The sequence below is a fragment of the Lathyrus oleraceus genome, chromosome 1 (assembly GCF_024323335.1).
Source record: "Lathyrus oleraceus cultivar Zhongwan6 chromosome 1, CAAS_Psat_ZW6_1.0, whole genome shotgun sequence".
In the NCBI taxonomy this organism is placed as follows: Eukaryota; Viridiplantae; Streptophyta; class Magnoliopsida; order Fabales; family Fabaceae; genus Lathyrus; species Lathyrus oleraceus.
The window spans coordinates 457530723-457602811 of NC_066579.1; the positions used below are offsets into that span (position 1 = coordinate 457530723).

Sequence of the window (72089 nt, forward strand, 5' to 3'; positions counted from 1 at the left end):
ACAGAGGGATCAGAATGACTATACGAACTGACACGACCAGGGGATGCCAGAACTTTCCGAAGAGATGAGTGCCCCGACACATCGTGTTGATGCCATCCAGTAGTACACTCAGCATATGGGGTTGGATCATACCCAGCATGGTAGAAGTGAGCGTGCACGAGCAAGAGTTAGAGCGCGCAGAGCCCAACATCGTGACGACGAGTAGTGATCTTCGTGTTTCTTCCCTTTTCATTCTTTATATTGTCACATTAAGGACAATGCTTTGTTTAAATGTGGGAGGAAATCCTTGTCTTTCCTTTACTTGTTTCTATTTTTAGCCATAATAAATTTTTTTGTCTTTATCTAATCGTTCATTCATTTATATCTAATTTGCCATAACAAAATTTTTGTTTGTTTTTAAGTTAAATGCATACCCTACGAGTATATAGGTTGCCTTACAGAGGTTCTGTTAGGAAACTGAGAAAAATCTAACAAGATTGGTACCTTCCTAACACCTTAGATCTCTCACCTTTACGAGATCAGTTTGAATACCCATTATACCGATACCTAAAGTCTCCGTTCTAGATTAACCCCTAGTAGTTTATACTAGCAGTCAGCACCGTCTTAAACACAAACCATGTGAAGAGCTGATGAATATAAGTGGTTGATGCCTACGAATTAAGAAGATCCTTCATACTTTTGCTATCAAGAAATTGAAAAATGCACCATACAAACGGTTGCAAGATGTACATAAGGAAGGAATAGAAAAACCCAGCTGGTTGGTTCAGAGGTACCTTGTACTGGACTCGGTAGGGAGAACTATGGTTCGATCTCCCACAACCTTCAAATGGGATATATAAAGGGTTACCACACTAGTGTACCAGACCCCGTGCTAAAAAGGGATCAAAGTCACTAACCGGCTACTTCACTAAGTGCGTGTAAAGGCAAAGGGCTTCATGTGATTGCGCTAGAATGAAACCGAGTGAAATAGGAACGAGAAGCATTAGGTTGAGCTATAATAGCATGATTCGAACTGGTTTGTATCAAAGGAGAGATCTACGTTAATGCTTATTACTTGTGTCGTCACTGTATCTTTAGTGTTTTACTTAAGTATTTGTCATCTTAACGAAGTACCTAACAACCACGTACGAATTGGAAATGTGTTATGTATTCGCGTTTAACTAGTGTTTTCAAATTTTATTTTCTTGAGGACAAGCAAAGATTCAAGTTTAGAAGAGTTTGATAACGCAAAAATACATTGTATATTTGCCTTGATTTACTCTAAAAAGATTGTACCACTTTCATTTATATTCTGCAAGTGTTCGAGTTATTTTTGCAGGTATTTCAATTCCCATGCTTAAATGATCGAAGTATAGAAAAGGAAGGAAAAGAAGAAGAAACAGAAGAGAAAACAGCAAAAAAGCAGAGAATACAAATTATGTGCATGTGACGACCGTCACAAAGCCTATCATGACCGTCACGTCCAGCCTGTCACGAACGTCACAAGGCCAAAATCAGCACATTGAATCTGTCAACAGAAGTGATCCACCAGGCCCTTATTTCTCGTTCCTCAGCCACTTTCCCGTGGATTTCTCACTCAACCAAGTCACCCTTATTTCTCTCAACTGCCAAGACCAAATGGAGAATATAAAAGGATATGAAGTTGGAAACCTACAGGCACGCTTAATTTTCCTCTCTGAAGCCAGCTTTCAAGACCTTTCTCTGCATTTTATTTTTCCACAACAATTCTGTTTTTCTTTTATTTTTCTTCAGCAACATTGTTTTCTTTTACCGTTCAGAGTTTCTGTTTTTCCCTTTTTTTCCTTTCCGTTTTACATTTAGCCAAAGTAGTAGTTTCCTACATTGGGGAACTACTGCGATTTATTTAATTTAGTTTAAGCAATTATTTTGAAGAAGCAGAATCCTACCGACTTGTGGAGGACTGCTCAAGTACTTCAAGATTCGGCATATTCTATTAACCCAATCTCCAGGTTTTTATTCAATTATTATTGTTATTGCTTTATTATTATTATTATTATCATATTTGCTGCATTATTGATCTGTTTATGCTCGTCTGTGTTTGCGTTATTTAACATGTCCGGCTAAACTATCGGTATCGGTATGTAAACCATTTAATTAGACGGGATTTAATAATAATCAGTGTAAAACTTCTTTTCTCAAACAATCTTTTTGGCTGTGGTTTTTAATTTAAATTTAATTAACTTTGTCACAAGAGTGAGAAGCTATTTAATACGATTTTGCCACGAGAGTGGGAAATTAACTAAGGAGAGAACCGATAATCGCGAGAGCGTGATGGTCGAATTGGATAGTAAAAACTAGGCATTGATTTTAAAAACAGCGAGAGCACTTTAAAAGCAATTAGAACTTATTTATTTTCAAAAAGTATTTTTAACTTCAAATGGGACAGCGAGAGCGTACATTCTGACTTAAAGGTATAGTCTGAATAAAAAATCACGAGAGTGTGAGATAAAGCCTTTTAAATAAGTATTTTCTACTGAAAGATATTTTGTACTTAAATTATACATCGGTGACTTATCGAATCCCTGACGATTAATGCGTTGCATACTGATATTCCCCTATTAATATTTTCTTAAAACTTAACTTCCCTTAGATTTAATTTTCATTCAACCAAACTTCTAAAAATCATTCCCTTAGATAAATATAGTAACTTCGGTAGCATTAGTTTGACCATCGGTCCCTGTGGGTTCGATATCTTTTAAAACTAAAACGACTAGACTGTGCACTTGCAGTCAAGTACCCGATAGACTATATTCTATATAGAATCACGAGATGTATCATTCTCCTCTATTATATTTCCACTTGAAATTGATCAAAAGTCTTGCACGTCTTGTATGGTGTTGTTGAAGTCTTAGTTCTAATTGGTCCACTATTCCCTCGTCTGATTGATGATGATGCTCGATAGGAGCGGCTTCACTTTGGACACATTCCCTGAAACAACAACAACAACACTAGAAAAAAAATGATTAGAGAGATTTTTTAGTCTCGCTTTCTTATTTCAATCACTTCTTAAAGTCTTTGACATCCCGGTTGTAAGAATGGCACCATGACACCACGTTAGGAGGACATGCTTGTAAGAGTATTATCCTTTGTTTAGCTTAGGTCACTCTCTTCACACACAAGGCTTTCTCTTGGGCTACCTTACAATGAGACCCTTTATTTTCTTGTTGGTTACTTTGCATTCATGTTGCATTAGCCAAATTTCTTAATCAAATAAACAAACCTTTGATTCGACGTCAACTGGCTTTTTCTTAGTCAAATTTAAAACACTTAATAACTATGATTAACATTGTATGCCATGAGCCTTAAGTGGTGGACAATGAGTGAGAATTGAGCATTCCTACCCTCACTATGATTATTTTTGACGCAAGACGCTTGATTTGTTGTCTAGAACAATCACCACCGCCATTGCTAGAACATAACTCATTAAACCTGTTTTTTGTGCCTTAGGGAACATGTCCCGAAAACCGTTTTCTCAAAGGTAAAATCAATCAAACACACAAATATTTTTTACTCCGAACTACCGAGCTCTGATTCCTCATCCCCGATGAGTGATACGTAGGCACAAGGGTCACAATCCTTGGAGAGCACAATAATAAAAAACCCAAAAATCCATTTCTTTCACACATTCTTTTGGAAAATAAAACAATAACGAGATAAATCCACGCGATACGCAAACAACCCAAATGGTTCCCATGGAGTACCATGGACGTAAGAGGTGCTTATACCTCCCCCTTCCGTAACCGACTTCGAAACCCAAATCTCAGTTGTGATACTGTTTCCTTATCCTTTTTTTAGTGCTTCCCGTGCACGTCTCTTTCCTCGAGGGTTTTATCGACTATTTCTCATTGCCTCTCTGATAGTGGCCCATAAATAAAATTCGGTGGAGACTTTTATGATCTTGCCATCCCTTTGGCATTTTCTTTAGTTCCGGTTCCCTCGTTATCCGATTGAAAAATCCTGGTAGCGACACTACAGGGTGGCTAAAAAGGCTCAAAGTTATAAACAAACAACTGTTTCGGTGTGTGTCAATCAAACCAGATAAATTTAATCGGAAATAGTTCAATCTAGATAAAATAATACTGCATGGATACACTAAATAAGAAAGATTAGTGAACAATGGAATTTATTTGGCTCAAACCTTACTAGTTGAGGTATCTGAAGGTTGAGTATAAGTCCTTTAATTCTTTTCTTATCATTTGCATTCAAGTTGTAAGTTGATTTCCTGATGATCAAGTCTCCCTTTGATTCATTTGTTCACTACTAAAGGTGCAAATTTATAAATCTGAAAGAAACAACAACTACAAACTTGTTTATTAAATACAACATAAATTTACTAGTACAAAGGGGAACCAAGTATTATAGCTAATACTTTAGATTGACTTGTTAGACATAAAAGGGAATCGCTGAAATTAATACAAATTCAGAAAACTCCAAATTAACATGTCATTGTGGCGGAAAAAGTCTTGCACATCGTGCATGGTGTTGTTGATGTCTTGGTTCTAATTGGTCCACTCTTCCCTCGTCTAATTGATGATGATGCTCGATAGGAGCGGATTCGCTTTGGACCCATTCCCTACTACTCCTAAATGTGACATGCTACAAAACAAAAACAATTAATTGAAATAAACTGAAATTTAAAATTTTCAAATGAAATAAAAGCTTATCTGATGGGTAGCCTCCCATTAAGCGCTTCTTTAATGTTCTAAGCTTGACCTTTCTATTTTTTTGTTTGGGCGGTATATATGACAAGAAAAATACATCATCTTTATTCTTCCTTTTGTGTGGTAGAAATTCCATTACTTTCAGGAATTGTAGGTTTTTCTTCCATATTCTCTTCAGCTTGATAGTATCGAACAAGGCATAAAACTCATTCAATACTTCATTAATTTCTCCTCTTTTAGCAGTCTTATTGCTAGGTGTAGGACTATTATTTTGTTGAAGATCTTGTAGTTGGATATCTAAGTCTGAACGAATTATTGAAATTGAAGATTCATCCAAAACAAGACAATATACATCTTGCACTTTGGCTTTTTTCCCAAATATCTTTTTTACATCTGTTGCTTCTATTCTTGCTTCTATTTCTTTATCAGGTGTTATGCACTTTTCTTTTTCTTTCTCTTTTTTAAATCCTCCTCCATCGACGACCTCATATTCCTGTTTGAATTCTCTTTCAATTTCTTTATCTCTGGGACTATCTAAATTTTTTCCATCGAATTCCCTACTAGTGCTCAATTTTAATGCTAATTGGCTAGATTCTAGAATAAGTTACATACCTAAGTTCTCGGAGGATGCTTTCATGTCCCTTTGTAATATTTTTGTATGCCTGTTGAGTTTCCGGAAATATATTTGAGTAATCTTTATAAACTAAGTCAAGGTTTCTTTAACGCTCCCTTCATTGAATACCTCACATTTTTGTTTGACTTCTCTTTCAAATTTCGGATCTCTAGGACTATCTAATATATTTTCAAAGAAACCTCCACTAGATCTCAATTTTAATGCTAATTGGATAGATACTTGACCATGTTGCATTTCTAAATTCTTGAAGGAGGTTTCTGTGTTCTTCAAAGTAGTATTTTAGACAGAGTCTGTTGTCTTCGAAATGATGTGTATCAAAATTGTGTGAGTGTCGAAGTGTCGAGGAGTTAGAGTCGACAACGATTTGGTTTTAAACCTAATTTTGTAGTAATGACAAAATTAGGTATTTTGGGTTTTATTTTTGGATTTTGCTTAGGGAGCAAGCAAGCAAAATCTATAAATAGGGAGTAACCCCTAATATTTTAAAGAATTGAATTTTGCAGTTTCAAAAGAATAAATAATCACAGTTTGTGAGCAGAGAGGAATCCTGCAGAAAATTTATCTTCTTCCTTCTCCTTTTTCTTCCTTTAATTATGAAAATTGGTTGTAATTGACTTTGTATGTTGACTTGTTTTTTCAAGCAATGGCCACTTTGTGTTTTCCCTCCATTCAAACTTTGAATTTAAATTTCCAATAATCCATATGATGTATCAAATAAATCACTAGGAAATGTAGTAATGTACATGTATTAAACAAGGAATCTTTATGACTTGGTCAACAAAAAGTCAGCCTTCTATGGTTAACTGTGTTGACCAAAAGTCAACTTTTGTAATGAATGAATACCACCTTCTTCTTTCATATTACACATCAAAATATTAGCCATGATTCAAACTTGAATAAAGGACTTCAAATTATTAGGTAAAAAATTCATCCTTCATAGTTGACCTTGACCAAATGTCAATTGTAGGTTGCTCTTTCTTCTTTTCCAACTAATGACTTGACGGAAATGCCTAATAATCCAAAATAACTTGTTCCATAACTAAGCAAAAAAACCCTAATCTATGATTTTTTTCTGATCACCAATAATAAGCCCTTAATCCAAAATTATCCTTAGATAAATCCATCAATAGCCCAAATGTTGAGACATCAAGTTAAATAGTTAAATCCATCATCAAGTGAACCTTTAAACCTAGTAATGTCACATGTAAATGCGGATGAATGAGTGATCCTACCTAAAATGAATAATTATTAGGAACATATGCAAATGAATCAGAAAGTTATAAGCCAAATGAATTGAATAAGAAGGTAAGACAAATTTGGGGTATGACACTACTGAATCTGATGGTTCCGTCTCAATGGGGTTTTCCTCAAAATCATCGGTTTGCAATAAAAACATATGGTTGTTAGGGAACTTATGAGTCGGAGAAAACTTCTCGTCACAATAATAGCACAATCCCTTTTCACGACGAAGTTGCATTGCATTTTTGTGGCGGTGATGCTACAAATATGCCGAATGCGAGTGCTTAATGTTTGTATTTATGGACGAAGGGGAGTGTGGATAATGTCGTATCCCATAATTTTCCCTCCCCTTTTAACTTTTCATCTAACCTTTGGCTTGAGATTCATCTGTATCCATTCATGCCTTATACATGTGTGTCATTCATTCATGTTAACACTTTCTAATAATCATCATATATTCAAAGTTTCTTGTTAACAAAATCTAGAGTTTTCTTGAGGATCAAGCCCTAGGGTTGTGGTATTGCTCATCACTTGGAATCATATGGGGTGAAACCCTAATTTCTTGAACTTTGGGACTTTGGTTCATGGAGATCACATCATGGTATTCATTTATACATCAAAACCCTGATTCTTGACTTTGCTACTATTGGATCATGTGATTGACCTTTTGGGATTTTATTAGATCACTAAACCCTAATTGTGGACCCGTGTGTTGGAAGGTTATTTGTGGAGCTTTATGATTGGTTTGAAGACCTTGATTAGAGGGCACGCATCATGAAACCCTAATCAGGAAGCCTTGGTACTTGTGTGCCTTATTGGTTTGACTTTTGACCTTATGATTGATTGAAACCCTAATTTATTGGGAGGAGGTTCTTGACCATCATGACATGCATCATCAATCATTAAACTTGCTTTGTGCATGAAAATCATTCATTTGATCTATATATCTATATGCTCGGGATTTTATCTTATTCAAGGTATTTGTTCAAGCATCCATACATATGCATTCTACTTGGTCATTCCTAATCCATTGACTCTAAGCATATGGTGCTTTCAATTTCACAGGTCTTTGGTCATTGATTCATGGTTCATGTTTGCATTGGTGCATGGATCTTTTGGTCCATTGTTTGTCATTGGTCCATTGTGATTCATAAGGGAATTATAGGCCACTAATTCTTGATTCATCCATGTATCTTAGTCCATTTCATTCATATGATTCAAATGATTAAAAGTGATTGATTCATTCATTGATCAAATTTTGTTTTAGGTGAAATTCATTCAAAAGTCAAATTTGGTTTAACATTCAATCAAGAGTCATTTCATTCAAATAAAAGGCATTTCATTCATAAACTAGCATAAACAATGTTCATTACAAAAAAATAAATCAAAAATTACATTTTTACAAAAGTTAACTTTTGGCCAACTATTGACTTTTTGGTCAACCATTACATTTTTGCATCCCTAGTCCTAATAATAATTACATTTCATCCTTGCATTGATTGCATGAGCCTACATTATCATATTGCTTCACAAATAAGAAATACTTTTGGTTTTGTAAAATAGGTCATGCCTTTGAGCTTGGTCACCATGCCATGACTTGGTTGTTTGCCTTGCCTTCTCCATATTGCTCTACAAGCCTTGCAACCTTGACATTATACCAGAAACAACCATGAATCCAAATACACAACCATACACATACATTGCCTAACATCCTTGACAATATAATGTAATAGTCCATTTGCAAGTTTACCAAGGCATGAGCTTAGCACATGATGTATCCTGATGCAGGCCAAGCACAACCCTGTGAAAACCCTTGCATCCTTGGTTATTCATCATCCTGCTACACAATGACCAAACAACCTGCACCAATTCACTTCCAAACAAAAACAATCATGACATACAACATTGAACATACCTATTGTAACACCTCAAAATTTGCCCTCCTCTCTTGGGACTAGCTTTGCATATTGCATTTCATTTTTAGGACATTAGTCACTGCATCTTGGCATATCATGTGGCAACATTGAACAAGTCATCCTCCTAGGTCTTTATCAGAAGATGGAAAGGTTAAAAGATTCAAGCTTGAGGGTCTCATGAATTGATCACTAGCCATCTCAGGGTTTGTGCTTCATTTAGGGTTTCTTGGTTCTTCAAGGAGATTGGTTATTATCTTGGTGGAAATGTTACATCACCATCATCATGGTCTTATCATCACCAAGAGGTCCATTGTGCTTGATCATTTTTCTTGGGATTAGGGTTTTGACCTCTGGTCAACCCTAATCATCTGCATTGTGCCAATCAGGGCTTGTCAAGGAGATGAGGTTTTCATGGAGATGGGGATCACCATATGGTTTTAATGAGCTTGTGGAAGCTAGGGTTTCATTTTGGAGCCATTTCATCAGGAGATTGAGGCTCAAGTTCATCTGTGCATAGCCAAGTCATCTATCAACTGAAAAAGTCAACCACAAGTCAACTGTTGGATTTGGAGGTGGGAGATGGTTAGAGAGACTTCATTCATGGTCAAACAAGTCTCATTTGACATTTCAAACATCAACATTGAAGAAAATAAAGTCAGGACAAAACTTTCCAAAAATAGAAAGTGACCTGTAATTCAAAATTGCCAAAAATGGAAAGGTTTTCTCCTCAAGATTACATCATCAAGAATGCTTCAAATGAAATTTTGTCCAACATGAAAGTTGTAGATCTTGTTCTCACCTTTCCAAAAAGTCCAAGAACATGAATTTCTCATGTGTGGTTGAGAAAATATGGATCAATCATTGTCAAGCAAATTTGAACTTCACAAGTGCATAACTTTTGAACCAAAAGGCCAAATGGAGTGGTTCTTTTTGTAACATTCCTATTTTGACATGAGCTATCCAAAACATGCATCACATATCATGCATTTTGATCACAAAATTTTGGCATTTTGCATTTGAATTTTGGAGGGAAAAGTCTAATTTGAAAACTATGCATTGGCTTTTCATTTTTCACTTGCATTTGGTCCAAAAGAGTATTTGCAAGTGATTTGGGCACATAATTCGTGTACTGTAGCATTCATCTCATGCACATAAGGTGAATTTGGCTAATTTGCATAACACTTGCATTTCACTTAATTCCAATTGCATTGCTTAATCTTGATTAGCAAACATGATTAACAGACCATATATATTGCAAATCATAACAGAAAATGGGGTTAACACATCAAAATCTCAGATCTAGATCCATTTTGCATTTTCTTCACAAACTTTTTCTCTCACTTTTTCTGCAAATTTCTCCAAACCCATTGCCTTGTTCTTGGTTGAATCATCATTCATAAGCATAGTTGAACAAGATTAAGGCAAGATCCATCCATTTTCGAGCAGCTTTTGGAACTGTTGAAGCATGTGTTCATCAATGGCAATTGAAGATTCCAGCTAGATCGCGCATGTTCAACACTTAAATCTTCATCCATTCATTCATTCAAGAGCTGAAGATCATCTGTTTCTACCTTGCAAGGCCTGAAATCTACAAATCCACTTCTGTTGCATCTTGAAGGTCAGTTTTCGATGCTCATAATTCATAAAATTGATGTATGATTCTGGTAGATCTTTGAACATAGGTCACACTGAGCTTTAGATCTTGGAATTTCGTTGAGTAATGAAGTAGTTATGATGATTGTAAGTTTGATTGATGAAACTTCATGTGCTTAAATCTTTTGATACACGCTGAACTAGATTGAATTAGCTATGGCATGATGATGTATGTTGAAGGACGATTCCAATGGTATGCGTCTGATAAATTTCTGTGCATGTTGGATCTTGATGTTGATGAACACGAAGAACATTGCATGAATGTTAGGGTTTTATTTCCCAGAACGTGTTTAATCCTGTTCAGCGCGTTTTGCATGGACTTTCATGTTAGTCCTCATGTAGTGGTACAGCGTGGCAGTTACCTGGCGCCCTGATTGGCTCTCGTTCATTCACTTTGCCATGCCTCTTAATGAAACGGCGTGTTTCATTGTTAAGGGCGCTCATTTGAAAACACGCACAGATCGATTCTTGGCTCCAGCAATTTCACATTGAGCCTTTGCATTTTAGTCCTTTATTCACCATGCCATTCACACCATGCTTTCATGTGCATTTTTATTTTTCTCTTCACTTAGAAAATTCATAACTTCATGATTAATGATCCAAATGAGATGAGGTTTTTTGCATGATGATCCTCATGATGTCTACTATTTTTTGATGATTTTTCCAAAAATTGTGCACGCATGGATTTTAATTTTGGCTAGGGATTGTGTATACATGTGCTATCTTGTACCTTGCTTGCCATTTTGATTGTGAAATGATGGACATTAATCCAATGATTATGAAATTTCGCATGCTTAAAATAGACATCCTAATGGTCATTTTGGTATAGAGTTTGCATTTTTCGCATTTCTGGTTGTGGAGTTATGATCTGATGAATGTAGGTGTGACAATGTGTGTCACACCTTTTCTTGCTTGACTTGAGGAATTTATTTGCCATGCCATTCAAATGCCAATTGATGTGAATTTTTGCATGATGCTACTTCTGGATGTTAGGATTGCTTGTGAATTTTTATGGAATATTTGGATGCATTTCTGATTTGTTTGGGATTTTCTTTGCTGGTTAGTCATTTGTGGACTTTTGGATAGTCATGAACTTAGATGATTTGTGAAATGCTTGGTGTTTATCATATGAACTTGAAATTTTGCACATGTGTTCTAGACACTTTGAAGTCTATTGTGGCTTTGGTTTGAGACATTTATCATGTGTGGATTCTGTTTTAGGCTTGTGTGAAGTTGATGTATGAAATTGTGCCCTAATTGAGCTTGTTTTGCCTTGCCTTGCCTTATGGAATTTATTTGTCATGCTTCCACTTGTCCAAATGCTTTGATTTTTGGTGTGATGATCATGTGATGAATGCTGTTTAGCCATGATTTTTCTTGGGATTTATTGATTCATTTTGGAGTTGATGTGGATTGGTTCATTCTGTTTGCTTCAATGAGCTTTCAACTTGCATGCTTTGCCTTAGATGCTTTGTGAAAAGAATTTGGTTGATGATATGGACATGAGGATTTTTGGATGATGTTCTAATTGGATTAAGCTTGATTCATGCCAATTTTCATGTTCTGTTTTGAATTATTTCTCCCGCTTTGACCCTAGGCCTTGTCCTAGTGGTTTGTGCTTATGTTTGAGTTGTGTTTTCAGGACAAGAAACATATGGCCATGAGGGAATTGATTCACATTGCTTGAGTTGACTATTTGGTTTATCTTGACTAATCTTGACTTGTTTTTTAGGTGGATTTTAGCTCATTTGAGTTGAGCTTGTGCCTTGCATCTTGATGCATTGCTTGTTTGACTGATGTTGACTTTGTACAGTTAACTGTTGACCATTAGTCTGTCTGCTTGACTTTTTGAGTTGTGTACTGATTGTGTTAGATTGTTTTCAGGTACCTTAGTTGCTATAGTTCTTTTGAACTTGCTTTTGCTGTTGCTTGGTTGCTTAACCACTAGAGGTATAATTCACTGACTTCATGTAGTCTGGAAGACCTGGCCTGTTATGTGGTCAGGCACCTGTCTGAAGTCCTCCTTAAGAGGCAATGCTTGTGTTTGTTTATTTTTGTGCCAAGTAGGAAAAGTCCTTTGATAAGGAAATTGACAGATAAAAGAGATGTGTAACCCATCTCCTGTTAGTCTGTGTGTCATCCCTTTGCTCACATTACATGTTGATGCATTGTGGATATTAACCCAAGATCTATAGAGTCATTAACTTGTGGAGAGAGTTCCAACTTTTTGAACTCCCACACCTTCTATCATCTGAAGCTCTCCCAGGCCAGGGATAAGAGCTGTGAGGCACACCCCCCACTTCCTATTTCATCTGCTTCACCCTAACTCTCAATGTTAGGGTTAAGAGCTAACTACACCCGATTACAGTTGGCTTGTGTTTCGCAGCTTAACCCTTGTGTGGGCCCACTTTGTTTGTATATAGCGTGTGCTAATTGTGTGTATGTTTGTTTTGCTTTGCCTGTTTAGGATAGCTTGCTGCCTGTGCAAGTTAGGTAGAAAACTCAACCTAGGACCATTGTGGAATACATGATAACTATTAGGCTCGAGTCAGTCTCCCTTCTAGTTAGTCATTTCCCAGTCTTTGGTTAGGAGAAATGTTCTCCCCTGTTAAGGGGAAATACGTTGCCCTGATCCTCATACCAGATGAGGTACGTAGGCAGGAGATCGTACGAGATCTCTTCGGGCACCCTTTTCTTTTTTTTGAGTGTGTTGTGCTTGACAGCTATCAGGCTCGAGTTCCCGACTCCCTGTTAGTCTGTGTGTTCACCCTTTTTCTTTTTGTGTGTGTTTGCTTGACAGTTACTAGGCTCGAGTGCCAGACTCCTTGGTAACCTGTTTGTTTGTTAACCCTTTTGTGTGTCAGGAGATGGATGTAAGACCAGCAGTTGGCATTCCGTATCCTATTGGCGTTTGTTTGTGTGGAGTCCGACGTAAGTTCAGCGATTGGCAGTCGGTTTCCTGTGTGTGTTTGTTGGTTCGGAGTCTGATGTAAGTCCAGCGATTGGCATTCGGTTTCCATGTTTTCCTGTTTGTGTGTCTTTTGTTTCGGCGTGCGTGAGCCGAACTACGGTAGCTCTGATTCTCATTCCATATGAGATACGTAGGCATGGGATGCGATATCCTAGCGAGCCCTTTCCTTTCTTTTCCCAAATATCTTTTTTACATCTGTTGCTTCTATTCTTGCTTCTATTTCTTTATCAGGTGTTATGCACTTTTCTTTTTCTTTCTCTTTTTTAAATCCTCCTCCATCGACGACCTCATATTCCTGTTTGAATTCTCTTTCAATTTCTTTATCTCTGGGACTATCTAAATTTTTTCCATCGAATTCCCTACTAGTGCTCAATTTTAATGCTAATTGGCTAGATTCTAGAATAAGTTACATACCTAAGTTCTCGGAGGATGCTTTCATGTCCCTTTGTAATATTTTTGTATGCCTGTTGAGTTTCCGGAAATATATTTGAGTAATCTTTATAAACTAAGTCAAGGTTTCTTTAACGCTCCCTTCATTGAATACCTCACATTTTTGTTTGACTTCTCTTTCAAATTTCGGATCTCTAGGACTATCTAATATATTTTCAAAGAAACCTCCACTAGATCTCAATTTTAATGCTAATTGGATAGATACTTGACCATGTTGCATTTCTAAATTCTTGAAGGAGGTTTCTGTGTTCTTCAAAGTAGTATTTTAGACAGAGTCTGTTGTCTTCGAAATGATGTGTATCAAAATTGTGTGAGTGTCGAAGTGTCGAGGAGTTAGAGTCGACAACGATTTGGTTTTAAACCTAATTTTGTAGTGATGACAAAATTAGGTATTTTGGGTTTTATTTTTGGATTTTGCTTAGGGAGCAAGCAAGCAAAATCTATAAATAGGGAGTAACCCCTAATATTTTAAAGAATTGAATTTTGCAGTTTCAAAAGAATAAATAATCACAGTTTGTGAGCAGAGAGGAATCCTGCAGAAAATTTATCTTCTTCCTTCTCCTTTTTCTTCCTTTAATTATGAAAATTGGTTGTAATTGACTTTGTATGTTGACTTGTTTTTTCAAGCAATGGCCACTTTGTGTTTTCCCTCCATTCAAACTTTGAATTTAAATTTCCAATAATCCATATGATGTATCAAATAAATCACTAGGAAATGTAGTAATGTACATGTATTAAACAAGGAATCTTTATGACTTGGTCAACAAAAAGTCAGCCTTCTATGGTTAACTGTGTTGACCAAAAGTCAACTTTTGTAATGAATGAATACCACCTTCTTCTTTCATATTACACATCAAAATATTAGCCATGATTCAAACTTGAATAAAGGACTTCAAATTATTAGGTAAAAAATTCATCCTTCATAGTTGACCTTGACCAAATGTCAATTGTAGGTTGCTCTTTCTTCTTTTCCAACTAATGACTTGACGGAAATGCCTAATAATCCAAAATAACTTGTTCCATAACTAAGCAAAAAAACCCTAATCTATGATTTTTTTCTGATCACCAATAATAAGCCCTTAATCCAAAATTATCCTTAGATAAATCCATCAATAGCCCAAATGTTGAGACATCAAGTTAAATAGTTAAATCCATCATCAAGTGAACCTTTAAACCTAGTAATGTCACATGTAAATGCGGATGAATGAGTGATCCTACCTAAAATGAATAATTATTAGGAACATATGCAAATGAATCAGAAAGTTATAAGCCAAATGAATTGAATAAGAAGGTAAGACAAATTTGGGGTATGACACTACTGAATCTGATGGTTCCGTCTCAATGGGGTTTTCCTCAAAATCATCGGTTTGCAATAAAAACATATGGTTGTTAGGGAACTTATGAGTCGGAGAAAACTTCTCGTCACAATAATAGCACAATCCCTTTTCACGACGAAGTTGCATTGCATTTTTGTGGCGGTGATGCTACAAATATGCCGAATGCGAGTGCTTAATGTTTGTATTTATGGACGAAGGGGAGTGTGGATAATGTCGTATCCCATAATTTTCCCTCCCCTTTTAACTTTTCATCTAACCTTTGGCTTGAGATTCATCTGTATCCATTCATGCCTTATACATGTGTGTCATTCATTCATGTTAACACTTTCTAATAATCATCATATATTCAAAGTTTCTTGTTAACAAAATCTAGAGTTTTCTTGAGGATCAAGCCCTAGGGTTGTGGTATTGCTCATCACTTGGAATCATATGGGGTGAAACCCTAATTTCTTGAACTTTGGGACTTTGGTTCATGGAGATCACATCATGGTATTCATTTATGCATCAAAACCCTGATTCTTGACTTTGCTACTATTGGATCATGTGATTGACCTTTTGGGATTTTATTAGATCACTAAACCCTAATTGTGGACCCGTGTGTTGGAAGGTTATTTGTGGAGCTTTATGATTGGTTTGAAGACCTTGATTAGAGGGCACGCATCATGAAACCCTAATCAGGAAGCCTTGGTACTTGTGTGCCTTATTGGTTTGACTTTTGACCTTATGATTGATTGAAACCCTAATTTATTGGGAGGAGGTTCTTGACCATCATGACATGCATCATCAATCATTAAACTTGCTTTGTGCATGAAAATCATTCATTTGATCTATATATCTATATGCTCGGGATTTTATCTTATTCAAGGTATTTGTTCAAGCATCCATACATATGCATTCTACTTGGTCATTCCTAATCCATTGACTCTAAGCATATGGTGCTTTCAATTTCACAGGTCTTTGGTCATTGATTCATGGTTCATGTTTGCATTGGTGCATGGATCTTTTGGTCCATTGTTTGTCATTGGTCCATTGTGATTCATAAGGGAATTATAGGCCACTAATTCTTGATTCATCCATGTATCTTAGTCCATTTCATTCATATGATTCAAATGATTAAAAGTGATTGATTCATTCATTGATCAAATTTTGTTTTAGGTGAAATTCATTCAAAAGTCAAATTTGGTTTAACATTCAATCAAGAGTCATTTCATTCAAATAAAAGGCATTTCATTCATAAACTAGCATAAACAATGTTCATTACAAAAAAATAAATCAAAAATTACATTTTTACAAAAGTTAACTTTTGGCCAACTATTGACTTTTTGGTCAACCATTACATTTTTGCATCCCTAGTCCTAATAATAATTACATTTCATCCTTGCATTGATTGCATGAGCCTACATTATCATATTGCTTCACAAATAAGAAATACTTTTGGTTTTGTAAAATAGGTCATGCCTTTGAGCTTGGTCACCATGCCATGACTTGGTTGTTTGCCTTGCCTTCTCCATATTGCTCTACAAGCCTTGCAACCTTGACATTATACCAGAAACAACCATGAATCCAAATACACAACCATACACATACATTGCCTAACATCCTTGACAATATAATGTAATAGTCCATTTGCAAGTTTACCAAGGCATGAGCTTAGCACATGATGTATCCTGATGCAGGCCAAGCACAACCCTGTGAAAACCCTTGCATCCTTGGTTATTCATCATCCTGCTACACAATGACCAAACAACCTGCACCAATTCACTTCCAAACAAAAACAATCATGACATACAACATTGAACATACCTATTGTAACACCTCAAAATTTGCCCTCCTCTCTTGGGACTAGCTTTGCATATTGCATTTCATTTTTAGGACATTAGTCACTGCATCTTGGCATATCATGTGGCAACATTGAACAAGTCATCCTCCTAGGTCTTTATCAGAAGATGGAAAGGTTAAAAGATTCAAGCTTGAGGGTCTCATGAATTGATCACTAGCCATCTCAGGGTTTGTGCTTCATTTAGGGTTTCTTGGTTCTTCAAGGAGATTGGTTATTATCTTGGTGGAAATGTTACATCACCATCATCATGGTCTTATCATCACCAAGAGGTCCATTGTGCTTGATCATTTTTCTTGGGATTAGGGTTTTGACCTCTGGTCAACCCTAATCATCTGCATTGTGCCAATCAGGGCTTGTCAAGGAGATGAGGTTTTCATGGAGATGGGGATCACCATATGGTTTTAATGAGCTTGTGGAAGCTAGGGTTTCATTTTGGAGCCATTTCATCAGGAGATTGAGGCTCAAGTTCATCTGTGCATAGCCAAGTCATCTATCAACTGAAAAAGTCAACCACAAGTCAACTGTTGGATTTGGAGGTGGGAGATGGTTAGAGAGACTTCATTCATGGTCAAACAAGTCTCATTTGACATTTCAAACATCAACATTGAAGAAAATAAAGTCAGGACAAAACTTTCCAAAAATAGAAAGTGACCTGTAATTCAAAATTGCCAAAAATGGAAAGGTTTTCTCCTCAAGATTACATCATCAAGAATGCTTCAAATGAAATTTTGTCCAACATGAAAGTTGTAGATCTTGTTCTCACCTTTCCAAAAAGTCCAAGAACATGAATTTCTCATGTGTGGTTGAGAAAATATGGATCAATCATTGTCAAGCAAATTTGAACTTCACAAGTGCATAACTTTTGAACCAAAAGGCCAAATGGAGTGGTTCTTTTTGTAACATTCCTATTTTGACATGAGCTATCCAAAACATGCATCACATATCATGCATTTTGATCACAAAATTTTGGCATTTTGCATTTGAATTTTGGAGGGAAAAGTCTAATTTGAAAACTATGCATTGGCTTTTCATTTTTTCACTTGCATTTGGTCCAAAAGAGTATTTGCAAGTGATTTGGGCACATAATTCGTGTACTGTAGCATTCATCTCATGCACATAAGGTGAATTTGGCTAATTTGCATAACACTTGCATTTCACTTAATTCCAATTGCATTGCTTAATCTTGATTAGCAAACATGATTAACAGACCATATATATTGCAAATCATAACAGAAAATGGGGTTAACACATCAAAATCTCAGATCTAGATCCATTTTGCATTTTCTTCACAAACTTTTTCTCTCACTTTTTCTGCAAATTTCTCCAAACCCATTGCCTTGTTCTTGGTTGAATCATCATTCATAAGCATAGTTGAACAAGATTGAGGCAAGATCCATCCATTTTCGAGCAGCTTTTGGAACTGTTGAAGCATGTGTTCATCAATGGCAATTGAAGATTCCAGCTAGATCGCGCATGTTCAACACTTAAATCTTCATCCATTCATTCATTCAAGAGCTGAAGATCATCTGTTTCTACCTTGCAAGGCCTGAAATCTACAAATCCACTTCTGTTGCATCTTGAAGGTCAGTTTTCGATGCTCATAATTCATAAAATTGATGTATGATTCTGGTAGATCTTTGAACATAGATCACACTGAGCTTTAGATCTTGGAATTTCGTTGAGTAATGAAGTAGTTATGATGATTGTAAGTTTGATTGATGAAACTTCATGTGCTTAAATCTTTTGATACACGCTGAACTAGATTGAATTAGCTATGGCATGATGATGTATGTTGAAGGACGATTCCAATGGTATGCGTCTGATAAATTTCTGTGCATGTTGGATCTTGATGTTGATGAACACGAAGAACATTGCATGAATGTTAGGGTTTTATTTCCCAGAACGTGTTTAATCCTGTTCAGCGCGTTTTGCATGGACTTTCATGTTAGTCCTCATGTAGTGGTACAGCGTGGCAGTTACCTGGCGCCCTGATTGGCTCTCGTTCATTCACTTTGCCATGCCTCTTAATGAAACGGCGTGTTTCATTGTTAAGGGCGCTCATTTGAAAACACGCACAGATCGATTCTTGGCTCCAGCAATTTCACATTGAGCCTTTGCATTTTAGTCCTTTATTCACCATGCCATTCACACCATGCTTTCATGTGCATTTTTATTTTTCTCTTCACTTAGAAAATTCATAACTTCATGATTAATGATCCAAATGAGATGAGGTTTTTTGCATGATGATCCTCATGATGTCTACTATTTTTTGATGATTTTTCCAAAAATTGTGCACGCATGGATTTTAATTTTGGCTAGGGATTGTGTATACATGTGCTATCTTGTACCTTGCTTGCCATTTTGATTGTGAAATGATGGACATTAATCCAATGATTATGAAATTTCGCATGCTTAAAATAGACATCCTAATGGTCATTTTGGTATAGAGTTTGCATTTTTCGCATTTCTGGTTGTGGAGTTATGATCTGATGAATGTAGGTGTGACAATGTGTGTCACACCTTTTCTTGCTTGACTTGAGGAATTTATTTGCCATGCCATTCAAATGCCAATTGATGTGAATTTTTGCATGATGCTACTTCTGGATGTTAGGATTGCTTGTGAATTTTTATGGAATATTTGGATGCATTTCTGATTTGTTTGGGATTTTCTTTGCTGGTTAGTCATTTGTGGACTTTTGGATAGTCATGAACTTAGATGATTTGTGAAATGCTTGGTGTTTATCATATGAACTTGAAATTTTGCACATGTGTTCTAGACACTTTGAAGTCTATTGTGGCTTTGGTTTGAGACATTTATCATGTGTGGATTCTGTTTTAGGCTTGTGTGAAGTTGATGTATGAAATTGTGCCCTAATTGAGCTTGTTTTGCCTTGCCTTGCCTTATGGAATTTATTTGTCATGCTTCCACTTGTCCAAATGCTTTGATTTTTGGTGTGATGATCATGTGATGAATGCTGTTTAGCCATGATTTTTCTTGGGATTTATTGATTCATTTTGGAGTTGATGTGGATTGGTTCATTCTGTTTGCTTCAATGAGCTTTCAACTTGCATGCTTTGCCTTAGATGCTTTGTGAAAAGAATTTGGTTGATGATATGGACATGAGGTTTTTTGGATGATGTTCTAATTGGATTAAGCTTGATTCATGCCAATTTTCATGTTCTGTTTTGAATTATTTCTCCCGCTTTGACCCTAGGCCTTGTCCTAGTGGTTTGTGCTTATGTTTGAGTTGTGTTTTCAGGACAAGAAACATATGGCCATGAGGGAATTGATTCACATTGCTTGAGTTGACTATTTGGTTTATCTTGACTAATCTTGACTTGTTTTTTAGGTGGATTTTAGCTCATTTGAGTTGAGCTTGTGCCTTGCATCTTGATGCATTGCTTGTTTGACTGATGTTGACTTTGTACAGTTAACTGTTGACCATTAGTCTGTCTGCTTGACTTTTTGAGTTGTGTACTGATTGTGTTAGATTGTTTTCAGGTACCTTAGTTGCTATAGTTCTTTTGAACTTGCTTTTGCTGTTGCTTGGTTGCTTAACCACTAGAGGTATAATTCACTGAGTTCATGTAGTCTGGAAGACCTGGCCTGTTATGTGGTCAGGCACCTGTCTGAAGTCCTCCTTAAGAGGCAATGCTTGTGTTTGTTTATTTTTGTGCCAAGTAGGAAAAGTCCTTTGATAAGGAAATTGACAGATAAAAGAGATGTGTAACCCATCTCCTGTTAGTCTGTGTGTCATCCCTTTGCTCACATTACATGTTGATGCATTGTGGATATTAACCCAAGATCTATAGAGTCATTAACTTGTGGAGAGAGTTCCAACTTTTTGAACTCCCACACCTTCTATCATCTGAAGCTCTCCCAGGCCAGGGATAAGAGCCGTGAGGCACACCCCCCACTTCCTATTTCATCTGCTTCACCCTAACTCTCAATGTTAGGGTTAAGAGCTAACTACACCCGATTACAGTTGGCTTGTGTTTCGCAGCTTAACCCTTGTGTGGGCCCACTTTGTTTGTATATAGCGTGTGCTAATTGTGTGTATGTTTGTTTTGCTTTGCCTGTTTAGGATAGCTTGCTGCCTGTGCAAGTTAGGTAGAAAACTCAACCTAGGACCATTGTGGAATACATGATAACTATTAGGCTCGAGTCAGTCTCCCTTCTAGTTAGTCATTTCCCAGTCTTTGGTTAGGAGAAATGTTCTCCCCTGTTAAGGGGAAATACGTTGCCCTGATCCTCATACCAGATGAGGTACGTAGGCAGGAGATCGTACGAGATCTCTTCGGGCACCCTTTTCTTTTTTTTGAGTGTGTTGTGCTTGACAGCTATCAGGCTCGAGTTCCCGACTCCCTGTTAGTCTGTGTGTTCACCCTTTTTCTTTTTGTGTGTGTTTGCTTGACAGTTACTAGGCTCGAGTGCCAGACTCCTTGGTAACCTGTTTGTTTGTTAACCCTTTTGTGTGTCAGGAGATGGATGTAAGACCAGCAGTTGGCATTCCGTATCCTATTGGCGTTTGTTTGTGTGGAGTCCGACGTAAGTTCAGCGATTGGCAGTCGGTTTCCTGTGTGTGTTTGTTGGTTCGGAGTCTGATGTAAGTCCAGCGATTGGCATTCGGTTTCCATGTTTTCCTGTTTGTGTGTCTTTTGTTTCGGCGTGCGTGAGCCGAACTACGGTAGCTCTGATTCTCATTCCATATGAGATACGTAGGCATGGGATGCGATATCCTAGCGAGCCCTTTCCTCTCTTTTCCCACCTGTGTTGTTTCCAGTGTGTGTGTGTGGTGTGTTGAGCAGTTTTAGCAACCCTTCTTCTATCTTTCTGAGCGTGGATCCCGTCGAGTACGACGGATGCGTAGGGGTGTTAATACCTTCCCTTCGCATAACCGACTCCCGGTCCCATCTCTCTTTGGTCGCGAGACCATGTCTTTTCCAGGTTTACTTCGAGCGTTTCCTTTCCCTCTTTGGGATAAATAACGCACGGTGGAGGCTCTGTTTGTTTTGTTTTAGCCCGCCGGTTGTTTTTCGCGGATGCGACAGCTTGCGACTCTGCTGGGGAAAAAAAAGGCAACCCTCTTGCTGGTCCATCTTCCCTAAGCGAGTCTCTCCTAGCGTTCTCTAGGATAGTTTAGGTTGCTTGTGCTGCTTTATTTATTGCATTTATGATTATTATGTTGTGTATATATTTGCATAAATGTCTGCATGCATCATACTATCATTGTGCTGTCTTCTGTACAGGTGGTTTCTCTGATTTGGGGTGGGTGTTCTGAGTGGGGCTAAAACCCAGGCCCGAGTATACACATAGGATTAGTGTGGTCTCACGTTCCTCATTTGCTTTATCAGCATATTGTTGCAACGTGACATACCACAAGCCGGACGAGGTTCTTCTGAGTGAGCTCTTCCTTAGTGGGGTGTTCCACTTTGGTTGGGTTATCTCTTTAGGGCTGTTGACTTCGGTGACCGTTCTTTCCCGGATCTTTGGATTAGACGATCTTAAGAGAGCTACAACGGCACACCCGAAAGGGCAAACCCGTTGAGTATCTTTGCCCGATTGTCGAGACCATTATCCGCCTTAGGATGACCTGATTAGAATTCACCTGTGAGGGGAGGGCTGATTCTTACAGATGCATGTTCTGATGGTGACTTTGTTGGTGACTAATGGTTCCGTTGATCAGAGTTCTATTTATAAGTCGGGTTTATGGACATTTATTTCAGAGACGCCGGAGTTCCGTCCGCGGTATTTATCAGTGGGGATCCGTTTATTTCAGGATTCCCTGGGCTGGTTCAGAGGGTTTTGTGGTTATCAGGTCAGTGGATCTCAGGTGATGATGGTGATGTATCTTTCAGTTCCGATTATTTCGGAACCCTGAGTCGGATTTGTGGTTACATATTCCTTCAGATGGTTGTGATCAGTTCAGAGGCCGCAACTCAGTGCAACAGATGTTCAGATGACTTGGAGGATGGCACAAAGCATTGCATTCATTCATCAGCATCATTCACATTTTGCATTTATCTGCATCTAACACATGTTTATCCATATGCAGGGACATTTTTGATTGAGATCCTGGTTGAGAGACTTCTTTGTTCCAGACATGAGGACCGGCTTGAAGGACGATGTTGTCTACAGTTTCTTCGATCCAGAGATCAGTGTGCTAAAGGATATGATAGCATTGATTACACCTGACCATGTGGGGATGTTCCGTGAGGCATACGGTGGTATTCTGAAGTTGGTTTTCAGGCTCACAGACAGTGATAGGAGCGCCATCCATACTCTTCTCCAGTTTTATGACCCGGGCTTGAGGTGCTTTGTTTTCCCGGATTACTTGTTGGGACCTTTGATGGAGGACTATGCTAGCATCCTGGGTATTCAGATCCGAGATTAGATTCCTTTCTTTGTCACTAAGGGGGAGCCTGATGTTGTTGAGATTTCTCATGCTCTTTATCTGAGCCCGGAGATGACCCAGGGAGGTTTGAAGGAGAAAGGAAAGTTACCCGGTTTTCATTTGAGTTTCTTGGAGGCTAAAGCCAAGGAACATGCTGTTTTGGGTAATTGGAAGACGGTCTGTGCCTTGATTGCTGTGAGCATTTATGGGACCATCCTGTTTCCTAATCAGAAGAGCTTCATGGATATTAATGCCATCAGGCTGTTTGTGCAGAGGAATCCTATTCTTACTCTGGTTGGGGATGTATACTACTCGGTCCATAATCGGAACGAGAAGCGGCGTGGGGGATTGATCAGATGTTGTGCTCAACTGCTGTACAAGTGGTTTATGGGGTATTTGCCTTCCAGAGGTGCCTTTGTCGCTCTTGATCCTACTGTCAAGTGGTCGGTCAGGTTGATCGGTTTGCGGGCCAAGGACATAGCTTGGACTCACAATGGTGTGGCCAGACAAGATTTCATCTACAGTTGTGGGAGTTTTCCCAATGTGCCTCTCATAGGAGTTCAGGGTTGCATTAATCACAACCCGACGCTTCTTAGGAGACAGATGGGGTTTGCTATGGAGGTTCCTCCTTTCGAGCGCGAGATTCAGGAGTCTTTCTATTTCCCGACTGAGGGTAATCTGACACGGTTGAGGCAAGTGTCTGGGGCATGGCGAAATATTCAGAGGAAGGGCAAGGTTCCTTTGGCAAGGTCAACAGCAGGTCTTTTCCTCCATTTGACGATTGGCTTAGGAAGAGGATAGAGCTCACACATCTACCATTTCCTGGAGGTGATCCTTGGTGTCCTACGATTGAGGGGCCACGTTCTTCTGTCAGCATGGAAGAATTCCTTGAGATGAAGAAAGCCAGAGATCAGCTGCAAGCAGAGAAGACTGAATTGGAGATGAGTGTTGCTAGGATTCAGATGGCTAATCAGGAGATCAAAGCGAGGATGGAAGATCAGGATAAGAGACATGCTCTTGTGGTGAAGCGCTTTGAGATAGACACCGCTTATTATGGCAAAGTCAGCCAAGCTTTAGAGTCATCCACAAGGGAGCACGACATCACCAAGGAGAGGTTGGCTAGAGCTTCGAAGTTCATTGAAGATGAGAAGAGGAGACAAATCCTTGTGAGGGATCAGAGGGACGACAGAGTCAGAACCCTTATCGCCGAATGGGAGGCAAAGCTTAAGATTAGGGAAACAGAGAATGTGAAGATCAGTGCTGAGAGAGATCATTATCTTGCAGAGAGAGATCATTATTTCAGACAGATGAAGATTCACCAGAAGGAGATAGGGAGATTGCAACAGGAGAACACTGAGCTTAGGTTCGCGGTGAAGTTTACCAAGATGGTAGATGATGCAGAGCCTTATATGGGGCCTTCTTCAGTGTAGCCTCTTGTTATCATTTGTGTTGAATTACCGTCAGGCCTGTTGACGGAATTCACTTGCTTGTATTTTCTTTCTGATTCTGGAGAATTGTAATCTGACTTGTGTCAGCCTGATGTATGACTCTTGCACGTGCGGTGCACTTTTGATATACAATGTTTGTTTTCATTCAGTGATTGATCTTCAAGCTTTATTTGCTTTCCTGTATGCACTCACATAACACACACATGGTTGGTTGGGTGATATTTTTGCTAAATCGTATATCTCTGATCTTTATGGCAAAATCAACAGATATGATGTCAGAATATTGTCGCCGAATTATTATCTGTCTCGATGAAACTAGGATCGAAAGACAGAGTGTTCCTCATATGGGTAGACATTGCATTCATGCATGAATCATATTAACTTGTCTTCTGTTTCGCAGGTATCAGTTTCTAACCTGTTTGGTTGACACAGGAATGACGAATCTCCCCAACGCCGACCTTCTCGAATTAAAAGAGATGATAAGGGAGTTGTCCAATGTTGTACGAGGGCTCGCCAAGGGGCAGAAAGCGATCGCCGAGAAGGCGGAGAGGATTGAAAACTGGCTAAGAATGGGGGAAACCCAGGGAGATGCTCTGTCGTCTGGAGTAAAGAAGCCCTCTGGCAACGGTCAGCTCAAGAAGGAGGTTGAGTCAAGTGATGGGCATGCCAAAAGGGGTAAAGATCGTTATCACCCGTATGCTGCTGCATTGACTATTCCTGCTGGTAATTCATCTGTACTACAGCAGCGACAGTCACCTCCACAGAGAACACAGAAAGCTGGGTGCCAAGTGAGGAGAAGGATGACAGATCGTCATTTCGATAAGCCGCCCGTGGCTTATGCCTCTTTGTTTAAAAGGTTGATGGATCTCGGGTTGGTGCAGCCAAGGACATTGGTTCCAGGGAAACCGGATCAGAGGCTTGCAAGTTATGATGAGAATGTCAGGTGCGAGTTCCATGCTGGTGCACCCGGACATCACATTGAAGGGTGTAAAGCTTTTAAGCATGTCGTTCAAGATTTGGTGGATTCTAAAGCCATCAATTTTGCACTGATGTCGGATGTTAATGCTAACCCCATGCTGATGCATGGCCCTATGGGGGTGAAGGGGATGTCCAAAGACAAGAGGAAAATGGATGAAACGAATGGGGATCAGTTGAAGATTCCAATGTCTGTGGTCCAGAAGCATCTGATGAAGAGTGGGGCTTTCCCTGGTGTTGATAACTGTTGTGCGGCTGTCGCCACAAATGGGCGTGCAATGGTGAGGGAAACAATTCAAGGAATGATTGAAGTAGGCATGGACGATGTAAGATGTAAAGCACCCAGTCTGGCAGTTGAAACCGTCAAGGTGGAGAACGCCATTCTTGCTGAGAAAGAGAAGAAGCTGTCCATTTCTTCTTACAAACAAGCCCTAGAAGTGGTGAAGAATAGAGAGGCCCAAGGTTGGGGAAAAATCATAGACATTGTGGTGAAGGCGGATATGTTTGGGGTTGGCTATCAGCCAGATCAAGACTTGTTTGGGCAAAACAGAGGATGTCGCCCACCGTTCACATTCGTCAGTGCTGGAATGTTGGATCCAGGTCACGCCTGTACAGTAGGTGGAGGGATTGACATTGACTGTGAACTGGACTCGTGGATAAAAGCGTGCGTACCAGGGAACTGGAAGGCCTCAAAGATCATCACTGTCACTCATCCGGAAGAGTAATATTTTCAATTCTGTTTGCATGAAAACCGTACGTTTTGCCCGAAGCGTAATGGTCCATTGTAAGGGCCATCTCATATGTTTCATTGTGCAATGTTTTGCATCATTAATAAATGGATGTTTTTCACATTAAAAGCGGTGTTCCCTATTTTTCATTTATTTTTGCAGTTTAAAAAAAAAACAAATAAAAATGGCAATGTTTGTTTTCATTTTCTTTCCTGGTGCTTTGGCTCGTTCCGACTTCGAAAAATAATTCTCCGGATCTCATTAATAACAATTTGGTTACACCTCATATGACTTCGACAATCCGATCTATCATGCCGAAGAAGAAGGCGAAGAAGATTGTGATCTGCTGGAATTAGCCAGGTTGTTGAAACAAGAGGAGAAGGTGATTCAGCTGCACGAAGAGCAAGTTGAGCTTGTTAACTTGTATACCGCCGAGGTCAGAAAGGAAATGAAAATTGGGGCCACTTCAGAGGCGAGTCGAGAGCAGAATGGTAGCCCTGTTGAAAGAGCATGTGGATACCTTCGCCTGGTCGTGTCAGGATATGCCAGGGTCGGATACCGGTGTCGTTGTGCACAAGCTATCATGGAGAGGAGATTGTCCTCTAGTGAAGCAGAACGCCGGTGCTACTTATCAGAGAGCCATGGTGACTTTGTTTCATGATATGATTCATCATGAAATTGAATGCTATGTTGATGACATGATAGCAAAGTCCCAAACAGAAGAGGGGCATCTGGTAGATCTGGCCAAGCTGAGTGGACTAGTTGAGACAATTCAAACTGAGGTTGAATTCAAATAAGTGCACTTTCAGAGTGTGGTCCGGTAAGATGCTGGGGTTCATTGTAAGAGAGGAATCGAGGTTGATCCTGCTTAAAAAAAAAAGGAAAAAAAAAGAGAAAAAAAAAGCAATACCAGAAAATGCCTGAACCGAAAACAGAAAAAGAGGTTCGTGGTCTCTTAGGTAGATTGAACTGCATTTCATGGTTCACATCTCATCTAACAGCCACGTGTGAACCAATATTCAAGCTGTTAAGAAAGATCAAACGGTCAGGTGGAATAAGGATTGCCAAGTGGCATTGAAAAATAGAAGAATAAGTTGCGGGAACCTCTGATTCTGATGCCTCCCATGGAAGGAACAACCGTTAATTCTGTACTTGACAACCCTCGAGGGGTCTATGGGGTGTGTACTGGGGCAGCATGACGAGTCGGGTCGAAAAGAGCATGCAATTTACCTTAGCAAAAAGTTTACCGACTGTGAAATAAAACATTCACTGTTCGAGAAACTTGTTGTACTTTGGCATAGACTGCTCGCCGACTGAGACAGTATATGCTGGTTCGTACCACTTTATGGATTTCCAAGATGGATCCAGTTAAGTACATTTTTGAGAAGCCAGCATTGACCGGACGGGTTGCGAGGGGGTAGATGATTTTGACTGATTTCGATATTTAGTGCACCTTTCAGAAGGCAATCAAGGGGAATGTATTGTCTGATTACCTCGCCCAGCAACCCGTAGAGGATTATCAACCAAGGAAGTTTGAGCTCCCTGATGAGGACATCTCGAGGTGCTCAAATCGAAAGATTGTGAGGAACCGATCCTGGAGGAGGGGCCTGACCCTGAATCCGAACGGATTCTGATGTCTGATGGGGTTAATGTGGATGAGTTAGTGTCGTTTTGGTCACGCCAAAAAGATCCCACATTCCTTTTGTGGCCCGGATAACATTTGAATGCACCAACCCTGGTGGTTGAGTACGAAGCTTGTATCCTGGGTATCGATCTTCGGTGCGTACATCTACTGGGGCAACGCCTTTCTCACTCGTGTATGGGATGGAAGCCGTGCTACCGGTTGAGGTTCAAATTCCCTCTTTGAGAGTCCTGATGGACGTGAAGGGGTGCTAATACCTTCCCTTCGCATAACCGACTCCCGATCCCATCTCTCTTTGGTCGCGAGACCATGTCTTTTCTAGGTTTACTTCGAGCGTTTCCTTTCCCTCTTTGGGATAAATAACGCACGGTGGCGGCTCTGTTTGTTTTGTTTTAGCCCGCCGGTTGTTTTTCGCGGATGCGACACCTATCAAGGCAATGCAACATATCCTACAAATTAATCAATCCATATCATACCAGATACCTCAACATCGAGTCCTGCAACAATAGCCTACAGTAAATCACTCATATTACATTGCAAAGTTAACATCAATAACACAATCCTAGCAGGCCAAATTCAGTCATAGCAATGCAACATATTGCAACAACAAATCCTGCATCATAACAGATCATGAACAATAACCATAGCAGTGTTGCAGAATAATATTTCAACATGACAATAACAATTCTGCATTTGCTTCAACAGTAGGGCAAACAATCGAGAAACACAATTTCATAGCCATCTAACCAATTAACATCTTAACTGAACTTAACATTTCCAAGCAAAATCGAGCAAGGCAATTCCATCCAACAAATTAATTAACAACCATCGAGTTAACATTAACCTAACACGAATTAACCTGCACTAGTCAACATCATTTAACAATTGAACATCAATTAACTAAACCTAAAACTTTTTCACACTAACAGAAAATGAAGCTAACAGTTAACCTCTAACAACCAATATCAGTTAAACATTTTAACAGAAAAACTCAGTTTCAGTTAACACTTAACTCTAACAACCTTCACAATCTAACTAACTCATTCAACCTAACTAACTAATTTTACCCCGTGATAAACTCCTAACTGATTTCTGCTTCAACGATCTAACAGAGCTATTAGAACTAGTTAAACTTATTGCCTATAAATTGCTTTCACCTTCATTCATTCGATGGGATCTCAATCATTTTTTCATTGAACTTGATTCTTCACACTCTTCACAACTTCTTATTCTCTCAAAACTCTCGAAACTCTTTCTCACTAAATTGACACCCTCACATAAAGCTCCTTAGAAACACTTCATTAAAGCTTCACATTGAAGCTTCAATTGAGTAGAGCTCAGCCTCATGAATCTCAAATCAATTTCATCCTCATGAATTCACTCTACAACCTCTTCGATATCTCAAATTCATCCCAAGATCCAGAAGAAAGAAGAAGAAGAGAATCAGAAGAAAAAAATAGGAGTAAGAATTACCTAATTCAAGTGATTTTCCATCGCTACTTTATCTTCTTCGATTAAACAACTCACCAGAGCAACTCTCCGCTTTAGAGTTATTTTTTCTTTCGTTGTTTCATTGCATACTAGCTACCATGATGTAGAGCTCATTGAGATGAATCAAAACCCTGACATCCGGGGTTCTGATTCCACGTATTCACCATTTATTTATGTTCTTAGTTCTAGGGTTATTGGATCCTTTTCTTCAATCTGGAGTTTTTATGAAGAATTGGGTGATTTTGCTTGTGGATTTAGATTGAGTAGAGGATTTGGAGTGTTTATGTATAAGTGATTTCATGAGTTATTACTCCACCGCTGTCGGTGATGAGCTCCGACACGGTGGAGGGAAGAGATGAAGATGAAGTTTCATTTGAATTATTCAAGAGCACGTGTTAAACGTGTTTCATGTGTATCACGTGGATTTTCCACTCTGAGCCAAATTTTTTCCTTCAGGCTTCACTTCGTTGGGCCTGCATTCCGGATTGGGCCTAATTGTTGTCTTCACCCCTGATCCGCACAATACACCCTTGTCTTCTTATTGCCATTTAATTTCATTTTATGTTTTCCTTAATTGATTTTTAATTGATTTTTGACATGATTTAAGTTTTTGATTTTACATTTTCTTCATGAGATTTAATTTGTAGAATTAACATTTGAATTGATTAGTTTTAGCTTAATATTTTTAACCATGTAAATAAATCATGTAATTAGATTTAATTAGGATAAATTAGAATTTAATTAGTTTTAATTAGGGTTTGATTTAGAAATTAATCCTTGATTGATCAATCCCTTGTATATGGACTCTTTTACCCCTAGGGTTTAGAAATATCTTGATATGAATGTTCCTTTAATTTAGGGCTTGTGTAGAATCAGTTGGTATAGTTTGAATGATTAATTCATTGTATATAATTCTATTGACCTTTTTAATTCCCACTGATTGTGTTGATCAAAGTTTACTTTGATCAAACCCACTCCTTTGATTTGTGCTTGATTCTCTAAGCATGTTCAAGTGACCAAAAGACCCTTAATCACTTGATAGGGAAAGTCCATTGTGTTAAAGCTGTACTGGATCTCTGAAGCTCAAGTTCAAGTACAAGTTCAAGACTTCAAGTCAGTACAAGGCATTCACATTGCAGAAAAAGTGGACTATTATTCAATCACAACAAAGGTGTATCAACATGTGTCAATCATGATTCAAGTTGTGTGCCATGATCCTTAAGCAATAGAGAAAGGGTGAGATGGAGCATTTTTATCCTCATTCTGAATATCTTTGGGTACGAGACGAATGACACAGTTGCTCAGAATATTCACCTTTATTAATAGAGTTTAGCACAATTTGAATCAAATGATTGTCAAACATTTCATTCCCTTTTATTTTTGGCCAAAAGGCCTACTTACTCTTTGGTTCAAATTTAGTTCCTTTATGGATTCAAATAATACCATTATCTATTGGTTCCAAATTATACCTTTCGTCATTTCTGTCAAACTTTTTAGTTCTTTCCGCACTATTTCTATGAACTACGGAGCTCTGACTTTCTCATTGCACGAAGAGAGTACGTAGGCACGAGAATGTGAATCCTTGGCGAGCACATTAATTATTTCTCTCCATCATTCCATTCACCATCCTTTATTCATTATTCACTACCTACATTCAATATCTTCTACCAATCATTCATCAATAGTGATATAATTTCTCTTTGAGCCAAATACAATATTTCTTTGAGTTCCACGCATACTTTTAGGTCAATAACCAATGTATGTCTTTGAACCAAGAACATTTTCTTTGTTTACTTGCTTTGCAACCTTATATAGGTGATACCCTTTATTTTAGCTTGATGTCAGTTTTCCTCATTGGTTCAGACATACTTACCCTATGGGTTCAAACAACATTATTCTTTGGTTCAAACCATACCTAAATCATAACTTCTTTCATCTCCCACCATTGGTTCTATAAACTACGGAGCTTTATTTCCTTATTGCACTATAAGGATACGTAGGCAAGATGACCCTAATCCTCACCGACCACTTTATCTATTCCATTATTTTTCCTTTATCCTTTTGCGAGTAATCTATAGATAGTAACACCCATTCGAGCAAGAACAATCAAAATGATTCTCATTTAGTACAAGGGATGTGAGGGGTGCTAATATCTTTCCCTTGCACAACCGACTTCCTTACCCATTTTCTCTTCCCCAGGTTTTATCGATGTTTTCCCTTTCTTTCGGGAATAAATAAAGTTTCATGGTGACTCTGTTGTATCTTCGAGTGTGTAATGTGCTCGGTTATTTTTCGTGCAACTTCAGGTAGTAATGGGCTAGTGATGCGGTTCAAAGAATTTAGGCTATAGTAGTGGGGAGGTTTATTAGTTAGGGCAGTGGATTTTGCGCTCTAGTTATATTTTTCTTAAAAACGTTTAGCTAAAGAAAGAGCTTTTGAGATGAAGTGCAGGTTTTGGGCTACCACTTCGCGTCGAATATCTAGTTTAAGGACACTAGCGAAGCAATCTAAGGTGGCGTCGGGACTCAGGCCATGGGTACGGTTAGCAAGGGTGTTGAAAGTGGAGTAATAGTCATTGGCGATGGTTGTTTGGGTGAGTTTGAAGAGGGCTAAGCGGGGTGACTCATATGGGGAAGGGTCGTACTTGAGTTCTAAGGCTCTGGTAAATGCGGTCCATGTTTGAAAAGTGTTTGTACGAATCATCAGCTGGTACCATGGGACCACATATTTTTCCATGTGAACGGTGGCTAAGGTGAGACGGTGGTGTAGAGGCGTGTAGAGACGTCTGAGCTCAAGCTACCATTCAAAGCGGACCCAAGTTGGATAGATCCTAACTGAACTTCTACTCAATCCAAATGCAATTAGTTAGCATGTGAGCCTACATATGCTCATTGTGACAAGCATCAACATCTTCCATTAGTTTTTTGGATGGTTGTCGTGAGTCTATTAACGGCGTTCTCCATGCTTTTCATAGGAGTATTGTCCTCCATGAAAAGTCGATGAAAGCACCAAATGTAAGGTTTCAATACAGTGATAATGCAATAAGTCATAGAAAATAATAACTTCACTAGTACAATAAAGTCAAATACAAGAAAAATCATGTGAAATAAAAGTTACTAAAGTTGAGTTCTAGAGATTCAGCAGTACATTTAAGGAATAGGAAAATGACTAAAAATAAAAAGAGCTTAATACAAATACAAGAGTAAGTATAAGAGAATCATTCTTAAAAATGCCTAAGAGATAGAGAAATTTGATCACAATTTTCTTCCACCATAATTGCTAAATCATGCTTTGATTTATACCCACACAAAACAAAAATGAAATATGTTATGCTAGGTCACTTTTCCCTTTGGCTCCTTCTCAATTCCTTGATGTGTGAATTTTTCAGTTTCAAATGAATAAATAATCACAGTTTGTGAGCAGAGAGGAATCCTACAGAAAATTCATCTTCTTCCTTCTCTCGATAAACCCTAACTCTTTTCTTTTCAATTCAATCTTATTTTCTTGTTTTTCATCACCATCTTGCAGCGATGCAATCTTGTAGCCATGGTTGGTTGATTCACTCGAGTGAAAAGTGAAGAACAAGAAGAATTTCGATCAATGCGATTGAATCTTGTTTATCAAGATTGATTCGGAATTACTCAAAATTTTAGATGTAATTCCAACACAATAAAGTCAAATACAAGAAAAATCATGTGAAATAAAAGTTACTAAAGTTGAGTTCTAGAGATTCAGCCGTACATTTAAGGAATAGGAAAATGACTGAAAATAAAAAGAGCTTAATACAAATACAAGAGTAAGTATAAGAAATCATTCTTAAAAATGCCTAAGAGATAGAGAAATTTGATCACAATTTTCTTCCACCATAATTGCTAAATCATGCTTTGATTAATACCCACACAAAACAAAAATGAAATATTTTATGCTAGGTCACTTTTCCCTTTGCCTCCTTCTCAATTCCTTGATGTGTGGATTGTGCTCCACGTGTCCATTTTCACTAACCATCACAGGCCAAACATGACTATACCTTTCTCTAGCGATCTTCTTTAATGCATATACGAAACATATTTTTGAACGATGGGGTAATGTTACCGAACTTATTTGATTTGGACAACAAAGTTGGCACTTACATCCAACATGATCAATGAATAAGATTCATCTTCAATTTCAGCCACAAAACATTATTCATCGAAAAGTAATGGATATGTTCAGTGTTACCTAAACATCCCAATCAGTTATCAAAATTTGTGAATGAAATTTATTTTGAAATAATTTCTTCGTTACCACAAAAAACAAAAATAAAAATAAATCAGTTAACATTCTTAAATCTATAAATAATCAAAGAGCAACATGCATTCTCAAAACCAGAGAGAGAGAAACAAGAAAGAAAATGGATGTTTTATTATCCTTAAACTCAAGCTCAAGCCTAATCAACATTTCAAAACCATACAAACATCATCATAATCATCAAAGACAACCTCGCACAGTACACTTTTCTGTTTCATGCAGTGCCACAAAAAGTGTTTCTATTAATCATAAGCTAGATGAAGAGGATGGAAACTTGTACAAGATACTATGTTTGAGTTCTAAAACAGCAACAATGGATGACATAAAAAGAGCATATAGAACAATGGCTCTTCAGTATCATCCCGATGTTTGTCGTAATGGTTTGAAGAAAGAGGAATCAACGAGAATGTTTGTAAAACTGAATGAAGCTTATAAGATATTGTCAAATCCAAAGCTTAAAGAAGAGTATGATTCAAAGTTATTGGGTTTGAGTGATTTGAGAAGAAGTAAATGGATGGAACAAGTTGTTGAATTGAATAGAAGATCTCATACACGTAAGGCTGGTAGTGCATCATCATGGGGTAGTAGAATGAGAGCCAAGAATAATATCAACAAAGTTCATCAGAATAGCCAGTTTTTCAGTTAGCTTTCTCTTCATGTGATTATTTTCTTGTATCTTTCTCATGAATAGGGTTATTTAAAAACTCATAATTTAACATTGTATAAAAATAAATCACTTATATCTATTATCTGAAAATGTAAAAATCCAACACAAATTTAGTCTTATTTATATGATGCATCATAATTTATATGTTATGTTTTTAATGTATATCATAATAATTATTGATGTTAATTTATGTTAGTTTTATGTATTTGTTTCTGCTTCTGTTTCTGATTTATATATCAAACATAATAAATACTAAAAATCAAAAAATTTCCTTATTTGAGGAGTATTTTAAATTTTTCACGTAACTCTTAAAGGTGAGAAAGTAACCCTCTATTTTTTAACAAATCTATTTATATGGGGTAATGTTACCCAACTTATTGAGTTGGAAAATAAAGTTGGCACTTTCAACATCTAACATGATTAATGAATAAGAATGATCTAGAAAACATAGTTAGGAATGACTCTTTCTATTTCCGCTACAAAACATTATCCAAAAGTTATCCTAATGTCACCACATTTTTTGTGTGTATTGGGTTTGAATGGTTTTGTGTGGTGTAAGTGTTGTTGGAAATTATTCATAAGTTTTGAAACAATGTTGTTCTTATTAGTGATTTGGAGAAAAAAAAAGATTTGTTATGGTTATTGAAATTGGTTCTTGAGCATGTTTTGATTCGTTAAAAAAATTGTAAATATGACAAAGTAGGTAGTGATTCAATGTTGGAAGGGATGATAAATTTGATTTGAGATTGAGTGAAGGTAAGAAATTTAAACATTATTATTATACAGCAAAAAAACATCAAAAAGGATGGTGGATGTGGGAAACATTGTGTTGGAAATCAGGGTTAGAGTTAAAATTGGCATGCTTATGATTTGAAATTGTTAAAAAAAAAACTAGTAAGTAAAAATACATATAAAATGTGTTTGTGCGTGCGTATGTGTGTGTTTGTGTGTGTTTGTCCATGTACATTTCCAGTTTATAAGGCGCTTTTGGAAAGTCTTAGAGAGCGCTTTTAGAAGCGCCCTCTTAGGCCCCCTTTAGAGGGCGCTTTTGTAACAAAGCGCCCTCTAAAGTGAAGCCAAAAAATAATGAGGAAATGGAGGGACACCAATAGAGGACGCTTTACTGAAAGCGCCCTCTAAGGGTAACCTTAGAGGGCGCTTTTAAAAAAGCGCTCTCTATGTCCATGTACATTTCCAGTTTATAAGGCGCTTTTGGAAAGCCTTAGAGAGCGCTTTTAGAAGCGCCCTCTTAGGCCCCCTTTAGAGGGCGCTTTTGTAACAAAGCGCCCTCTAAAGTGAAGCCAAAAAATAAATAATGAGAAAATGGAGGGACAACAATAGAGGGCGCTTTAGTGAAAGCGCCCTCTAATGTTACCCTTAGAGGGCGCTTTTAAAAAAGCGCTCTCTAAGTCCATGTACATTTCCAGTTTAGAAGGCGCTTTTGGAAAGCCTTAGAGAGCGCTTTCAGAAGCGCCCTCTTAGGTCCCCTTTAGAGGGCGCTTTTTTTACAAAAGCGCCCTCTAAGGTCCCCTTTAGTAAACATTAAAATTATAACATATACTGCATGTCTCTTTATTTTCCCTCTCTACAAGCTATTTCGTTTACGTAACTGGGTTTTCTCTCTACTGCGATTACTCTCTACTGCGATTACTCACCGTCGTTCTCCCTCCCTCACCGTCGTCGTCGCCGTCGCCTTTTTCTGCTGCTGCGTTCACGTTCACTGAGTTATCTGCGTCCACCGTCACTGTTCACTTTCTTCTCCATCGTTACCGTCACCTTGAAGGTATTTCTCTTCTCCATCGTTACCGTTCACTTTCTTCATGTGTTTGATTAGGGCATTTTCTAAACTTAGTTTTACATTTTGTGCATTATGTTGATTAATGTTATTTAGGGCAAACTGAGTTTTTTATTTCTGATTGAAAACTGATATCATTTGAAGTGTGTTTGAGCTTGTGCTTGGAAGTTTGATGATTATGGATGCAAGTTTGTTCATGTTCCAAACACCATAAGTTTGCATTGGTCTTTTGCATGCAGTAGGTGTGTGTGAGTTTGTATTCAATAATGATTAAAAAAAAGAGTTTAGATTGTTGTAACATGAGAGAAATGGAAGGTATATGAATGTGTTCACGTATTGAATCATTGTCTTACTTGGGTCTTATTGAATCATTTCTATATTACAGATAAAATGGCTAACCAAGACGATACCCATGACGCGAATGGATCACGTAACAATGTTGAAAAAGAAATCAAACGAGGATTGACTGTTATGAAGTCAATCATTCGTGCAAGAGACAAGGGTGTAAAATTTGAAGTACATTGGAGTGCTGAAGACCAACTAATTGAGCCTAACGGTTCAATGTTGGCAAGTTACATTGGTTTCCTTGTTCGACAACATATTCCGATTACATGTGATAATTGGAGAAGTCCGGACTTGAAGGTTGGCAAAGAAAAAATATGGTCCGAGATACAGGTACTTACCATATATTGTTATATGTTTTTTTTGTTGACTATTTGTTGACCATATATTGTTATAATATTACTTTATAATAACACACTCCATGTGTATGTTTTTTAGAGATCCTTTCACATCGATGAAAGTCGGCAAAAATATTGTATTCAATTGGTCGGAAAAAGACTCCGAGGATTTCGATCCTTTTTGTCCAACAAATTTCTCAAGGATGAGGAAGGAAAATTTGTTGAAGCAGAACGGCCAATGAAGTATGCCGAGATTATTTCAGTCGATGAATGGGATAACTTTGTCGCCAAACGAAGAAACGAAAAATTCCATGTAATGTCTATTAATTATGGTATTATACAATTGTTAAGTTACTTGGTTCTAATATGCCTTAAACTTTTTTATCCAGGAAGTAAGCGACATAAATAGGAAAAGGGCATTAAAACCCGCGTATCCGTACAAAAAAGGGCGTACGGGATATGCACGCTTACAACAAAGAATTGTGAGTATATTCAAATGCTATGAGCTTATACATTGTCACAATATGTTATAATTGATGATCTTATAATCTAATTCAATGTGTAGCTAGCCGAGGAGAAAAGTGACGCAACATCTCTTCCGGAGCACGTATTATGGAAGGCTGCTCGGGTTGGGAAGGATGGGGTTGTCGTTGAAGCGGTCCAAACTGTTTATGACGAATGTGTAAGTATATGTAACATTATTTCTTTAATTATATCGAAAATTTTGTTAGACATATAATTCATTTTTAATCTCCTCTAATAATATTTCAGGAGACTTTATCCCAAACCTTACCTTCAACCGAGGTCCAGGATTGCAGGAGCGTACTTAGTCGAGTACTAAATGTTCCTGAGTATTCCGGTCGTGTGAGGAGTAAGGGTTTTGGTGTGACTCCGTCGTCATTTTATAAAAAACCAAAAACAAAAAATCCTACCAACAAAGAGGTGATGGAGACCTTGGCGGAGTTAAGGGCACAAGTACTCCAACTGCAAAACGAGAATGCAAGGTATAGAGAGGAAAGGTGCGCCTCCGAGGCAAAAGATACTAGTGACCGAGCTAGTATCAATTGTCAACCGAAATTTCCCGAGGTAATTATATATGTTATTATGAACTTAAAATAGCACTTTTTTACTTGACACATATACACGTTAACAATAACATTTATTATTGGTTTAGGGCATTTCACCTTGTCAGCTGTATCTATCGTCACCAACTTATCGCATGGTTGGCAAGGGAAAAGTGCACAACACTTTGGGTGAATTACTTCACCATAATCCCATCCCGGTGGGATATATGAAAGTTTCGGTTGACCTTGTATTAGATACCGATGCGCTTCTACCATTACCTGGCGTTGTTTCAGAGACAACGTTGATGCGAGAAGCAGTCGGATCCTTTGTTGAATGGCCGTCAGATCTAATTTTCCCAGATGCCGAGGTATATATGTTCTAAATGATTATGAATCTTTAGTATTCACATTTCAATTCAGCTACAATTATGATATTTAATCAATCCTTATTACATGGTAATGTTAGACTCCTACAAGACCCACGCATAAAGCTGGTAAAGGGATTTCAAGACGCGTCGAGTCGGTTGCATCTCTAAAAGAGGTACGAATATATATACCTATTGAATTATATACGCAACGATTCTGTTGCATCACAAAAAGTCATGATTTAATTTATATGAATTTTTAGGTTCCCGGTCGAAAGTTGAAAAAAGCTGGTAACGATATTCCTCCAACGACGTCCGGGACAAAATCTCAAATTATGATGCGTCTTGAGAAAATGGTGAATGAGTCCGATATTATGCACGGGGCCATTCGTAGTATAGATTTTGATGAAGGTGTTTTCGGAGCTGCTCATTTCGAAATAATTGCAAAGGAGGACATGCAACAACTTTTTGAACACGACGAATTGGGCATCGCTGTCATTCATACATACATATGGTACTCCGATCAATCTATAATTTACTTAGTTGAACAATTTATTTACACATTTCAATGAGTAGTCTAATGTTTATTATGTTTCTATTTAAGGTATATGTATGTAACATTGCTGCGGGGAACTGAATTGTGTAACCGTTTCAATTTTATTGCTGCTTCCCGTATCAACGCAACGTTAATAACGAAAAATCCAACATCCGTAAAGAATGATCTAGTCGATAGATTCATGGCGGCCGGCGATAATACTACACCCAATTTGTATTTTTTACCGTTTAATTCTGGCAACGAGTTAGATTTTCTTTCTAATAATTTCATTCTAATCTATGTATATCTTTTACGTAGAAAATTTTCATTCATCTAAATTTTTGTTTTATTTTACAGTGGTCACTGGGTGTTGGTTGCTATGGATCTTTCGAGACTAATAGTGTATTATCTCGATTCGTTATCGGGTGATTGGAGTAAATATCCGAGTATGAAGAAGACGGTTGACGCGTAAGTGAAATTCCCCTAAATATTCGTGTGTATTTGTATATTTAATTATGTCTGTCAGATTGATCTCAATATACGTTTTTATTTTGTTAGGACAATAATAAAATTTAGATCGAAAAAGAATTATCGCAATAGGAAGGACATTACCTGGATCAGAGTTCAGGTATATATTAAGTATCTTATTTTTGCTTATAATAGTGTTTGTTTTTTTTTGCTTATAATAGTGTTTGTAAGAAATTAACTATATATATATTGTTTGTTTTTCTGTGTAGTGTCCTCAGCAAAATAATTCGGTCGATTGCGGATTTTTTGTATTGAGATTTATGAGAGATATCATTGCGTTGAATCGTATAGACATCCCAAAAATGGTATGGAATAATAACTTAGGGTTTATTTTAATATTATCGGATATTTCATCTAATTTGTTACTAAATCATGAATATGTTTTATTCTCTTAATTGTAGTACTTTGAGGAATACAAATCTTACTCAAGAGCTCATTTGGATGAAATGAAGGATGAATTGTGTCAATTCATTGTTGATCAAAGAATCATATAGCTAGGTTGTATATTGTTGTACATATATGTATGGAATGTTGTTGTTGTATGCTGTTGTTGTATATATGTTGTATATTGTTGTTGTACTTTTACTAAATCATGAATATGTTGTTGTATATTGTTGATCAAAGAATCATATATTAATATTGTATATATGGAGGATTAATGTTGTATATAAATGGATTCATGTTGTATATATCAATGGATTAATGGTGTATAACATTGGATTAAAGGATGAAATCAATATGAATTTTACACTTTTGCAGCATGCGAACAGGTTACCAATTAAATATCCACTGTTTTTCAAACAATTTTTTTTAAAATAACTAACACTTTAGAGGGCGCTTTCTGTAGGAAGCGCCCTCTAAACATTTTACATTGACAACTTTAGAGGGCGCTTTGTCCAGAAAGCGCCCTCTAAACACTTTACATTGACAACTTTAGAGGGCGCTTTTTCCAGAAAGCGCCCTCTAAACACTTTACATTGACAACTTTAGAGGGCGCTTTTTCCAGAAAGCGCCCTCTAAACACTTTACATTGACAACTTTAGAGGGCGCTTTTTCCAGAAAGCGCCCTCTAAGGTGTCCCTTTATGGACCACTCCAGATGGCGCTTTTTTCTGAAAGCGCACTATAATGTGGCCCTTAAAGGGCCACTTTAGACAGCGCTTTCTCCAGGAAAACAAAGCGCTGTCTTTACCTATGCCAGCGCCACTTTAGAGGGCGCTTAAAAGCGCTGTTATAGGCCAAAATAAGCGCCCTCTTTTCCCTTATTTGGCGTAGTGGTGTGTGTGTGCGCGCGCGTGCGTGTGTGGGTGGGTGGGTGGGTGTGCGTGTGTGTACGTGCGATGATACTTGACTTGAGTCTTGTGATTCGAGTTAAAGCAAAGTGTGATTCGAGTCACCCATCTAGTGAGCAAATCACAGTTGAAAGATTTGTGTTTGATTTGAGTCAAACTTTGAGTCACACTTCCAGATAGCAAATAAAAATTGAAAGAATCATGTTTGATTCGAGTAAAAAAAATGTGTGATTTGTGTCAACCACCTTATAATCTGAGTCAAAGAAAGGTGTGACTCGAGTCATGTATCCAAATCCAAAATCCAATTTCTAAAACTTGTTTATGATTCGAGTCATGGCTTTTCTTGACACAAGTCGTAAATACAAAATAAAATTTATGGGAAATTAAAACTTCATGATTCAAGTCAAGAACTTTCATGATTCAAATCATGCGAGTATGAGTTTCTTGATTTTAATTACAAAATTTATTATTTGAATCATCTTGTATTTACTTTAATCAAAGGTCTGATTTATGCATGCAAAAGACAATTTATCGAAAATGACTCTTTTCTAAGAGATATGCAAATGACTATTTGTGAGGGACTGGATTACTAGAGAGATAAATATATGACAAGCAGCAAAACATTCGGAATCTCAACTATACATTAGGAGAAATTTCATCAAAATAGTGGGTGTAAGAACAAAAATTATTCTACAACAGATTCCATGATTTTGATGATAACAAAGGATGAAACCAAAAATGGCACCCTAACGAAAAGTTTCTAAGTGTGCAAGGTTCTAAAGAAAGAAGAAATAAATCTGATGATGTCATCAGATGCAAAACAAGATCAGATGCAAAATCTCAAGTATCAGAAGAATCTAAAGAGGAATCTCGTTTCAAGAAGCTCTGACTCTGGACAAAACTGCAAAGTATCAGAAGCATCTGAACATGAAGTAAAGTCTAGAAGCTCTGACTCTGAACAAATGCCTTCTGGAAATTCTGAAGTTATCAGCGCCATCTGAACTTTCAAGAGATAACATCAGAAGCAAGTTTCTCCAGATACACAAAGACTCTAATCAGAATTGTTAATCATGATGAAGTAACGTTTAAGCCAAGTTAAAGTTCTGCAAATGGATTTCCTCAATTAGAAAGAGACGTTAATCTCCACTTCCAAGAGAGAAGATACTAATTGTGGTAAGTAGTCACTTCTAAGTGAAAAAGTCTACTGCAGAAGCTATTAATGGAATGGCGTAACTACATCTCAATATCCAACAGACTCAACGCTACTTCAACTCTACTTCAACTCCTATAAATAAGAGAAGAAATCTCATTCAGTATACACAAGAAATCACTAGCCAAAACTATACTGAAATTATATCACGCTCAAGAAAAACATCTTTGTTCTTCAAAGATTTTCACTAAGCTTTTGCTTATCAAGTGAAAAATTTGTTCTTAAGTTTGTAATATTTGCTTTCTTAGAAGCACTCTAGATTACACATCTTGTATCTATTTTTATTTGATTTCCTCAAGTGACTCTTTGTAGTCTGTAGACTTGAGAGGACTAAGAGATTTTCTTTTCTCTTAGGGGTTGTTTGTAATCTTTCAAGATTAGTGGATTAAGTCCTTGTTGAAGGCGAAATCACCTTGGCCGGGTGGACTGGAGTAGCTTTGTGTTATAAGCGAACCAGTATAAAATCATTGTGTGATTTCATTTTGCAAAAGCGCTTATTTTTCAAACAATTCAAACCCCCCCTTTCTTGTTTTTCTCACCTTCAGTGGGAACCTCTCGAGTTTGAATAAATAGACTGACACCCATCCTATTTACATTTATTTAAGAATAATGAAACCAATAGGGGAAACCATAAAGAATCATACATGGTCACTTGTTCGAGAAGGGAGCGTGTCAACCAACGTTTTTCGAAAAGGTTTCTCACATACACTTTCTTACAATGCCCATTAATAAAAATACCAGAAAAGAATCACATTGCATGAAAAATCACCTTACCCGTCCAACGTAAAAGAAAAAACTAGATTACGAAACCATACCCTAATATGAACTCTAATCTTATGTTTGAAGAAATCGTAAAGTATCCTACCGTTAAAGGAATCATTTTTCTTTCTGAAGAATCAATTAAAGGATAAGATCAAGTTTGTATTAAAAATAATATGAATGAAACTCACTAGAAGAAATTGTCGCTGCAAACAACGAAGTAGCAAAAATGGAGCGATTAAGGGAAAACATCTCAGTGATGAGAAATTTTAGAGGATTAGAGAAAAACTGAAATGGAGATAAAAAAGAGATGACGGAATATATATATATATATATATATATATATATATATATATATATATATATATATATATATATATATATATATATATATATATATATATATATAGAGAGAGAGAGAGAAAAATAAAGGCAAGTGGAAGAAATGAAGAGTCACATGGGCACCCTAATCACACTAAGGGATGAGAAGAGACAATCACAGACCGGTAGAGGGTGAATAACTCTAAAGGAAGTCACAAGACTTACCACGACTATGCCAAGGTAGGCTTGGGGCCAACTCTTCCTACCAGGTCTCGGGCGCAAAAGTGACCTAATGAGAATAATCCCATAATACTCCCAAAGACCAAAAGTAAAGATATTTGTGACAAAAAAGACGTTATAGATATAACATCGTGAAACAAATATATATGACCGAGCATAAGATTCTAAGACATATAGATTAGACATATAACTTCTTTAAAAAGAATCTTGTTCAAGCAGGAAACCGAGGTAGAATCGTTCGATATTAGAGCGAATTATATCCTACAATCTGTCGACATGGACGATTCTGATTTGAGTTAAAGGCAAGGGCCAACAACAACCTTAATAAGACTCATATAAAAGGACCACAAACATAAAATTAACGTATACAAAAATTCCTTAAAATTTTATTCCTCTTATATCTAATGATCATTGACTTAGGCGTCAAAGTGTGTGTAAGTACCTCCTCTCTTCAAATCAATTGAACAACCATGAAGACACCGATCTTCAGACTAACGACCAGAACCTGACCATCTTCGAAAAGAAGTTTCCTTGTCGCAAGGACATAGAGATTATTTCAAATGTACCTTTTATTTCTTTGCAATAAATAAAAAGCAACAACCATTAACATTAGACGAGTAAAATCAACACTAGGACAACGAGCAGGCGGTAACGGCAAAAGAAACCTATCCTTATAATTACAAACAATGAGAAAGTATATCAACAACACATTAGAGTTTCAACCTAAAAAACTAAATTCTTCAATTACAAACAGAAAAATATTTAAAATGTAAAAATAAGAAAGATGAATTTTACAAGCTTTAACTATCCCCTAAAACAATCTTTTTGTTTACATTGAGTTCTTGATGATGGAGGTGGCTAAAACAAGTTTTGGAAAGTGATCCCTAGAGGAATTTCAGTATGAGATGCAAGGGAGAGCTGAACAAGAGAGAACAAATAACAATGGTGATATAATGGAAAAGAACGACAATGGCACCGAAACTAGAGTGAACAATAAGAATAAACAAAACTACAGACAACAAATCTACATAGCCTTTCATTATTCATAAGAGTTTCCTTAATACCTTCACAAAACCTTTTCTTCATATCTGATTTAAACACACTTCAGTTGAAATAGTTACTATGTTGTTCATAAATCTGCACCTTTTGGACCAAAAGTTGCAACAGCATCACCTACTGTTAGAAATATTTTATCTTCTCCAATTAAGCCTGATAACTTCGATGCATGAAGCTTCTCAATTACAATTGGTCCCGGGTTCGCCAATAGAAGCTGTCAAAAAGATCACAAACACAAACAATTTTTTACTACAAGTTGAAGATGTTTTATACATTATAATAATATCATCATTAATGTATTTCTTGTCACGCAAGCAACCTATTCAATTTTTACCAACTATTCTGAGTTTTGTTAATTTCCTACCTGAATATCTCTTTTCTTGAGGCTCTTGATTAAATCTTCAAAGGCATGAATTCCACTAGTATCAATATCAGTAACAGCTACAATAATATGGCAGCTTAATTAGTAAATTCAATTATCAAAATCAATCATGAAAAAAGGATGCAAGGATTTCGTTAAAAGCCTTACGCGACATTTCAACAACGAGATATTGTATACTAGGAAATTCACTCGATGTTCTTTGAATCTCTTCATCCGCCAGCCACTTCAATATTCTGTCTTTAATGTAGTTGGAATTTGAGAAGTAGATTGCAGAATCAACCCTGACGATGAGCATGCTGGGAATCTGAGATGCTTTGGGATATTGCAGTATGTTCCGATAAATACTTGTCCCCGGAAGCTTCCCGAGTACCGCGGTCCTTGGCCTTGTCACTTGTAAGAGAATTTTGGCAAAAGATATTGCGACCTGCATAAACAAAAATGGTTTTAAACCGGAGTTGCAATAACATCGCGATACTCAATATTGTAAAAAAATTATGGTCAAATACAGCGAAAAGTATTTGATATTTGGATTACCGCGATTAGAAGGCCAATCTCAACACTTTGGAAGATGACACCGAAGAAGGCTCCCATGCAAGCTAGAAAGTCGAATTTGTCAACTTTCCATAGAAGAACAGCTGCTTTAATATCGACAAGGCTCATCACAGCAGCTATGATAATTGATGCAAGCACTGCATTCGGAGTGTACTTGAACAGCGGCGTAATCACCAACAGAGTTAACAACAACACGATGGACATGACTATGTTTGATACGGCAGTTTTACAACCAGCCATATAGTTCACAGCCGACCGCGAAAACGATCCTGCAAAATATCAGAAACAAACACTCATTAATATAGGATGATTTACAAGATTCTCAATAGAAGCTAAAACATGATTGATTGAATTAGTCCTCTTTTTTGTACCTGTAGCCACATAACAAGATGTCATTGAACCGATAATGTTCATTGTTCCCAATGCCACCATTTCTCTATTACCATCTATCGAATAGTCTTTCATAGCAGCAAATGTTCTTCCAATAGCCACAGCTTCCTATACACATTTAACAATATTGTCTCAAATGTCCTATAAATGTTAATGAAACAAAACAGAAGAGAAAAACTCGGTAAATGTTTCTTACCGTGAGCGCTACCATGCCAGATATCACACCAATCCTAATACCAGCACTTAAATAGTTTCCACTGAAATATATCTCATTCACAGAAGATGGATTCACACCCCTTCTTATATGTTTCACCTGAAATAACATTGTTTTAAGTCTTAATGCTTCATTTTGTTGAAAACTATTCAAGAAATTTTAAACGAAAAGCTACTTACAATTGCTACTCCTTTCTTGTCAGCCCTTGTAATGTAAACAGAAAAAGTAGAGACAATAACACATATCATAGGAGAAATTGCAGCCACCCAAAAGAGATTCTTTTTCTTCTTAGCCTATTCATTACAACATAACAATAGTTATATATTAAAGGTTCAATAAATGGAAATGAAGAGAGAAAGAGAAATTTTTGGCATTCTTACAATATATTTTGTTGTAAGAAGGAAAGCCAAGAATGATACTCCAATTACTATTGTCTCCCAATTCCACTGTAACCAAAAATTAAAACAACTTAAGTAAGTCCTTATAACATAAAGGCTTAAATAAGTGCTTGCGTATAAGTTACTTCTCTATCAAAGGATAAAATAAAGTCAAACTGTATTCCTAAATTGTTTTGAGGAACTTACCGAAGAAAGCTCAAAATAGATTATCAAGTTATGGTAACTTATTTTCGTAAGTTCTTTTATATAGATGTCTCACAAGTACTTATTGTTGAGATATAAGATATCCTCCAAGTTGTGTGTGACCCAAGTCCAAAGTGAACTAGGATTTAGAATTTGTTATTTAGTTTGTTATAGTTTGTTACTTATGTAAATCAATTTGTAACAGAATCATTCTTCAATAATAGAATCCTTATTTTTTATATTCTATCTTTCTTTTCTCTCCTCATAAAAGTGTCTCACGCACTAATAAATTGGTACCTAGAGCTCCGGTTACATTCTTGATCGTGCTTTCAAGAATCACACGTTAGTGATCGTGTTTCCGAGATTGCGGATTGTTAATCGCGTTTGTTGCAAAGATGAATGACACCAACGGCATTCCAAATTCTCTTTCAATTTTTGAAGGAAAGAATTGGATTCGATGGAAAAAACAGATGCAATCCTTGTTCGGCTTTCATTAAATCCAAGAAGTGATTACTAATATCGTCCATGAGCTTGCTGAGAATGCAATCAATGCTCAGAAAATCGCGCACAAGGAGACGAAGAAGAAATACTGCAAGGCCGCGTATTGCATTCAATCGGCGGTAGATTCAGAGAATTTCGACAAGATCTCTCATGCTGAATCGACAAAGGAGACATGGGATATTTCTGTCAAGTACTATGAAGGAGATAAGAAAGTCAAAGTCGTCAAATTGAAGACTTTGCGACAACGGTATGAACTGCTGCAGATGGGAGACGACAAAAAGATTGTAGGCTATGTGTCGAAGGTGCAGAACCTCGTCCATCTCATGAAAGGTTGTGGTGAAATCCTAACTGATAAGATGATAGTTGAGAAGGTAATGTGTATATTGACCTCTCACTTTGATCACGTTATTGTAGCTATTCAAGAATCTAACAATCTTGAAACCCTAAAACTGGAAGATTTGGTTGGTTCGTTGGAGGCATATAAGATTAGGATTGTCGAAAGGAAAAAGGTTCAAGATTCAATACAAGCACTGCAGACTCAGGCTTGGAAGACGCATGGTGGTTCCAACAAGTTCAAAGGAAAAGAAGACAAGACTCAGAGCAAGAAATCTTGGTCGAACCCTCAAAAGCATAAGGTCGATGATAACGCTTATGAATCCTCAAAAAGAGGAGAAGGAAATCCCTATCAGAAAAACAAAGATAATAAAGGTGTGTGGTGCTATAACAATGAAAAGTGGGGTCATGTGGCCAAGAATTATTAGTACAACAAAGACAAGGGAGCAACAAAAAGCAAGGAGGATGGAGAAAACCTTGCACAATAAGATTCAGATGATTATGAAGATATGATTGTTATGGCTGCAGTTGCAAATGACCATGTCGACTCCAATATCTGGTTTTTCGATTCGGACTGTTCAAATCACATGACTGGTCAAAAAGTGTGGTTAGCATATTTCGACTCGTCGATGAAGAGCAAGGTCAAATTTGTTGATAATATCTCGTTGCAAGCAGAAGGTACTAGCGACATAGTTTTTTAAAGGAGCAACGGAGGAAAAGTTATGATCAAATATGTACTTTATGTACATGGAATAAAGTACAATCTGCTAAATGTTGGACAACTGGTCAAAACATTTTCTTAGTAATTGTGAAAGATGGAGCCTTGGAACTGTTCGACACTCAGAATAATTTGGTTTTGAAATCCCCTTTGTCAAAGAATAGAACATTCAAGACCATGATAAGTTTGACTGAAGTACAATGTCTAAAAATTGTTGTCAACCACAAGCATAATTGGATGTGGCATTTGAGGTTTGGACATTTGAACTTTCGTTCACTCAATCAACTAATTACTCAAGATATGACAGTTGGTATACCAATTCTATAGATCCCCGATAAACTCTGTGAAGGTTGTTTAGTCAGAAAGAAATCCAGAAAATCTTTCGTTTCGACTATGCCAATGATATCCTCCTACATACTCAGAGTTGTACATTCAGATGTATGTGGACCTTTTAAGGAGCATACCATTGGTGGAAACATGTATTTTGTTTCATTTGTCAATGAGTTTATTAGAAATTTGTGGATCTATGTGGCCAAGAGAAAGGATAAAGTATTCAAAATCTTCAAGAGATTCAAGATGCTTGTCGAAAACTAGAGTGAGAAGAAGATCAAAGTTATGAAAATAGATAAAGGTGGCGAATACACATCCAAGATGTTTGAAGAATTATGTGCAGAACATGGTATTCATCATGAGGTAATTGCTTATTACACGCCTCAACATAATGGAATGATAGAAAGAAGAAACAAGACCACATTGGACATGGCGAGATGTATGCTGAAGTAGAAGAATCTGTCAAAATTCTTATGGGGTGAAGCTGTTTCCACTACTGTTTATATTTTGAACAGGTTCCCTACCAAGAAGTTGAAGAACAAGGTTCCTAAAGAAGTTTGGAGTGGAAAATGACCATCAGTGAGTCATCTGAATGTGTTTGCTCTATTTGTTATAAGCATGTTCCTGATGCTAGAAGAAGGAAGATTGATGACAAGAGTGAATCTATGATTCTGGTAGGATATCATAAAATTGGTGCATACAGGTTGTTCAATCCAATTAATAAGAAAATCGTGATAAGTCGAGATATTGTGATTGGTGAAAATTTTGCCTGGGATTGGAATTCTAATGATGCAATTGACCAGTCATTGATGAGCTATGATTTTGATGAAGGAAGTAATGATGTCGAAGTATATGATATTGTTGATATCCTAGTCAAAGTCGAAGCAGTTGCTGACATGCCCGACATAGTCAAAGTCGAAGATGGTGTAGCTAGTACTAGTCAAAGACCTCAAAGAACTAGAGTTCATCCTACACGACTTCAAGATTATGAAGTGACTGGTGATGATGAACTCACGCCAGATGGAGAACTAGTTCATTTTTCCTTAATTGCAGGTGTTGAACCAATCAACTATAGAGAAGCCTTCATTGATAAAAAGTGGAAGTCAGCTATGATCGAAGACTTACAAGCAATCGAAAGAAATAACACATAAGAGTTAGTTGAATTGCCAACATATACAAAAGCTATCAAAGTGAAGTGGGTGTTCAAGTTGAAACACAATGTTGATGGGTTGATAGCAAAACATAAGGCGAGATTGGTCGCTCGAGGTTTCCTTCAGAGAGTAGGTGTCGGTTACTCTGAAGTATATGTACCAGTAGCAAGATTGGAGACTGGTAGCCTTGGCATGTAAGCAAGGCTAGTCGACATTTCACTTAGATGTGAAATCATCATTTTTAAATGGATCTTTGGATGAAGAGGTTTATGTCATACAACCTCCCAAGTTTATGATTCAGGAGGAAGCAACAAAAGTATACAAGTTGTACAAAACGCTTTATGGTCTTAAGCAGGTACCTAGGGCATGGAACAAGAAGATCGACTCATACTTAGTCGAATTCGGATTCGTCAAATGAAAATCTGAGTATGATGTCTATGTTCAGGTTGTAGCACAAGATATAACAATCATATGCATATATGTCGATGATTTGTTAATAATAGGAAGTAGCTTGGAGAACTTGTCGAAGTTCAAAGAGCTGATGAAGAAGGAATTTGAAATGTCGGATCTAGAAAACTTGTCTTATTTCATAGGCATGTAATTTCGAATTTTGAAGCAAGGTATAATGTTATATCAAAGAAAGTATGTCAAAGAGATACTCAAGAGATTCAGGATGGATGATTCGTCTCCTATATCTTCACCTGTCAAATCAAATTTGAAGTTGGAGAAGTATGGAAAGGAAGACAAAGTCGACACAACTTTGTTTAAATAAATTGTCAGATCTCTGAGATATGTGTGCAACAGTTGACCCGATATAGGTTTCTCTGTCGGATTAGTGAGCAGATACATGAGTGAACCAATGGTCTCACACGTGAAGGCTGTAAGAAGAATCCTGAGATACTTAAAGAGATCGATAAACTATGGAATTATATTTCGACAAGACTCTGAAAGCAAAGAAGTTATGGTTACTTGTTATTCAGATGCTGGTTTGTGTGGATATAAGGAAGGTCGAAGAAGTACAACCGGTTACTTCTTTCAAGTGTTTGGTGGATCCTATGGCATTGTCATCGTGTGAGGCCGAATATATAGATGGATCATATGTTGTGTGTCAAGCAATTTGGATCAGATATGTGCTTGAAGAAATGGAGGTTGAAGTGAAAAAAATCTCTGGTGTTACAGATCGACAACAAATCAACCATAAATCTTGCAAAGAATCCAGTTTTGCATGAAAAGAGTAAGCACATCGAAGATAGATTTCATTTTTTTAGAGAGAAGGTAAATCGAGGTGAACTTGAAACGACGGCTGCTCAAGTGAAACACAGTTGACCGATATTTTCACCAAAGGATTGAAGATCGACATATATTTAAATTTAAGAAAGAAATTAGAAATAGTTCATATCGACTATGATTAGCATATGTTTGACAACTTAGATTATAGAGAGTATGTTGAGATATAAAATATAATTCAAGTTGTGTGTGCCCAAACCCAAAGTCAATTAGGGTCTGTTACTTTGTTTGTTATAGTTTGTTATTTAGTAGCCAGATAATTTTACATATAAACACATACCTATGTAAATCAATTTGTAACACAATCAGAAGATTTTTTTTTAATATTCAATTTTTTAAAAAAACTATCCATATTTTCAAAAAAAATTACATTTATGGGCAATTTTTGTCCTAAAATGGCCATGGGCGCCACCCTAGATGGCGCCTACCCTTAAATTTAGGGCAAGTCGCCACTAGGAGTGGCGCCTACTCCTATTTCTTTTTTTTTTAATTGTTTTTGTTTTTTTTTTTAATTTTTTTTAATATGTTTTTAATTATTTTTTTAATTTTTTAAAATCTTTTTTAACTTATTTTAAATTTATTAATTTATATTTATTATAATTTATATTAATTTATATTAATACATATATATAAATAATATTATTTACAAGATATATATATATATATATATATATATATATATATATATATATATATATATATATATATATATATATATATATATATATATATATATATAGATAGATATTAATTTATATATATTAATTTAATTTATAATAAAATAATATTATTTACAAATTTTTGGGAGAATTAGGGTTAATCATGTTAGGCTTAATTAATCAATTATAATTAGGGTTTATTGATCGGTTATAATTAGAGTTTGGTAGTTATGACCTAATTCAAACCCTAATTCTCCCTAAGACTAATTAAACAAGTGCGACACTAATTAGGGTTAAGTACATTGATGTACAACATAGATTTTTTCCTATAAATAAAGTGTTATTTCCTTGCATTTTCTTCACCACTATTTCCTATCACTTTCTCTATCAAGTTGAGTTCATGGCATCCCCCAGACCGTCATCATGGCAGCGAACATCATCAAGGCGGCCGGATCCTGAACCAGTAATCTTAAAAAGGGATGGGCATGTTATTTTCTCGCCTGTGAAACCCCCAATGGAGATGAAATTTTGGAACATCCGTTCGTTGGACCAACTAAAAAGGTCCTTGATGTCTTGGTTAGAGGGAGATTACCAACCTGGTGAAGTCATCAAAAGGATTCAGAGGCTTAGAAGAAGGTTCTCATATGAAACTGGAGAAACGGAATGTTGGTGGGTTGAAGTTGAAAGCGACATTGATTGCATCCAAATGATGCATGGATCAGATGACATAGTGTTAACTGTTGTAATTTCCTAGATTTTAATGGTTGTTTGTGTTTATGTTCTTGTATTTGTTATTGTTCTATTACTTGTTCTTGTTTTAGTACTTGTTCTTGTTCCAGTATTTGTTTTTGTTTTAGTAATTGTTGTTGTAATGTTAGATGTTTGTGTTTGTTGTTCCAGTGTCATCTTCTATTTGGAATAAAAAGTAAACTTTATAGATAAATAGCATTGGTACACAGAGTTATGAATATGAAAACTATGTTGTGTAACTAGATCCACGATATGGACATTTGTTCTTATTATGCCCCAGTTGTCGACATATGCTACACTTCCTCTGCATTTTCTCTGCGACGTCCATTTCAGTTCTAACGCGCCTGCTGTTTGGGCGACCACTTTTATTCCGCCGCATCGATTCGTTGTGCCAAACAATTTCCCCATCATACTCTGGCCAATATGCCTCCAATGCTACCACCGGAAAGGGATTGTCGTATACATTTAGCAATGTTGCAACTTTGTAGATGGGAGACACTAGCGACAATGCATCGAAGTGGTTGTGTGAACACGCTGCAATGACATGGGAACAAGGCATACGATAGGCCTGAAATTGACCACAGTCGCACCAACAGTCTGGTATTAGGACCCTATACTCTTGTCTGGGCAGCCCCTGGTTGTGGTCAATTGTTTCCTTGACACTGAAAGTATGGCCATGGCGGTCGAATTCTGTAACCCGATGGCTGCTTGCTTTGGCAGATTCCTCCCTCATAAACTTCATGCAGGCATCACTATATACTTGACTCTTCTGTAACACTTCATGTCAGCGTTTCCCTCTTGTTACGAACAACGTTGCCATCCGAAAATAGGTCGCACTCACCAAAGCGGTTACCGGGAGGTTACGTATGCCCTTAAAGACACCGTTCATTGATTCCACAAGATTTGTTGTCATGTGGCCCCACCTCACCCCATCGTCGTATGACCTAGTCCACTTTGCTCTGTCAATATTATCGATCCACCTCCCTGCATCAGAATTTGCCAACACTATTTCCCGGCGGTAGTATTGGAATCCATGTTGGTTTAATGCATACCCCGCGTTTATCAAATTTTGCTTCAAGAAATTATCTTTGAACTCCCGCACAAAATTTTGAGCAATATGCCTGATGCAGTAGACATGCGTAGACGGGGGGTCATGCCAACCATTTGCTGGATTATTGTATGCACTGTCTATAGAAGTGTGCCTGTCAGAAATCACACAGATGCCAGCTTGTGGAGTCACGTGCGTTCGGAGATTCTTAAGGAAGAAACTCCAAGCAGTAGCCGTTTCTCCTTCTACCAATGCAAAGGCTATTGGGAAAATATTAGAATTTCCATTTTGTGCGACCGCCATCAGTAACGATCCTTTGTATTTCCCATACAGCCAAGTTCCATCGACCTGAATAAGCGGCTTGCAGAATGTGAAACCGATGATGCAGGGACGGAATGCCCAGAAAAGTCTATGGAATATTCCATTACCTTCTAGACGAGTTCCGTCAGGGGATTGTGCCGGCAAGGTCTCTATTATAGAAACCGTCCCAGGTGAATACAAATGTAGTGCAGCCAGGTAGCGCGGAAGTTGTTTGTATGATTCCTCCCAATTACCGTATACCAGTTCAATTGCCTTGGTTTTCGCTAACCAAGCCTTTTTATACGACGGTGTATATTTGAAAACAGCAACACAATGGGAGATAATAGTTTTGACCTTGAGTGACAGGTCAGCTTCAACAAGAGGTATTATGGAATGGCAGATCATATCATGGCTAAGTTTGCGATGATCCTGTGCCATGTTTGTGTTGACGCAAGTGTGAGCTTGAGAAATGGACCCTATCACCCACGCATTATGTTTCTTCTTGTACGATGCCATCAACCTATACCCACACTCCGGGTTTTTGCATAAAATAACGTATCTTTCCGGGTTTGATTTGTTAACATCATAGTCAACACAGTTTTTCAAGTGCCAGTTTTTTATTGCTAACAGACACTCTTCCTTGGTCCGAAATTGGTCACCCTTCTTTAACTCCTCATCAGACCTCATATATGGGTTGTAGAACATATCTGATGAGGGCTCATCCTCGCCCAAGTTAAGGGTTGTGAAGTGCGCAGGCGGTGAGTAGTGTTGCGCTATAGGTATTTGTACTTGGTCTTCGTCTTCGGAATCACGGTTCACCAAGTCATCAACCACGTCTTCTGCATCATCAACCACATCGTCTTCAACAGGGTGTTCAACATCTTGTTCGTCATCAACCACGGGATCAATAACCTGTGACTGAATATTCTGTGTTGGTTGAAATTGTTCCAACACAATGTACAACACTATATATTCGTAACCAGAATACTCATGGTTACGAAACATGTATTGTGCCTCCATGTCATTTTGAATCAATGACTTATAAAACCTGACTGAGTTATTTTCAGAAAAAAAAGGTTGTTGATAAAAAATTTGGGACACAGGTTGTCTAAGTTTGGACTCAATCTTTTTTTTCAGATAAGAGAAGTCAGCTCCTCTATTTAGACAAAAACGAGTGCAATCGGTGTTTCTAAATAGGAAGCCAGACATATCACATTCATAAGTCTCACCATTCACGTGAGCTTTGATTTTGTATTGTGATGAAGATGCCATGATATGTGAAGATATGTGTGAAATATGTGAAAATATTGTGAAGATTTTGTGAAGATTTTGTGAAGATATTGTGAAGATTTTGTGAATACCTTTATGAAAATTTGTGTGAATACTTATACTCACACATCCACCAAGCCTTCCCCTAGACAAGACAAGTGCAACCTAATCTGTACCAATGCATGCTAACCTATCCACCTAGCCTGCACCTAGCCTGCAAGATTCCCACGCATGCCTATCCATCAAATGTCTTCACCACCTAGTCTGCAAGATTCCCACGCATGCCTATCCATCAAATGTCTTCACCACCTAGTCTGCAAGACTCCCACGCACGCCTATCCATCAAATGTCTTCACCACCTAGTCTGCAAGATTCCCACGCATGACTAATATTTTGAACTGTTTTAATTTTGGTCAAATAGGTTATTAACTATAATTCACTAAGTATTTAGATTTGGACTCCCAACCTTCATATAATTTTTCTCTAGTTATCAATTGAATCGATTTAACTAAATATTTAAGTATCCATTTAAGTCTCTTTATCTCTACATGCATGCAGCTCCACCTAGCCAAGACAAGACAATACAAGACTTTAATGTATTCGCCACCTAGAGTGGCGAGTTCATGTCTTATCCTGACCTACTGATGCATGCAGTAGACGTGTCAAAATTATTACATGCATGCAGCTCCACCTAGCCTGCAAGATTCTCAAACAAGACAAGACTTTAATGTATTCGCCACCTAGAGTGGCGAGTTCATGTCTTATCCTGACCTACTGATGCATGCAGTAGACGTGTCAAAATTATTACATGCATGCGCCTCCACCTAGCCTGCAAGATTCTCAGACAAGACAAGACTTTAATGTATTCGCCACCTAGAGTGGCGAGTTCATGTCTTATCCTGACCTACTGATGCATGCAGTAGACGTGTCTTATGTGAAGACATGCATGCAGCTCCACCTAGCCTGCAAGATTCCCAACCAACTTTGCATGCATTACTCCTTCCCAGATTTTTGCATGCTTTACAGGTGTCCAATTTTTTTACATATTCATACTATTTGAATACGGTTATAAATAGCAGGTCATTCTTGAAAATTTACATCAGCCACTAACACTTTTATTCAGAGAACTCCGGCGAAACTTTTCATCAACAAACATACGTTCTACATTGCAATCATGTTTCTTTTTACCATGGGCCAAGAACACAGAGGCACTAGGGCAAACATTGCCTCATTCGTAAGTTTTTCTTGAACATTGTCTCTTTCGTATGTTTACAATTTATTTTTTAAAACTCCAATCTAATGATTGTTTATATTATTTGTTTTTAAAGGATCCCAAGAAATTTCGTCAACGTTCACACCCTATGCCTTATCCAGACCCATGGTGCGTACCTTACATAGAGCGTGCGGGGTTCGGTCATGTTATGCATGTGGTAAATGCCATAATTGATGTGAAATTTATTCTTGCTTTGTGTGAACGTTGGAGACCAGAGACACACACTTTTCACCTACCAATTGGTGAATGTACCGTCACACTAGAGGACGTGTACATGATTTTGGGTCTTCAAATAGATGGTAAGCTTGTGACTGGAAATGTTCAACAGCCCAACGAACTATGTGTTCAAATGTTGGGCGTAGATCTGGTCGAGGGTGAGGGATCTGCAAAAGCAAGGGGCCAGGGTATTAAACTATCGAGCCTCCAATTCTACCACAACTCTATAAATTTGACTGAGGATTCGTCCGAACAAGAAAAAATAATAAAAACAAGGTTTTACATTATGTTATTGTTTGGGAACTTGCTATTTCCCGAAGGCACGGGAAATAGCATAAACTTTAGGTACTTGAGTTTGCTCGAGGACATAGATAGAATAAGCACGTATAGTTGGGGTTCTGCTGTATTGGCTTTCCTATATAGCTCTTTGTGTAAAAATGCACAAAATGACCATTGTACATTTTCTGGATGTGCTTTTTTGCTCCAAACATGGGGGTGGTGGAGATTGCCGAGGCTAGCCCCCGAAAATCCTAACGTCTACTCCTTCCCCTACGCAACTAGGTAAATTTATGATGTTATTTCATTTTGTATATTTATTCTATAAATATTTGTAAATAATATTATTTATCTTTTTTTGTTTAGGTTCAATGCAACCGGACTAGATTACAGTCTTACCCCGAAAAATAAAATAATATTTTATCGTCAACTCTTGGATCGTCTCCGAGCACAAGATGTATTACCACTAAATCATTCATCTTCTAACTAATTTATTAATATCAAGCATTATCAATAAATAACATATTTATTTTTTTCTTTGCAGTTTATTTGGAGGCCATATTTGGGATTGGAACATCAACCCAACCCCGAAGATACAGCTGTTTGGACAGCAAAAACGGCTATCATGTGGTTCACCACTGTGGAGATGCACCAAAGTGACCGTGTCAAACTGCAATTCGGAATGCGTCAAGAAATCCCAGACCCTCCAATGTCTTTGGAACCTTGGCATCTTAAAAAAGTCAGCCACCAGTGGTATGCCCAAAATTGGAAGGCATTTGCAAAGGAGTTCCGTAAAATGTGGAAAGAGCGTGCCCACTATGTTCTACTATTTCCGGTGGCGCCCAACGAAATGAAACTGACAAGGGAATATGTGGATTAGTATAGAGCAAATACAAATCCAGAAATGATTGTGTCTGACCCGTTCTATTTGGACGATCCCCGAATGCAACAACCATATTTCCAACAACAACAACCACCACAATATTCCCAACAACAACAAGCACCACAATATTCCCAACAACAACAACCACCACCATATTACCAACAACAACCACCACCACCGTATTACCAACAACAACCACCACCACCGTATTACCAACAACAACCACCACAACACATGTCCACCCCCCAACCAAATCAACACTACATACCACAAACTCAACCCCAATATCATGAAGATTACCAACATCAACCTCAACATTCCCACCACCATCAACAGTCCCAACACCTACCACAAACTCAATCCCCCCACCAACACCAATCCCAACACTTTCATCACGACGATGTCCCAGGCTCTTTCAGTCCTCCACTTAGCCCCAACACAGGTATACAAGAGGATTACCAACAAGACTACTACACACCACAACAAACATTGTTCTTTGGCCAACCTGATTCAACCCTCAACTACCAAAGGCCACATTTCGAGGGCGCACCCAACAGGAGTCAGTTTGTCCCACCGAGACAAAGCTTTGAGGGCGCAGAGGGCACCCACCTTTCCTACAGCATTGAAGGAACTTCGACCCAACCACAACGGCAAACGGCAAGGGGACGCGTTAGGACTAGGGGAGGGAATAGGGAAGCACCACCACCACGTGAACCGTCTAGACGAGTAGTTAGACCTCCCCCGTGCGGATCGTACCAGGGACCGCATAATATGTGATAAATCCCAAATTAATAATGCATTTTAATCATATCTTTATAATATTTGTCTTGAGTATTATTTTAATATAAATATATTGTGTTTATTAATATAAATTAATATATATATATATATATATATATATATATATATATATATATATATATATATATATATATATATATATATATATATATATATATATATATATATATATCTTGTGTATTTTACAAATATATACATAATATTATTTATTTACATGTATATAAATTAATATATTTTAATAATTTATAAATAATATTATTTACTCATAAATAAAATTTATATATATATATATATATATATATATATATATATATATATATATATATATATATATATATATATATCTTGTAAATAATATTATTTATATATATGTATTAATATAAATTAATATAAGGGTAGGCGCCATCTAGGATGGCGCCCATGGTCAATTTAGTATATATAATTGCCCATAAATGTAATTTTTTTGAAAATATGGGTATTTTTGAAAAAAAATTTAAAAAATTGAATATTTAAAAAAAATCTTCACACAATCATTCTTTAATAATAGAATCCTTATTTTTATATGCTCTCTTTTCTCTTCACATAAAAGTGTCTCCGGCACTAAGATTTAAATCAAAGCTGAAATAAATCAATAGAAAGCTTACGCCATGGTGGGCTGCTTTAAAAACGGATCTCATGACAGAAATAATATCAGTTTTCTTAGTGAACTGTTTTATGCCAAGAAGACCTTTAAGCTGTTGGAGTGCAATAGTAATGGCAGCTCCACCCATGAATCCAACAATGGCAGCATGAGATAGGAAATCAATCAAGAAACCGAGCCTGCGAAATTCACCTCGTACGGATTATAACATAACCAACACAAAGACAAGAATCATTTTACTACCAATCCAATAATAGTACCTTAAAAGTCCAAGTGCCATTTGAGTGATTCCTGCAAAGAAAGTCGCGGTAAATACAAGACGAAGATATTCATGACTTTTGAAGTTAGGGATTTCATCAGTTAGCAAGGTGCCAAGCAAGAGAGACACCACAGCTACTGGTCCTATTGCAATATCTCTTGAACTTCCCATAAAAGCATACACAAGAGGAGCAACAAAACTTGTATCTACAACAAGAAACCAAGTCATCGTCATCATCATCTTATAACCGAACTAATAAGTCGAAAATACTTGTAGGATAAACAAAGATTCTTACATAGTCCATAATGTGGTTCCAAATTTGCAAGATTTGCATATGCAATATCCTGATGTTTATTCACATTTACACAAGCATCTAATCAGATATCATCATAGATTCATAGTATCGTGTCGTGTCGTGTCGTGTCGTAATATTATTTCTCGAAATATCTATATACCTGAGGAATGCAAAGACTTGCAATGGTGAGTCCAGCAATCAAATCACCCTTGAAACTCTTAAGATTGTAATCTCTTCCCCACTCGAAAATCGGGAAAACAGTTTGGAGTCCAAGAACAAACCTTCTTGATACCGTTTGGTTCTTAAACTTGCCAAAAGGGTCATCTGAGAAGAAAGTTTCATTGAAATTATGTTTGATATCTTGGAAAAGTGATTGCTTAGGAGGAGTTGAAACTTTGTGAATATGTTGTGGAAGAGTATTATCATGATTGCTTTTTATTTCCTCCATTGTCATTGCCACAGCTCCATCATTAAGAACCTCACTCATTTTAAGTAATGGCTTTGCAATGCAAAATCAACCATACACTAATAATTCAGAAACAAAAATGTAGCTTTTGTAGTTTAGCATGGAAGTCTATTTTTTTCTTAAAAGTCTTCATGTTAGAAAAGTATAGGTAGCTGCATAGTAACATTTAGTTATTTGAAGTTTAGCTTAAAGTTAAGAGAATCATATTGGAATAACCGGTTAATTTGGATAAAGAATATTATTGAATCTTAGAGAGACATTGTGAAAGTGCCAAACCAAGTGATGTCACAAGAGAGGACAGGACATGACCCTTGCACTTGTTTAAGTCACCTGGTGGATTTAAAGAGGCAATAAATCAATGGTTAGGGAAATTATAAGTTTGTGAAAAATGAAAAATACGAATTATGGGTTAGATTAACGCTACGTGAAAAAGCAATAAGCTCCTCATTATTGCAAAAATGCTTCACAAAATATAAATTTGTGAGGGAACAAGCTCCCTAGTTAAATAGAGAGTCGTATATATTTAGCTAGAGGCTTCCACGTAGCTAATTAGTTTGGGGTTAATCCCTTTACAAATTGTCATGCATAAATTTCCACCTGCTAACACGCAGGCGTAGGAGCAGTCTAGTGGCACAGACGTGTCAGTAATTTGATAGGGGATAAGCCCCTAGTAAATGCACCTATATTTTGACATTTGTGAAGGAAAAAGTCATAGCCAGAGTGTCAGTCATTTGTTTGGGGATTACGCCCATAGCATATTCATATACGTTTTGTCGTTACCGGGATTTAACGATAACGAAATTGGGACTGAACTAAAGGATGCCTCCTCAATCGAAGAGAGAAGAAAAAACAGAAGTGTCGCCACCGAATTTTATTTGGATTTCCTCTATCGGAGGGGAGAAAAAATAGTCGATAAAACCCTCAAAGAGAAAAGGAAATCCAGCGATGATTCCTAGTGAAGGCTAAGAATACCTAACTTTATTAGGGATAAATGAAATGCAATGATGATTCTCAGCAACGACTGGGACATCTGAATTTGCAGGGGAGAGAAGAATTTCAGGGATGATTCTTTAGCAATGGCTAGAATACCTGACTCTTCTAGGGGGAACTCTAAGATATAACAAAGCAGTTCAATGACAATTCCTAGCAACAGTTGGAATACCTGACTCTACTTGGGGAGATATCTTGAGTGTCGACTTTATTGGGGAAAATCTCTAACAATGGCTAGGAAGTTCTGAAGTTTGATGAATCATTCTTGAGTACAATTGAGGTGTAATTTCAGATGATACTTATGTTGCAATGTTATGCATGCAAGATGTCGATGTATGTTCGGGCCCTTTTTTTGGATATGCAAATGCAAGGTTTGCAAGTTATGCTAAGTATGATTGGGCTTTGCGGGGAATAATTTGTTTGGCGTGCCAATGATGATTGGGCTTAAAATTTTCTTGGGGAAAATGGATTGACTTCCCGACATTGAAATCCTGGAATTTTTTATGTCCAAGCCAAAAGAAGGTGCAATATCTAAGGGTTTCTGTTGAGGAGAAACTCTGATTAGGCCAAATCCGAAGGACTTTGTGGTGTTGAGGTATACTGAGCATGTTACCTTTAGATACTTTTGAAAGAGAAGTAATTCGATGTTTTTTCCTTAAAAAGGTTTTTCTTTTAGCAAAAGTTGTTTACCGAAAAAATTTCAATGCGATGTCAATTTAAGAAAAAGTCATGTTCCAACAAACAAAGCAAAAAAAGTAAAAACATTGAGCACATATGAGGGAATTGACTCATGCATGAGGTACTTAACCTTAAAAATGTATGAAAGTCCAAAGAATGCAATGTTTAGTCTAAAAAAAAGAGTATTGTTGATGAAGAAATGTTGCAATGTTGAAGTGTAGTGTTGATGTGCTATCTATCAGGAAGAAGACTTGGAAATCATTTGATTTGAATTGCACTGAAGTCTATGAATGTAGGTGAATACTTTGAATAACTAGGGCCTACGCCCCATACGCAGAGGTACTCTAGACAAGGATAGGAAAAATCCCTCTCATCCTTCTTCGTTGCTTAAAGCATGTGGCGTACAATTCTAATCATGGTTGACAAATGTTGAAGAGGAACCATTTTGTTGTGCTTGAATAGTAGTCTAGTATCCAGTCTGTCTGATTTGTATGATGTCTTAACTTGGCTGACTTGAATGTGAAGTCTTAAGTTGAGGTCCAATGCAGCTTCAGCATAGGGGATTAGTCTTATCAAGTGATCAAGAGGCTTCTGATCACTTGACTAGACTGGGGGAATAGGTACATGTCAAAGGATTTAGTTGATCAAAGAAGACTCTGATCAACTTAATCAAATAGGGGAAAATCCAATTATAAGTCAGGAACAAGGATTTAGAATCACAAAGAAGCCTAAGTGTTAAACATATCAATTATTTGATAAAATGGGTTTCTAGGTCACAAAATGATCCAAAAAGCAATGCAGGAAAATATCTCAGAAAATCTAAGTTGTTGTCCAAAAAGTAGCCCTTGCTACTTATAGTACTATGGTCTGAGCTGTCATGCTCGCTAGGCGAGCAGAATGGCTCGCCTAGCGAGCCCCCAAATAGGCACCAAAGGCACCTGCGCCCAGAAATATCTAACTTCAGACTTCACATGTTCGCTAGGCGAAGAAACCTTCGCTAGGCGAAGCCCACGCTTCCACCTTCGCTCCAGCGAGTTTTGGTGGTTTTGCTACTGGAATGCTCGCTGCAACCTCGCTAGAGGCTCGCCTAGCGAGTGAGTGCTGGCTGCTCCTTTGACCAAGTCTGGGAGCGTTCGCTACCTCCTTCGCTGGGTGCTCGTCTAGCGAGTTTGTTGATGTTTGCTACTGTAAAATACTGGAGATGTTCGCTGGATGCTCGCTGGGTGCTCGCCTAGCGAGCACTTCGCCACAGCACTCGCCTAGCGAGCATGCTGATGAATGCTTTCTTCTCTTGGTCCCTTTGCCAACTTTCTTGTGCCTTCATTTTCTATTATTTCATGCCTAATTCCTGCACAATAACGCACAAATCAAAGGTACCAAGGTCGTTTAACATTGTATTGCGATTCATCTAAAACAAAGGCGGTTTCGAACGCTTTAGCAACAAAAAGGAGTGAAAGATGCCCACATTTGATAGCTCAAATAAGCACTTTTGGGCATCTAACAGATATCCAGTATGCACAATCTTCTGCAGAATCAAATCTGATGTCTCGATAAATATTTCGACATCCAGTCAGTACAATCAAATGTTTTCTTAAATGTTTCAACATCTGTTCTGCAGAATCAAATCTGATGTCTCCATAAATGTTTCAATATCCAGTATGCACAATCTTCTTCAGAATCAAACCAAATATGATCTAATGTTTCCTTAAAATGTCTCAACATCCTTTTTTATGAAACAAGTGCACAACTGGAAATGAAATAAGAGTTCCTAAAATAAATGTTCTTGGACAGTCAGATATGATAGCTAAATATTCAGAGAATCTTCAGATATCTCATAATAAAACAAGTCTTCCAAGAAGTAAAACAAAACATGCAAAGATGTCTGATCAACTTGTCACGACATCTTGCTCAACATCTTGTTGTGATACAAGTTTTAACAAAATTGCTGTCAATCATAAAAACACAGAACTAATAATCTCCCCCTTTGGCAAATTTTGCCTAAAACAACCCTTGCATCATATTGCTGGAGAAAAGATAAAACAATAGCAATAATCACAAGCACAAAAACTAAACACTTGGTATAACACCAAAACATATTAGAGGCACATGCAGCAGAAATAAGTAGTAGAAACTCAACCTCACAGAAAAGACATAGAGATAAATAAACTCTCACACTTCAAGCCTCCTTCAAAAATAAAATGTCAAGACACTTTGTGTGACATCACAACAAGCACACAACAGCCTAAGCACAAACAGAATTCTCTGAAACAAAATGTCAGAACATTTTGTCTGATATCATATCATAAGTGTTGGTGTGCATTATTTAGGAGTGTATTGATCAAATAGACTGCAGTGGTGAAGTTATTATCCTAGTAAGTAGTAGACATTAAGGTATGTGCAGGGAGAGGGAGTCTTACCACGACAATTTATATGTGTTTTTTTCTCTACATCTCCATTCTAGTGAGATGTATGTGGACAGGTGAGTCTATGCAGGATGTCTTTCTCATTAAGTAACTTAGTGAATGGCTTGAATTCTCCTTCAAAATTTAATTGAATTGTTTTGAATTTGACGCTGAATGGAGTTGAAACATAGTTTTGAAATAACTTGAATGCATTGAGAGCATCACTCTTATTCTTAAGCATATATATATATATATATATATATATATATATATATATATATATATATATATATATATATATATATATATATATATATATATATATATATATATATATATATATATATATATATATATATATATACTCCATCTCACTAGAATGGAGTTGTAGTTGGAGTATCCATTGTGGGATGGTGCAGGAGATAACCCTTACAGGTCAATATATACAAGTTCATACAAAGTAGTAGACTTAGTAGTGGACAATGGTTCAAATAATCTATGTCATGTAATAAGAATCCTATGTATAGCTCTAGAGTTTTTATACCTAACCAAGTATGCCAAAGTTAATTTTTATTTTCAGGAAGGAAAGTAGTATTATCACAATGTGCTATCTGATCAGATACAACTTTATGATGAACAATTGGAAGTAGAACATTTAACTTGTGAGGCAAGTTATGTCTTGAAGGTTAAAATAGTAGATTGTTGAAGCAATATGGGCCACTTTCATCAAAAAAAACCTTCAGGGACTGTCTGATTAGATACCAGAGATTTAACAAAACATATATTAGGGTGAAATTTGAAATAAGCATGATTATCCTTAGCCAAATTAGAGACTGATATGAGATTTCTTGTCATGTTGGGTACATGTAGCAAATCAATTAATTTGAGTACATAATTTGACACTAGACTTGAGTGAAAAATTGTATGAACGATACTTTGTTTGGACCTACATATCACGTAATGCATTGCAAGTTCAAAGAATTGGAAGTAATTTGGTGAGATGCACCCGAGTCTGCAAACCATGCTTGAGATTCAAGTCCTAAAGCTAAGTATGATGCAACACTGAAAGCATCACCCCAAAAGATAGTGAGTAAAAACTCTCAGACATAAAAAATAGAAGGATTATTTATAGATGTTCCGCAACTATGCTTGGTGTGATAAACATGGAAGAAAGTTCTTAGTAAAAAATTATACTCCCTACCTTCACACTCATTAAAATATAAACATAGTAATTATACTAGCTTTGTAAACATATATAAGCCAAAGTAATATCTTACTTGATTATTTTATCACCACAAACCCAAAGTAATATTTTTGGTTGTACTACAACACTTATACTTTACATTTAGACTTAAATACACTTATCACCTTTCTATTCAAGTGTGTTTTTTATTCATTATTACAAAATTCAGTTTTTTGATTTCTCAATTTTATTTTGTTTTTAAATTCTTTTGACGCCCTCTATTTTAACAAATATAACATCTTGATTTAATACGTGACATTGCTACTTTCGTGTCAAGTTAGCATTTTTGATATTTTTAATTTTTAAATAAATTGAATTTTTTTTTTAAAACTCTTAATGTATTTAAATATTTTATTGAACATTGTAAGCATTCTTTTTTCATTATCAAGAATATCTCATCTTCGTCTCATCTTGTTCTTTCACTTACGCTCATGTTCTTCATTCCAAAGTCGTAAGAATTCTAAAAATCTAAATTTTGCAAACGAAAGAAGAATAAAAATTCTTACCATTCAAGTTATCGTAACACTCATTTTTTAGCAAGAAAACATATTTAATCTTCAATTGTGTTTTTGATGCCCCTTTGATGATGACATGCATCTATGTGAATCCATATTATCCTTTTTGTGGTTGTGGAATGTATAAGGTATGTGTTTGCTTATGAATATTTTGAAGTTGCACTACAACAAATAATGTATTTTATGACAACGTTTTCATCCCATCCAACAAAAAATCGAGGTATAATTTTATATGCACCACATTATTTATTTTTTTCAAAAATTATCATTTCTTTGCTCGGCTGAAGTACATAATCGAGGGGTAAACTAATTAAGGGTACATGCTTCGAATCCTAACAACTATAGTTTATGTTTTTATTTCTTTAAAAGTTACGTCTTTCTATTTATTTTATTTTTATTTAATTATTAAATAATCTATTCCATCGGTTACTCTAATAATCGAGAAGTATGATACCCAGATTTAACTATACAAGGATCGATTTACTAAATCTTATCGTAAATCTAACTCATATACAACCGCTCCATACTCATAAACATCATTATTTTGGATGGATTACAACACAAAACAAAATTTATTTTGTGTTATTGCTCTTCTAGCATCAATCTTCAATAAATCAATTTTTTGTTCTTGCAAGCTATCTAACATAATGGTGTTATTTTTCTTTTTGTTGTTGTTGTTTCCACCTCTTTCCAATGTTGAATGGTAAAAAAAATAGTTATATTTTGGAATAACTTCCCAATGATGTCGGTAAAAAAAAAAAAAAATCTATAATATATTACTTTCTTCGATTTACATCATTGAGAAATTTATTCATAATCATGCTACAATGTTGTTTCTTTCACAAAACAAGATCTTAAAAAATTTGTTTTGAATAAAGTCTTTTGTTTGATTATTGAAACACACAAAGAAATTGATGAATGGTAAAAATTGAAAAAGAAAACAATACATGTTACTTTCAATTTTTTTCATTCCCCCTTTTTTTTGCAATAGAACTGGTGATTGTTCCCTATTTTATTTATTTATTATTAAAAAAACGTTTTACCTCAGTTTTTAATCTCAACCGAATGGAAAAGTAAGCTAGTTTTGTCTCAATATATCTTTGTCGTCCATTTATTGAATATCAACGTTCAAGACAATATCAACACATTAATCCACAAGAAACATTAGTTATCTGCGTGGGACTGTCACAACAACCATTGAGAACGCTAATGTCATAATATATATTTGAATCACAAATATTCTAAATCACAAACACTGATAATGAAAACATTAGGATTGAAAAAAATGAAACTTAAAGAAAAGTAGAAACAGTTTTTATAATGGATTGCAAGAGAACAAAATAGTATTGGTTAAAGGTTTGTGCTCTTTACATAATATCTTGTCTTTATACATGATAAACTATTTTCCTAATCTAATTTTTGTTAATTTTATACCATAAATAAATGAACAAGGGAGTCATTGAGAACATATAATAATATATGCATATGCAACAAATTCCAACATTTGTTCTTCACCAAGATTGACAACGATGATGAAAAAGATGTTTCATGATTCTTCTTCAAAATTGTACTTGTAGATTTATACAAAAATGGAAGTTTTTCTTCCCCCTGCATTCGCAAAACTCTCTCTCTCTCTCTCTCTCTCTCTCTCTCTCTCTCTCTCTATCTATCTATCTATCTATCTATCTATCTATCTATCTATCTATCTATCTATCTATCTATATATATATATATATATATATATATATATATATATATATATATATATATATATATATATATATATATATATATATATATATATATATATATATATATATATATATATATTCTCCTAATTTCTTGGATTTTGAACTGTTTCACTTGGTAAGTAACCTGGTGTTCGAGAACTTGCTAGTTATTGTGCTATCTGACCCAGTTGAACTTCAAGATTCTTTATAGAGGCAGTGTTGTTTTTAGAATTGTTTCTAGTCTCTTCTTGGAATTGCAGACATTGAGCAGTCATGTTTTCAATGGCAATCTCTCAAACTGCTTTCTTTGGAGCTTGTTGTTGTTGATATTGAGTCTGATATTGACCTTGACCATGTTGTGGAACATTCCCTCTATGATCATTCCATGAGAAGTTTGGATGATTTTTCCAACCTGGATTGTAAGTGTTGGAGTATGGATTATTATGCTTTAAGAATTTTATCTCTTCAATTTGCTGAGGAGTTGCAAAGCAATACAAAGTGTGGTGAGGTCCATTACAGATTTCACACGTGATGGTCTAAGCAGGTTGAATTTGAGCTAGATGTTGAGTACATATATTCATTGCTTTCAATTTCTTTTCTACTTCAGAAGCGACTGTATCTTCCAAACGGATTTTATCAGCTTCCAGTTTCAAATTGATGACTCCTTTAGGTTTGCTTGTACACCTATCATATAGTTCCAGATGCTCATTTACGGCTATCGCTTCAATGATCCTTTTAATACCGGTGGCGGTTGAGAAATTTGTCAAGCCACCGACTGCTGTATCAATCAACTGTTTTGTCTTTATTTTCAGCCCATTGACAAACATCTGCATTTGTTCAGTCTAATCCATATTATGAGTTGGGCAAGCTATCAGGACCCTTTTGAATATTTTGTAGGTATCTCCCAAAGACTCACCATCTTTCTGTTTGAAGTTCAACATTTCATACATTTTTCTCAGAAATACTGATGCTGGAAAATACTCATTTAAGAAAGTTATTTCCATCTCTTCCCATAATATAATATTTTCAAATGGAAGAGAGTAGAACCACTCTTCCTCCTCTTCAGATAAAGTGAACGGGAATATTCTTAACTTCTTTGTTTCATCAGTATGACCATCAATTTCCAAAGTAGTACACATGGTCAGGAATCTCTGTAGGTGCTTGTTTACATTTTCATTAATCGTTACGGTGAAAGATTTTCTTTCAAGTTGATTGATTGTGCTAGGATGCAGTTGAAAATTTATCACATTCAACGGTTGGTTGACAATGGTCAATCTACCACCTGGTGCATTTGCACCTCCATAGTCGCCTATGAGTCTTTCCGGAGATGGAGGAGGTGGAACTGGAGGAATTTCAGCCGTAGTTTCTTTATCTGAATCGGAGTGATCAGAGGGAACTTCTTTGGAATTTAATGTAGCATTTATGTCTCTGGTGAAGGGTTCTCTCGATTTCTGCATCAAAAAGAAATTCTGCTTAAGGCTCTCCTCGCAAACACAGATTAGTGAATGAAAATATATAAATGAAAGAAAAATAACTTTATTGCAGGACAACAAAATTTTAATTGAACTAAAAGTGAACTCTATATTTTGGCAGTACCCGACAACGGCGCCAAAAACTTGATCAGAAAAATAGCAAGTGTACTATTTCGTCTGTTATAGTAATAAAGGGGAAATTCCCCGAATGTCGATCTCAAGGACTGCAAATTAATATTGAGTTCAATTCGTCGTTCAATTAAACAAAAATTATAATTGGGGTTTTTAAATTCAAAAATATAAAAATAAAGGGAAAGGAAAATAATAATGAAAAATAAGGGTTTGCAAGGTAAGAGGAACAATGTCATGGAAGGTGTATGATTTACCCATGTAACAACTCTGAGTCACTATTGCATCAACAAATATCAATTACTTCTAGTTCTCAATGGTATTTTCTCCCAAATCCTTGGTGAGAAAACCTTTAATCATTCTACCCTAATTTATATGTCCATAGGCAATTAGGGTGAAGTTAAGCTTTATTATATCAAGAATGCTCTGATTCATATAGGGTATCCCTAGTCCTAGGTGATATCTACTGCAGAGTAATCTTATGAAAACCTTACCAATCGCGGTCCAGCTTAATTGATAACCACACAACAATCTCGACTGGTCCGAAAGAGAAAGCATTAAAAACATTAAAAGATTACCGTAAAAACAATATTATAAATGCAATCGTAAACTCAAAGTCATTACAAATATAAATCAGGGACACCCTATAGCATTGGGGAGTTTAGCTACTCATATTGTTCAAAACAAATTCAGGATAAAAAATACACATTACAAGTAATTGGATGACTTGGATCTTCAATCGCTTCCGCTGATGAAAACCTTTCGCTCTCTGAATTCCTTGATCTTTGTAATCCTTGCTCGTCTGGAAATGATGCGTTTGCCTTGTTCCCAGATCCTCTTTTATCTTGTAGAAACTCTCCTAATATAGTGAAAATCCCTTGGCAGAAGGTGGAAATCTCCAAAACGTCCCTGCAGCTCATGCCCGGTGAAAAGTTTGAAAACTGGAAAATTAGCGTTTTGGGCTGACACTGTCGTGTTAGACTAACACGGGCGGCTGTGTCATCCCTCTGCCTTATTGTTTCCTTGTTGACACGCCCCAGGTGACCTGACACGGCCATGTCAGGCTGACACGGGCGGCCGTGTCAGGCCACTGTCTTGGGCATTGCTTGTACTTTCTTAGCCTTCCTCCTGACACGACTCGTGTCAGGCCTCCTGAACTAGAAACTCGTATTTTCTTGAATGCTGAAACTTCTCACTGCCCCGCCTCGAATCCCTCGGATCTTCTACCTGGACCTGGAGGACATAAACATAAACAACCAACGCATAAAATCGCGAAAATTTAAAATAAAATTGAAAATTAATAAAAATGCTCAAATATCTTACGGAAATGAAAATTGACTTTAAAGGTACCATAATGCATGCACAGTGTCTCAAAATCCTTGGTTTCTTGTCGGATAAGCAACGAAAACATAGTGAAAATGGTGACTGATTAACTTGTCATCAAATTTTCTTCTCAACTGATCTGGCACATGTCTATGTGCTATAGATCCAAACACCCTCAGATGACTCAAGCTAGGCTTGACACCATACCAACATTCTTCTGGCGTGATTCCTTCTAGCTTCTTCATCGGACATCTGTTCGGGATATATGTCGTAGTCGACACAACTTCTCCCCATAATTCATTGGGTAGATGTGTGCCTTTCAACATACTTCTAACCATATTCATAATGGTTCTATTCTTCCTTTCTGCGACTTTATTCTGTTGTGGAGTGTAGGGTGGCACCACCTCATGCACAATCCCTTCTTTCACACATAATGCATCGAAATCTTTCAACACATATTATCCACCACCATCAGTTCTCAAAATCTTGAACTTTCGACCGCTATGTCTTTCGACCATAGATTTTAAACTTAGAAATCATCTATGAATGTAACAAAACATTTGTTACCTCCAATCGAATCCACCTGGAGAGGACCACATACATCAGAGTATATGACTTCAAGAATTGCCTTCGACCTGCTTCATGCATCCTTACTGAAGTTGTTCTTATGTTGCTTTGCCTGCACACATTCTTCACACACTTCGTTTGGAATGTCGATTTTTGGTAATCCTGAAACCATATTTCTTCTCTTCAAATATGTGATGCCTTTGAAATTGAGATGGCCAAGTCTGTAATGCCATATCCATCCATCTCTGTTTGCTTCTTTTGCAAGGCACTTATGCTCCATCACATTAAGCTCAATCTTGAAGGTTCTATTCTGAGACATTAGAGCCTTCAAGCTCAACCTTCCATTTGAGTCGAGAACTCTCATCATCTTGTCTTCAATCGACACCTTGTAGTTCTTTTCGACTAACTGCCATATGCTGAGCAAATTGCTCTTCATGCCTGGTATGTACAACACATTTGAAATTACTGACCTCTTGCCATCTTTCCTCATAATCAGAACGTCACCAACACCTTCAGCTGCTAGAGTGTTGTCATTTGAAAATTTCACCATGTTCTTCATTGAGGGATTTATGTTGACAAACTAATATTTTATTCTAGACATGTGTGATGAGCATCCTGAGTCCAAGTACCACTGGTCCTTGAATCTCTCTTCTTCTCTTGTTGTAACCATCAGCAACGTCTCTTCTTCTTCATATTATGCCAACTTTGCATAAGTTTCTTGATTCTTCTGGTTTTCTGGAAAATCACTAGAATGGTGACCATACCTTTGACAATTGTAACATTGAATGTGACTCTTGTTTGGCTTTTGACCACCACCTCTTCCTCTACCTGCAACACCACCTCTTCGGTTGCCTTGGTTCCAAGGTTTTCTCTTATTCGACCAGTTTCCTTCTTGCTGATTTCGACCAGTCAAATTGTTGTAGTCTTCTCTGCCTTTGTTTACATTCCAACTTCCTTTGTCTTTTCTTTCTTTTGTTGATTGAGCCTGCAAAGCCATGTCACTCTTCGACCTTCCTGCAACTCTTTCAGCCATTCTTTGTTCATGAGATTCAAGCGTCCCTTAAAGCTCTTTCTTTGTCAATTTTGAGAAATCTTTCGACTCTTCTATGGCTACTACCACGTGGTCGAACTTTGGAGCCAACGACCTTAAGATCTTTCCAACAACAGATCTTGATATCAACACTTCTCCACATACCTTCATTTGATTCACCAGTTTCGTAACCTTGGTGAAGAAATCAGTTATGCTTTCACTATCTTCCATCTAAAG

The 72089-nt window shown here is 36.9% G+C and overlaps 2 protein-coding genes and 1 long non-coding RNA gene across 3 annotated transcripts; 1 reads left to right on the top strand and 2 right to left on the bottom strand.

Annotated features, from left to right (window-relative positions):
* Window positions 1-16108: 16108 nt before the first annotated feature.
* Window positions 16109-29777, bottom strand: LOC127084827 (uncharacterized). The gene is made up of 3 exons (XR_007788802.1): window positions 29384-29777; window positions 28337-28407; window positions 16109-16685 (listed from the first exon to the last, which is right to left on the bottom strand). It is a non-coding gene; the product is annotated as an uncharacterized LOC127084827 (long non-coding RNA).
* A 3940-nt stretch (window positions 29778-33717) lies between these two features.
* Window positions 33718-34541, top strand: LOC127084817 (chaperone protein dnaJ 20, chloroplastic). Its single transcript, XM_051025340.1, has one exon. It carries the CDS (start codon window positions 33792-33794, stop codon window positions 34332-34334), a length of 543 nt encoding a protein of 180 aa, XP_050881297.1. The 5' UTR covers window positions 33718-33791; the 3' UTR covers window positions 34335-34541.
* Window positions 34542-44272: 9731 nt separating this feature from the next.
* Window positions 44273-59794, bottom strand: LOC127084834 (high affinity sulfate transporter 2). Its single transcript, XM_051025356.1, has 12 exons — window positions 59468-59794; window positions 59308-59356; window positions 59014-59218; window positions 58758-58932; window positions 46118-46183; window positions 45917-46030; window positions 45720-45836; window positions 45505-45631; window positions 45116-45402; window positions 44729-45005; window positions 44564-44640; window positions 44273-44413 (listed from the first exon to the last, which is right to left on the bottom strand). The coding sequence occupies exons 1-12, from the start codon at window positions 59792-59794 to the stop codon at window positions 44273-44275; spliced, it is 1962 nt and encodes a 653-aa protein (XP_050881313.1).
* Between the last annotated feature and the right edge of the window lie 12295 nt (window positions 59795-72089).

Bases quoted from the DNA above. Each gene is read 5' to 3' on its own strand.
- LOC127084817 (XM_051025340.1), top strand. From the start codon at position 33,792: ATGGATGTTTTATTATCCTTAAACTCAAGCTCAAGCCTAATCAACATT.
- LOC127084834 (XM_051025356.1), bottom strand. From the start codon at position 59,794: ATGAGTGAGGTTCTTAATGATGGAGCTGTGGCAATGACAATGGAGGAA. The intron at 45,403-45,504 runs GTACAAAAAAGA...GATATTTTGCAG, and splicing joins ATCTTGTTATGTGGCTACAG to GATCGTTTTCGCGGTCGGCT. The intron at 44,414-44,563 runs GTAGGAAATTAA...TCTTTTTGACAG, and splicing joins TCAAGAAAAGAGATATTCAG to CTTCTATTGGCGAACCCGGG.